The sequence below is a fragment of the Ischnura elegans genome, chromosome 6 (assembly GCF_921293095.1).
Source record: "Ischnura elegans chromosome 6, ioIscEleg1.1, whole genome shotgun sequence".
Classification (NCBI taxonomy): Eukaryota; Metazoa; Arthropoda; class Insecta; order Odonata; family Coenagrionidae; genus Ischnura; species Ischnura elegans.
In genome coordinates this window covers 74,386,437-74,458,525 of record NC_060251.1, presented here as the reverse complement: position 1 = coordinate 74,458,525, position 72,089 = coordinate 74,386,437, and the positions used below count along the sequence as shown (strand labels likewise).

Sequence of the window (72,089 nt, the reverse complement as noted above, 5' to 3'; positions counted from 1 at the left end):
CAGTAGAATTCTTGGGTGGCTATTATTTTTCCATTGAATTTTATTGCTGTATGATCTTTTCCATTGGCTCAATATTTTCAGAATATGAATAGTCACGCTCGCTAAAAATTATATGGTGCATTGAGTCAACACATTTCATAAACGACCTGGATTTAAGTTATCTGGTATGATTTTGTAAACTACTCAGGGAATGCAAATATTGTGTTATCGTTTATGCATCCAAGCTGGTAGGCATGTTCTGTTAGTAGTTGCTTTGCTTGATAGATGCTTAATCTTAAATCAGCGTAGTAGCTGCTGAGCAAGTATGCTCACTTCAGTATTCGCAATGCGATCGTTATTTTTCTGCATCGGCGCTGCCATGCTCTCTTGTGATTAATGAATTGTCCCATGGCCAATTAATACGAAAACTAGCATAAGTTCAAATTTTGTGCTATAGCTTTACCGGTTCGAGATATATTTAGGCTACATTGCCTTCAACGTGGTGTCGTGTCAACAAAATATTATGTTTTCCTCCGTCTTGCGTCGTAAACTGCAGGCCTTATCGTATTATACAGCATGCTCGTTCGCTTCAATCAACATACTTTGGTGTTTGGTGCGTTACATTGATAATTTCCCAAAATTTGCTGTTTATACCCTGCTTTGCCTTTGATTATTTTATAGTTGCACTTCAAGAACCAAAAATGCGTTCCTTTTCCTTGTTGGTCAATTACATGCTTGGTCCGTGATATGATGTTTCCCAAAATTTTATGCATGCATGGAATAAATTATCCCGATCGTTATTTTCCCTCATGTGTTGCAGATTTGTAATACAGTTCGTATTTATTTTGGAAGAAAACAAATTTGCATTATGGAAATCGACGTTTGTTATTGACAATCTGTAAACTTCAAGTATGCATGGTGATTTTCGTAGAATTAAATATTTAAAAATTCTATACTTAAATATTCATGTCGATCGAGTTATTGGGCAAACTGTTTGCATGAATGGAAAATGCCGTTGCATTATCAAATATGATGTAAATGGCAGCGTTCTCTCTTTTTATCTTCTTTATCAATATCCTTGTTTTAAATTGTTCATGGAGGCTATAACTTTTAGCAAATTGCTTAACATTTCACAGATTGGTTCCTGTTAATAACCAATACGAACTGGTCGCTCGAATTATTTTTTCCTCAGTCTTGCGTAGTAAACTGCAGGCCTTATCATATTATACAGCATGCTCGTTCGCTTCATACAACATACTTTGGTGTTTGGTGCGTGGTGGTGGTTTCACTTTTGCTCCAGAGAAAACAAGAGGCGTATGTTGGAAGTTGTTATGGTGACAAATAAGTGATGGTTATAGTGAGGTGCTCTTTTTATTAGTTCTTGAAGATTCATGTTATGTTTTAAATTAATTTCCTACTCTTGAGGCTGACATATCATTTGTTTTATTCATAGAGGAAAAAAGCTTACTTAAGCACGGGGAAGATATAGAACGTTAGCCAGCTTACTAGATGAATCAAAGAAAAATTCTTTCGGTGGTCAGGGTCTGCGTCCGTGAAAGTAAAATTCGTGCGGTATTTTTCGCATTAGCCTTTGAATCCTTTACTTGTTTGTGAATAGATGATTTTGGTGGAATTAAATATTTAAAAAGTCTAGACTTTAATATTAATGTCGTGTCGAGATGTTGGGAAAACTGGATGCATGAATGGACACTGCCGATGCATTATCCAGTATGATGTCAATATAAGTGTTGGTTCGTTTTATCTATCGACCAGTTATGAAAACTTATCGACTGTTAAAGTATCACGTGATTTTTATTTTATTACCATAATTGAGGGAAATTGGGATATTTTCCCCGGTTTATTCATTTCATTTTCAAAGCATTTTTCAGGAATAAAAGCGATGCTTACTTTGACGGCAGCTTTTCATATTGTGTTGGAAAATATTTTCCGTTTAATTATTGACATCATAATTTGGCTGAGAAATTAACGCTTCCATCGATTTGAAAAATCTGATTAAAAATGCGGGAATGGAGTTATATGTTGCCCGCTTGAAATTTTTATGAGCACGTATATGCAACATAATTTTTTTTCTCAATTATGATGGCGGTGAAGGTGAATATTTTCAAGTAACCTTTGACGATCTTTGAATATTATCCATGGTGCCGTGTCTACTAAATAAAGCGTAAATATTCACGAGAAGTATGATGTCGACCAGTATTTATGCATAACTTCGGATCAAAGTATATTATAACTTGGAGTATCAGTCGATAGGTAATGTATCGAGTTCCTTAAATCATAGAATTATTTACATACTATGTTCTTCGTAGCCAATACGGTAAGGTATTGAAATTCGGCCATTAGACAGGTATCCTCGGAAGGGTGCAGCCCTATCTATCGGGCCAATAATGATGCAGCCCTATCGGGGAACCATCCCTGATTGATTGGTTGAATGGAGAAAGAGGAACTGCTTCTTTTGTCAGTAGTGACACATCTTATTGCATTTTATTGGATTACTTGCATTTCGTAGACAGTACAAGAATTCCGCCTCAAAGAAAAGCGCGTTTGATAGAGAGAAAATATTACCAAGGTGTTTAAGTTCAGAAATAAAACTTTATCATTTCTTAGTAATGGCATTTTGGTATTGGCGATAACATTTGTTCCCCATATCCCGTGTAAGCTTACGATGGATAATCCGTCTTTGTAATAATGTACTTGACATCCGCTAGGAGATCATAGGTCTTCAACTGTCATGTAACATGTTTTTCTATCGCTAATTTATAACCTGAGACGGTTGACAACCGTTCCCTAATATCGTATATCATCGGCAATTGAAGAGCATGAACATACAAGGAATGTTGTTGATCTTTAGCCATTCATTTATTGATTGATTGTTCTATATTCCCCGGTTAAATTGAGTCTTATGCCAATCAATGTGATGGCAAAAATCAGCAATCGAGCATGGCTACTGCACCGGTATTTTTCAGGGGTATACCTCCTTTGAGAACCTCCGCGCCACATTTCTGCTACCCTACTTCTGGCACTTGCATCCACCCCTAACGCCCCCGATAATGGAAAGGGGAGGCGGCGCTCCTTCACCACTCTTTTGCTCCCCCTGTCTTCCGGTTCCCCTTCCCCATACCCTCATGCTCCGTCTTCCTTTGAGCATTCCCCCGGCCTTTGAGGCTTGGACGCCACTCCTCCTGCTTCGGCTCACCAAAGGGGTTAACGAATTTGGCCCCGTCGTAATTATTCTGTTTTATTCTGAAGTGCGCCAGAGATGAGGGTGTAATTGGGGGCGCTGGTCTCGTTGGGGTTTTATAGGATTAATGGCTGCGTGTAAATAAAATAAACGAGTCCATTGTTTTAGCCTTCCAAATCCGATTGTCTCCATGCGCAAGTGGTAGAAAAATGTTTTAGGTGGATTTGAAAAGGGCGTATTTTTTATTTTAGCTTTTCACAACCTTTTAGCAGATTAGCTCGTTGGGTAGTTAGTTTTAAAATTTCATTGTGTTCTTCGTGCTCAAATATTTAATCCCCGGAGGCTTTAGTGTTTCCTATGTTTACTTTATTTTTTCGTTAATTTTTGTCATTTCTTAGCGAAATACGATACACATTTCATTTCGTTACGTAATTATTGTATCCGATACCCTGGCATGTGTCGGATCGAGGTTTCTGCAGCATTTGTTCCAGTGAGAGTCATGCGCCATATTAATAAAATTTTTAAATGCGGTACTATGTATTTTTTCCGCATGAATTACTTTTCACCCTAGAATACTCACAAAATTTGATTTACTTTTCACCCTAGAATACTCACAAAATTTGGTTTAACGGCAATATTGACATTATTGGGCGCATTATTTATGGACTTTCCATTAAAAGTGATTAATACCCTTATTAAGTGTTGGTAGTGCTTCAAATATTTGCTCATTAGCTGCAGGAATTTCACGTGCGTGTTAAGGAGACGAAAATCTGACGATCGTAAATTAAGGAAAAGAGGATAAGAATCCATATAGTTAGCGTTATCCCTGACCGCTGTCCAAAAATATTATACCAGGGTTAAAGGATGGCGGTTTCAAAGACATGTATGCTTATACCGTGTGTACCTACGTAAGATGCATGTTGTGGAGAAGCATTTGTCAACCATTCCAATAACAAATATTTTTTCTTTGCCTCGCTCCCTTGTGCGAAAGTATGTAAAATAGGATACTTATTATAAAACCTTATTCACATAGCGTAGTGGTTAAATGAAATGAATAATTAGCTAGATAACCCGTTTCCCTTGGTTTCGATATCGATATATCGGAAAATCCGGTCATGAACCGCGGGAGCTCATTGATTTATTGACTCTTTTAGAGTTGCCGACCTGGAAGATGATACTGTTGCCCAATAATGGGATTAATAAGTTTACGACGGCATGGAATTAAAAGGATGCCATTGAAATATTTTAGTTATTGTTAAAATTTTTAACTTCCACATAATGAACTATTTATTTTTTACTTCTATCCTGTCAAGTATTTACTTTCTCATACAGCGGTGTTAATCTTGTTGTATCGCGTAGACGACACTTGTGCGTAGACTGTGATATTGCTTAAGTGAAACTTTTCAGTTATTTAGTTGTTGATAATAATTTCCGCGTTGAGTTGAAACATAAAACGACTACTCAATATTCATGCAATATTTCGATTATGATGCAAATCTTAATAGTTACCATTGAAAGGCTTGCATGTTGGTCTCATATTCAGTAGATTCAAGGCATAAAATTGAAAATAGCCGAATAGAATAGGATAATTCCGATATCATGCGTGTCTCGTTATTTTAACCAGAATTTAAATATTTTTGTAAATGATGTGATATTAGATGGCACACATTTCGTTCGATAGTAATTGAATTTTTACTTCTCTGTTAAAAATTGAGTCATTACCCGTAGTGAATGCTACGAACGTGATTACCAACTTTGCGTCAGGTGTTAGCGCAATTAATTTGACTCTCACGACTCGTCTGTGGATCAAGGTTTACTTGTTTATATTTGACTCGCAGATATCAGAGCTATCAGCTTTAAAATACGCTTACGGGGATAAGTTAATCTTCAAGGATGTGAAACACACGTTTTATAGAAAACATTCGATTTTTGTCAGCTCCCACACACTCCTGAGGGAGACAGAAATAATGGGTAGTGAATTTTCTCGTGGTTCTTGTTTGAAAGCTAAGTAATCTCCGTTGACAGTTCTTCGTATTTTCATGAGACAAATGAGTGCCTGATTTTTATTTTGGTTTTTACGCATGACTGAGCTATAATCGAATTCGGCTACGTCGTGCATGTGACTAAGCAGTGATTATTTATATATATGTTTCATTCGTGAAATTAGTGCCACTGTCGCATTATTTGCCATTAGTTGTTCTCAATATGTCCCTTCCGCCACGTAAAATCCAATAACCAATGAAATCCATTGGCTTATGTAAAAGGGAGCGTAAATGTTTCTTCATACTTTGCTACATGACGTTTTTGGGAGGACGGTCAGTGGAGGTCTCAGGACCGATGAACTTATGTGTAAAAACAATTGCAACGTAAATGCAAATCATCTCTTACATCCATATCGTGTCACCTCGTGGAAAAGCTAATATTCCATATGTCATTCATCGCTTTGAAGTCACAATTGATTTCCTTACTGGTGATCGCCTGGCTCCGATTGATTCTATGGCTAATTAATAGATATGCTTTGGAAAATATTGGGTGTCGTCTTCATTGGTTTATCGGGTTATCTGCCTTCTGGGATCGCTTCCTAGCCGCTTGTGGTCGCGGAGAACTCATGATCAACCGATGCTGATTCCATGATCATTCTGAAAACTTCTACTAATTCTCGGAAGGTGTTTTCCTTTAAGTTCCATAAGAATTACGATACGTATTATTTAAGATAATTATTAGCATGTATTAGTTTTTTAATCGCAGTAATGTAACAGTTTAATTGATTTTCCTATCTTACCATGCATTACCCACAGGCTTCATTATTTTGGTCGAGGCAATGAGTCACCTTAAGGCTGGATGGCGATACTTGGTGGAACTTTGGTGACAGGAAACATAATAAGAGATACACTGTTGTATGTTCCACAGAAGTTTTCTTAACCGACCCCGGTTTCGACATTACACTACGACAGTAATCTTTTATTATGTTTCGAGGCAGTGAGTGAAATATTTTTTTAAAAACTCGACCGCAATATTCTGTAAAGAGCTCAGCGGATAGTCCATCAGTTTGTCTCAATGCCGTGGTTAAGTTTCGGCCCGGTTCATAAGTCACGGGGTCGGGGTCTCTCTTGTTTTTCTCGTCCTCAAAATTACTCATCAGTTAAGGTAGGGCATCAATTCATTCACAGGGCAACTTTCACCGCATGTTGTGATTTCAATTTGGATTAATTGTCGAATTTAAACGTGTTTTTTCTTCTACCGTTAATTAAAATGTCGTAATTATCCACTTATTATCTTTTTGTTTGTTACTTGAGTTGTTTTATGAATAGTAGTAAAAACCCTATTCAGGATCTGTTGCCACATCTGGTGGAAAGTTTTGGTCTAATTCTCAATCGTAATCGTTTCTTATCTTGTCAGTAATAGAAAGGTGGGCGAGTCTCATATGTTGGAACAAGTATCTTTTATCACGATGTTAATATGTGGATCGCTGCCGCCTAATATTAACGTTCTAAGGCATTTTTTATGGGGTGGGTGAGCAATTTATTGCGTTCATTTGAATCATTGTCGGTGAGTATGAGCTTCATAATTTTTTGGAGGTAGTCAAGCCTTCTGCTTTGATATCGCGTGTGCCATGCATTCGTATTTCTGGCCACCTGCGTTGGCGTAGTGCGAAGGTGTCGCCTTTTGACGGCTATGGGACCACAAGGATCTTCATGAATTTTGCAAGCGCTGGTGCTGAATTCGCGAGCGAGTGAGGAGGTTTTCCACACGATCTCTGACGGACCGAACTCGGTCTAATCGTGGTCAGTGCAATGCTTCGATCGCTAAAGCGAAAAGCGTTATTATCTATTGCGTAATGGAATCGTGAAATCATGCTGTGTAGTTATTAACTGATCATGCTCCTCAACAACCTTACGCTTAAGCGCCTCGAGTAAAGGCTGCTTTGGGATATCGCTCAGTTTTCGATAATGCGTTTTTGTTTTTTTACTTTTGACTATGTTTCTTCCGTCTAGAAGTAATTGTCTATTTGTTTTTTTCTTATGATTCTATCTTTTAAGTATATTGTATGGTGGAAGATGCAGTGGTAAGATGGTATGGTCATGCTGAATTAACCTTATTCAAAAGCTGTTCGAGGCAACCATATAGTGGAAGTTCATTTGGAAAAGGTAAATGGTTTATATGAACAATTGAACTTCTACTCTTCGTTCGAATGTGTGGCTTTATAACGAGTCGCAAGTAATATAGCTTGATCACCTATTGCCTCAGAATGGCCGTCTTTATAATAAATATCTTTGAAAATGAATTTTGAATTCATTGTCGTAATTTCCTTCCCGTCTCTAGTAGCTGAGACGATGGTTGTAATAATAATTTTCCCTAATGACAGTCATTGGTTGAAGGGTTAGAGCCACTTGTAATGCTGGCTACGTGAGGGTTTACGTTGGTAATTTAATGTTAAAGTGAATAGGAATCCTATATGTTTACGAAGCTACCAGTTCCCGGAATAGTATTGTGCTACGTATCAGTCACGGCTATTCGAGCTTGGCAGCGGGAGATGTAACGGGTAGTAAGAAGGACGGAACAGGGAGTTATGAATGATGAATTTGTGCGGATCAGCTAAGGTGGTTGCCTAATATACCATGCTGATTGGGTATTAAAGTGTTTGGAGGAAAAAAATTTGTTTGTGTGAATAGGAAGTAGGCTGTTCGCAGTCTCATGCAGAGCATAATCATGAATAGCGTAGGTAGGTAAACTGATTATTCCTACGGGATAAATATTTTAACTGGCATAGCTTCTTCGGTTGGAAATGCTTGTATTTTCACGATGTGTTTTATTAATGAACCAGTGCTTAATGCAAGCAATAATGTGGTTATCAATCACTTCCTTCAGGTTTGGTATTACTCTTTATTATATTTGGCATCCATGCGGGATATGTAAACAAACCTACGGGTTGGTTCGTGGGGTTAGAGTGTCGAGAATTTGGAACATTTGGAAGCTTTTATATTATCAAATATTTGGAAAAAGAAAACCTGAGAAGAGTCGTACTGGAAGTATATTCGCATATAATTAAAAATACAATTCGAGCAACTTTCCAAACAGTGTCCGCATTCCTTCTCATTACTCTGTCCGCAAGTGCCATTTTTGGCTAGTTTATTAGCTACTATATGCATGTAGCATGGGTTCGAGGGAGTAGATTGTTAATTAGATTCTTTTACTGGGTCGTAACTCACTTCCAATAGATATTTGTTGGTAAATTATTACATGCATTTCTAATTCGTGATGAGCTTACATCAAACAAGTGTTAAGGAATATTAAACTATGATTCATTTACTCTTGTCACCTTGGAACTATTTTTTTTAATTCGTGAAAGAGCATGTAATTTTTTACTACGCAAATCGATAGACATCAAATATTTATTTTAGGTGACATTATTTGCTATTGCAATCCCATGAAAATGTTTTGCAGACCTCACTTGACGTCCTTTCTCGCATTTCTTACCGTTTTTAAAGGAAGAATGGATTGAAGCTGTTATGAAACATCAGATTTCGATCGTTATCGATTTCTGTGGACATCTTTACTAACTTAAAACTGTTAGTCACGTGCAGCATTAGTTATGAAGTGCTATTTATGATAAGAATTTGAACACCAATTGTCGCTTCGTTTAGGGATCGTATGTCCTCGTCAAAGGGAAGGAAATGCATGAAATATAAATAAGCATTGCAGCCCGGAAAGAATTGCCATTAGCCGTGGTGAAGTGGCGAGTGAAAAATGCGTGAATTATGCGTTCAGGTACCTGGGAACCCTTTTAGTCCTTATCGGAGATGGTGCACTTAATGGCCGCTTTCATTCTGCATTGGATATGCTACCGAGTGATCATTTAGCTTTTTTCTGTCCATCCCGTTTTTTACTTCCAGTGTGTTCATTATTACGCTCTGACGTCGCTACCCTTTTACTTCACTCTCCTAAATACTCTTTAATGGTGGACGGTCGAATTCTTGACATTTAGTTCGTGAGTAAAATGGTTTCTAATTCCCTTCGTATTGCTTATATCGCCTATAGTAATAATCTGTTAAATATGTACTATTCTCTTAGTAAATATTTCGTCATATCATTATCACGCGGGAATCATCATTATAATCTTAAGGTTGCACTATGCTTCCTCAAAGTACTTCTCACTGATATGCTCAAGGAACAGTCGTGCCCAGCGTTGCATTATGTTCAAACCTGATCCCTGAAATGAAGTGTTCGACGACTACTGTTGTCCTTCTTAGTACATGTATAAACTTGCACATGTAGGGTAGTGAGGGGTAAGAGCCCCGAAGTATTTGTGTAAATGCTGGGATGACGCTACTTGTAGTCAATCGGTTTCATTTAAGTAACCGAAGGTAGCACATAGGGGCTATCAGTGGAAGACAACAAAGGATAGAACTTGAGTTTCTCTTATTTTTCATTTTTACGCAACGTTTATCTAATTTGTAGGACCGCATAATTTTTATCTGTGGTACGGGCGTTTAATGAACTACTAATTTTTTCTAGCGTTCATTTATGTGCAATATTTGCCTCGAAAATCCATGCAGTTAGCTGGTTCGCAGCTCACCATTAGATCAGGTTAGAGAAATATGAGTGCTATTTTGGGTCGAAAAAGTCCGAAAAAGCAGGCAATGGGAGCATTAGGTGTATTTTGGTAAGGTAGAATTAATAATGAACGTTTAAAGGAAGATAATGTGTATTCAACTGATTAAATAATTTCATTAAAGCTTCTCTGGTTAATATACATGGGAGTGATTATCTATGGCATGGAAAACTATTCCCGGCTATTGTGATCAAGCAGATTCATTTGAAAGATTGACAAATTTTGAGTAAAAGCAGTGGAGTTTCGTCGTAATGTCGTAAAAATTTGTCACATAGGAGTCATATAAGCTTGAGGCACGATGTGTCTCAACTAATTAAGTGGGGAATGTGTTTATTAAGTTTTTTTGGAAAACGAAATTAGTTACGTATCTTGATTGCTCGTGCTGAGTTACTGCATAATGTTATCTGGTATCTATAAGTCTTGTTTACTTTTTGAAGCTTCGTGTTTAATCTTGGCCTTGGTATTTTGAATTTCGATAATTTTAACTATGTGTCTTACATTTCGTTGAACGTTTTAGTGCGGTGTATTCGCCAAATTATTGTGCCGCTTTTTATTCAATACATTCTCTATACAATTTTGTGTATTCCACTTGCTTTGCCACGAAAATTCTTTCTGGCTATATTGTTGCGTCCCAATTCTCTGTCCTAGCCTTTTCTCTAACCTTGCTAATCAAAGGAAGGAAATACATTCTTGGGAAGTCCACCTCACTCACACCAAGGCATCGGAGAAGGGCGGTTCGAGGTAGTTTTTCTTCTCGTTCGTTTTCCTCCGTCTGGAATGACCTGGCTCTTTTTCTCCGCAAATTCCCGGCTTTCAGCTCTTTCCCTGGCTATCTTTTCCCTCCCCCTCTACCGTAGGAAGCAGTGCAGGCCCTTCGGAATGCTTTCCTTTCCTTACTTCAAGATTTTTCCCTTTGAATCAACTTCCTCGCTTCCTCCCCGAAGTCTCATTTTTCTCTCCCGTGTTGTCCTTTCCTCCATGCTCGCTATTTTTTATTCGTAAACGAGGGATGTTCTCTCAGCAGAGGGAGAAGTCGAAATATTCCATTCCTGATCACCCCTTTGTCTCGTTTCATGAATGGCCGTCTATCTTCCCTCCTGTTTTATTCTCTATTTATTCTGCCGTAAGATTGTTGCAGTCGACCCTGTTTGCTTGAGTTCGCTTTGATTTTTTTTCCTATTGACCATATTCTATTGTGTTGACCATGGTTTTCACTGTAAGCGGTACTCCGATGTTTTGTAAACTAGTTCCTTGCCTATGTGCATTGAGTCATGCGTACTGGATAGGGTCAGTGGACGTTGCAGGGACGCTGTTTTTCTTCTCCTGGTTTACTATTTTATTCATTTTTTATTGCGATCGACTTAATCCTCTTGTGTATTGGTGTGTAATCGTAATTAAATGAGTGCTTAGTTCCTTGCGGAAAGATACTGTTGGCGCACCCTTGTAATGTTTCCTCTCATTATGATTTATTAGTATTCTACCGGTTAAGGTAGACATCACACTACAGCCTACTCCCCTCCATTCAGAATATATATCTTATTCTCTTCCTCCCCCTCCCCGCTTAGTACTCACCCAATCAAAAATCGTACTGTCTCATACGTATCTCCTCCAGACTTTCCTTTCATTGCCCACTAAGTCTAGCACTTCGTCATCATATTCTCTATCTTATTTATATTATCTCCTGCAGGTTATGTTTCTAGTATTTATCTCTAACTCTAGCATTTAATCATCCATGCAAATGTCATCATTCAAGCATCGTTATTGATATCATCACGTTCGGTGCTCGTAGAATATGTGTATTTTATGCGAAGTTCATCGATGTCTTGGATTTTCTATGCCTGAAAATGAATTGCCGTGCAAAAGAGATGTGTGTATGTACCCAGGTGATGAGTATGGGTTTTATGCTATGTACAATGCGACTTATCCTTAATATCCCTGTTGTTGTACAATTTTTCCAATTCAAAATTCCTCTATGCTACCTCAGATTGCATTCGTGAAGGTCATAACTATTATTATTATTCTTGATTTTAGGAGTTTACATCATTCTACATCTTTATTTTTGTGACGCCATGTATTTTCACTTCGCGGTTTAAAAGTGTGATCTAGCAGTTCTCTTGATTGTACTTTTCTTACTTTATGAGTTTACTTATTCTTGATTTGAGTATTCCCGTTATAGTTGGATTTGTTAACAATTCAGTCAGTAATAAAGTAATTTTGTATTGAATTGGTTTCGTTTTATCTTATTGATATCCATAGCTTAAGTTTCCGGAAGCAGGTCCTCTCCGACTATTATCTATCAGGCATTTACATAAATGATTATGCACTCTTTCACTTTGCGTGAGCCCAAACGTCTATCGCAGTGGCGAAGCCATGAATTTCGTTAGGGGTCTAAAACCATAGGGGGGAAGTTTGAAAAACTGAGTACTACTAAGTAGAGGGTTTTAAACTAATTTTAACCCTTTAAATAATCGAAAAAACTTCATTCGTCAAAGAAATAGTTTTTAAATTCATTTTTTTCGATATTTTGTTTTCTTTTATGAAGCTAAGTACCTGTTTTTTTATATTTCGGTCCGGATCCCTTGGACCCTCCCCCTCACTACGTCTCTGTTCTATGGTATGGTAACCTGCTATATTTATGCATCACATCCTTTTATTTTTGCCTCTGACATCTTTGATTCAATAATGCCCATATCACTTAGCCAAGAGATAAAAGTTTCTTTAAATGCGCTAGTTTCCAGTATCTTGCAACGTTTAATTTTATTTTATAAATTGTTAAATGCTTTTCTTTCCGATCTCTCAGCGGTATTTTGTGCTGTGGATTGTGGTTATCTAGTCTGCATGAGGCTTCGAAAGACTTTCTGTTATATGAAGAGTCCAACCAATAGCTCTGATATTATCTCTTTTCCTTACAAGTTACCAAGGGACTTGACCAGTTAGTTTTTTTTTATATTTTCGACATAAGTTTTCCCCGCGCTATCTCACGGGCCTCTGGTTCCTGATACATCCAGACTCTGCGGCTATCAACCGATATTTCATGCTACGCCGGTCAAGATGCCAAATCGGGAGAAATTCATGGGGTTTTATTTGCTCCTCGAATTTCAAATTCCGGGCGGACGTAGCTTTCGGGTCAAAATATCTCTTTTCGCTTCAAACCAACGCTCCTGTTCTTTCCCTTTTCCTCTTCTGTGATTTATTGGATTTATTGCTCCTCTTGCCAATTTTTCCCGTCTTCGTGGCCTGAGCCACTTGAAGAGTCTTGAATTTTGTATTCCGAAGCCCTAGCTGGTAGCTTCTATGCATTGCCTTTTCCGGCCAATGATTTATTTCCTTCTTTTACCCTTGTCACCAATTTCGAGTATTTTATCGTGTTTTGTCACCAATGTCTTGCCATTTATAAAAAAATAATCATCTATCTCTCGCGGCGATGGTTATTTATAGCATTATGACAAATCAAGAGAGGAAGGCTGGACATGCCTTATAGATAGGCAATTTTATGGCTCATGTTAAAGATAAATGTGTGTTTAGAAAAAATATTTGCGAGTGCATCGATAGATCCGTTTATTAAAAATAATCGGCAGAGGAAATTGGTCATTTTTTTACATGTTACTCCAAGACGAGGGCGGCTGAATCCCTTTCAAGGAGTTGGAGAATTTTACATCACACTTATCACACTAATAGGTGGTTAAACAAATGAGATTACTTTCCTGATACGAACTGATAATATAATAAAGGACCATTAGGCTACCTTATCACTCTTAAACTGTTAACCTGTTCGTCGAAAGTTTACCCTGGTTGATCTAGCTTTCTTAAATCGCTCTGGATTTGTCGCATGCGAATGCGAATTTTATGCTATAATCTTTTATCGTACGAACTTGCACGCTTGTCTAAAATATTGATGTAATGCAATCTATGTAATTTCAATTACATTGCTTATATAGCGGAATTCATTGGTTTTTCTTTTGCATAATTTTTAACACCATCATTATCAAAATTATATCCTGTTATTTAATTGGCACGCTATGATTTTCTTCTCAATATGATCGGAAGGAAGGAATCGATCTAATATCATGCCTTATCTAATTCACGAAAAGTCTTTATGCTCTTAGTTTACATCCTCAATTCGACAATATTGTGAATCACTTCCCTGGTATCCTACAAGCTACTGGCACGCTGAGGAATAGCGAGTGCATGCGTTGCTATATTTTTCTTCGGAGTACATGAATATTAGGCGTGGAAAAATTCACTATTGTTATGTAGTGATCATTTGCTGTATTCAAGTTTTATGTATGCATGCAATCCATTGGAAAAATAGCGAGCGTAATCTATGACCCATTTATAAGTTCGTTGTTTCCTCAAATGAAAGAGATAAAACTTCTCAAATATAAGCCGACAGTGTTTTCAAACTACTTGCATATGCCTCAATAAAATGGTTATCTTTATTCGTGCTTCATATGCTCATATTGTAATAAACTTCCTATCTTAGTGAATTCAAATTCTTTTTTCTCCTAATTATGTTTGCTAATAAATAGACAAAACATGTCTACGAAGGTCAAATTTTTAACTGAACATCCATGGAATGCACCATCAGAAGCCTCAAATATAAGTTCGTATTAAAAATCATTCTGATTAGAACATTCGCAGGAAAAAATTCACATTTTAGGCTTTTTAAATTGATCTTTGTTTCAAATATTTGGTCATCTGCCACTACCCATCGTGGACGGTTTAACATTTATTTGGGAAGATGTTATTTCCAATGAAGATGTCTGACAAATTTTTTTCTTTCCTCTCCGATTGACGTAGTAGTAGATTGATTTTACAGGTGTTAATGAGTTTTTGATTCCATAAGGCGAGGATGTTTGTACAGCTTGTTCAAATATCATAATGATAGCTTTTTGTAATTTGTGTCCTTGTTCAAGAATGAGATGTTACGTGGCGCAAGACCTTGTTGCGAAAAGTATTAATGCAAATGATCTTACTTTCAGTAAAATGCCCTACCCTGACCAGCGCGTTATTTATGTCTCCATTAAATGTAATCATCATCAGAATTGGTATTGTGTACATTTGGCTTATTAGTTACTTCCTTGGACAAAATTGAAGCTATTTTGAAATATTAACGATCGTTCGTCTGGCGTAATTTCAATATTTGTTTCCATGTAAATTTAAAATTGTACATTGGATCCATGTGACTGCCCTTTCCCAATTATGTCTTCCATTTTCAAGATTGTTCAAAATTACTTGGAGGGGAGTGCATTCAGACGAATCCTTACAATCCAAATTTGTCTGCTTGCAATGAATGTACGGGTCGTTCAACTTATGTGTTAGTTATCTAACTCATTTATTTTAATTGTGTAAATGGATTCGCGATTGTTGCTTCAGCGTCATTTTAGTGAGGAGCGAAATGAAGTCTTTACAGCGGGGTTATCCTGAATTATCACTTTGATTTATTATCCACTCGAATAAGGTATATTTTTTACTTCCTTTTTGATCAATGTGTGTACGGACTACACTTTTCCTTGGTGATAACACAATCCTTGTTGCCAGGTATTAGAGATTGTATTTAGAGGACATTTTTACGGACAAGGAACTGACATCAATTGACATGCTAAGAAATCTGTTTGATAACACCGGAACATTCAGTAACAGTTTTACATATATACGATATATTAACATCAGCTCGATTTATGTGCAGATTTGCTGTTCACGCTTGATATTCGCCTTTTACCTTTCTTTATAATCCCAGGTTTGTGGATAATATTCCGTTTGCCTCTTTCACTAGCACTCGTTGTTTTTTCCCCCTTATGATCTTCGTAAGATAACACTCATCACTTTTTTGTGCAGATGACACTTATTAGCTTGAATTTCCATTGATATTCGCACCTAACACTTAAAGGATGTTAACAGCAATCGGAACTGAACAGACACAACTCAAAATCCCATCAGGTAACTCATTTACACATATTTTAAAGGCTAAACACACTCCTCGTAGAGAAACAAGCATAATTCACATATAGGTTGCTACACATTTACAATTATTGTTGCGTAAATCACTCTGAAATGAACGTTTAATATAGCCATCAGAATTCAGAATTTTATTTCCACGTTTGAAGCACAAAGTTTTCGTCTTGCATAATTTAATTGGAAGAACCGACACGTATCCACCATAATATCACCGAGTTCGCTTCGAGAATGCATATTTCTAAAGCTGTTAATTACGCGTGCAAGCTCTCTCACTGGCATGCGTGTAATGTATGCGTAGCACGAACGTGACCGAAGCATCAAGCACTCGCTCAAGCGTGCCGTCCCTCGCGCTACTTCACTTCAGCGATTCACACCCGCACGTCAACGAGCATCGCATCACTACACAGCAGAGACACACAGGGGGCACTTGCGGCTCGTTTACAACGCTCTACTTCACCTTACCGTAGCGGCACAGGAGCACTTTCTTGAAAGCCTGTCGGAACACTTTGTTGAATATGGTATAGAACACGGGGTTAACCATGGAAGAGGCGTATCCGAGCCACGTCACCAGGTCCATCACACTCGTGGACACGTTCTTCTCGCACTCGGGACATATCGCGGGCACGAGGTTAAGGACGAAGAATGGGGCCCACAACACCACGAACGTGAAGAAGACCACGCCGAGCACTTTGGTCGCCTTCTGCTCCAGCCGGATGCTCCTCCGGTGTTTGGACCACGTGCCCCTTCGTCCTCCGCCTCCGGTCGCTCCGCCCCCGGCCCTGGGTCGCCGTCGAGACTTGAGGATGACGTTGGTACTCCTGGCCAAAGGTGATCGGAAGGAACTGCCGCCGGAGCGGGGCTCCTGGATGGCGGGCGGGGTTTCGATGGTGACCGAGGCCCTGCCCAGCGGAGATAGCCCGGTCGTCGAGATTTCCACCGAGTTGGTCCCTCCTAAGCGCTGCGGGTGCCATGTGGCGACCGTTTCCAGCCTCACTGTGGGCTGGCTCAGCCTGGGAGAGGTGTTGTTTGGCTCGGTGCTGGTTTGGTTCCGCTCGTTCGCCGCCTCTCCGAAGTAAGGGCAGCGGCAAGGGGGTAGTGGAAGCATGGGGACGGGTTTGTCGTTCGACTTTTCTTTTTCCGATCCTTGGTCAGCTTTTGTCTCTGTGTTCCCCATCTGTATTACCCTTCCTGAAAACAAAAATACCCGTTACCATAGTATTTCAACTAGTTGCTCAAACTTCGCGTTCTTGTGATGAATTACGTTCAATACATTTTATTCATTTTTGTGAAATTACTGGTGATAAAATCATTCATTTATTAAGAATACTGTATAGATTACTAGGAATGACTTTCGATATCATGTATTGTAATTCGATATCTGAGCTATGAATTCCATTTTGGTTTCAAATTGACGGTGTCATTAGCCTGCGATTTGTCTTAAACTCTAAATAAATCTCTCTTGGAACCGTCTGGATTTTATCATAAAACAAATATATATCTACTTTAAATCTTTCAGTTGCATTTTAATAATGTTGACTGGCTTACTTTTATTTAAGCTTAGTTTTAACTCCTCTTTTAGGGTAGATATCTAGTGTACAAAGTTATCTGTTTTACTTGGATGAAAAAAAATTGAGCGGACGAAACCTTCGGACTTGGACGAAAAAATTTCAAGCAGTAGGAGGCGTTATATTACGTCTCCCACCGTTCTAGGTAAAATGCGTTAGCACATTTCTATCAATAATATCTTTAGCCTTCCAAAGATAAGTATGATTCAACTCTTTTCTGGCGAATACAATAAATGAACATATCTGGTGTTTGCGCGCCGGTCGGAAAAATTTAATTGTGAATCACACAAGTTAATTTTTCTCACCCGCTGGCAAGCCCTTAATTCAAGTGTTAAGTGTTTTAGTTTTGGTTCGCCTCACCGTCCGTGGCGTCTCCGTTCGCCTCGGGTTTGGTGTCAGACTCCTCTTTGCTGTCCGGAGAGCCCTCTTTACCCTTGTCCTCTCCTTCCTCTTTGGAGCCTCCACTATCGGCCTCCTCCCCTTTGGACCCCTCTTCCTCCTCCCTCTCCTTCTCCTCCTCGCCTCCTCCCTTGTCCCCCTCTCCCCCAGACCCATCCTGGCTCTGCAGCTGTTGTTGCTGCGCCTTGCGGTGCCGTCGACTATGATGGTGGTGGTGATGGTGCCGGTGGTGATGGTGGTGGTGTCGGTGGCCGCGACGACTCTTGCCACAGCTCTTCTCGCCGTCGGGGTCCGTCACATGGATGGGAGGCGGAGGGCGGTGACCTCCCGGGCTGCCAACGTCAACCCGCCGCTCCGTCGCTTTCGGCGGGCTCGGGCTGCTAGTCCTTGTCGCGGACCTGAAAGAGTCCCGCAGTTAGAAAGCATTATTGCTCTTGGTTTTATTTATTAAAGTATTCTACCGATTAAGGTAGGTTTCCATGGAGTACTTAAGAAGCAATCTGGGAGCTTCCCCTTAGTTATAAGTGCATTTTTTTGTCATTGATAGAACAGGGTGCCAAATGAAATAAGATTTTTTAACGCTACGTAAGCATTTTTATTGCTATTAACACTAAGTCAGGCTCAATTAAATATGTATGTTACCCTTTATTAGGTCTCAATATCTTCAGCTTCGGACTGTTGAGTTGGATTTTTATGAATAGCATTGTCTTGGAAAAATATTTCACCCGTTTTTAATCCTTTTATGATTCAAATTGACTGTTATTTCTTATAAAGGACGATGAGATAGTTTTATGAGTTGTTGGAACCACAGTAATAGGTTGTTTCACAGAATTGTTTTTCATTACCCGTTACTGTTATTTTGAATTCGTATTTCTCAGCCAAGTTAAAATCTGCTTGTTCTGGTATTTCAATGATCGTACTCTGATTTTCCTTGTTAGTGATGTTGATGATGTTGTTGTTGCTACCTCGCTAATATCCACTGTGCAGTTTTACTGCTCATTTAACGCATAATGTTTATAAAATCTCATAAATATTGATTAAAACATTAGATAAACGTTATTTTCGTATTTTGCCTGATCAGAGATTACATAAGACCTAAGAGTAACTACGTATGCGTGTTTTCATGAAATCATATCGCGGTGAGTGATGTTGTAGATTCGATTAAAGGAATGGCGATTGGTAAAAATTTATCTATTCCTAAAGCTTCTGTGTATGTTGAATATTTCATTAATTTTCTCTTTTAGTTATGCATCCAGGATGGCGTATCATTGGATTATTCAGAGAGAGAGAGTGTGTGGTAGGCTGCTATAAATAGGCTTTAATACTATCAGAACATCGCTGGGAGGTCTAGAAGTTACTGAACTTTAATGAAAACTTGAAAGTTTAATCTTGTGCTACACATTCTCTTAGGAAGCAAGTGGAAAGGATTGTAGGTATAGCTCCAAAATGCAGGTAACTTTCTATATTAACGGAATTTTTGACTAAGATTTTAATAAACTTGGCTCATCTTTAATCCACGTACGTATACGAGTTCACTGTGGAATATATTATCGTATTGAGTCTTTTACCATATCCTAACAAGATTTGTTTACGTGTTTAATTTATATTTTAACCACGCATGCGGTGCTGTAATTTTGAGCGGCTAGAGCAAAAGGAACATGTAAATGGCTAGTGAGCACACTTGATACTTATGCGCCTGCTTTCGATTTCAATGAGGTTTGATAGAAGTTTCGGGTAAGTATATTCAAGAGCTTCGATGCGAGTTATTTAGTCTTATACCTCTTTTTATTTTGCTGTTCCAAATGAAGTTTTCGAGACAAAGGAATTTTCCTGCATATTAAACGCATTCCTATTATTCATTCAAGTTCATGAAATTACGACGGCGGTATTCATTAATTGAGCGTATAACTTGAATGTCTTTATCGCCGCATCATTTTCGCTGAGGTAGGCGTGAAAAATATTGAAACGACGCGGTCTGAGGGACGAAAGCGCTAATAGCATCTCAGACACTTCAACGACCGTGAGAGCTAAAATTGTTCGAAACGTAGGCTGAGTATACTTGATACCTCGTCTTTTGGTAAGTCCTCGTGTTGGAGGACGTTCGAAACCACTTGTAAAACAAGGGGCCAACGATTTTTTTATGCCTGTAGGACCCTTTCTTGTAGTTAGGTGGACGAAATGATGAATCGTCGATTTTTGGTGTGTCCTCCTTTTAGCATTGTGTTGTTATGCGAGAATATTGAGAATAAGTCGTTGCATCCTTGTTCTTCTGGTGTTTTTTAAAATTTTGTTCGTGTTTATGTCATTTTTCAACTTTATTGAGTGGTGCGTTTTGTGTTTTATAGAAACTTAAAGCGTCATTACTCGACTTGGAATGATCATTAACAGAAGCACAAGTGTCTGTTAGTAGAGAAACATTAGTGAGTAATGGAATAATTACTCTCGAGAGTCACATTAGATAACGAAAGCTCTCATAAACTGATTTTATCTATTTATGAGGGAAATTAAGTCAATTTCCGCCCTATTAAGTTGCTATGAACCGATTTTAATAGTTAATCATTGTGCCACTCACGTGTTGTTGACTGTTGAGTTGATCACTGGCTTGGGACGGGTCTCTGGCGGCCTCGTCGGCGGCGAGGAAGAGATGTGCTGCGGGTCTGGCTGGCTCTTGGTTACGACGAACTCGAGTCCTCGTGACAAGCGGAGCATCTCAGCTCCGAATCGGTGCAGTGCGGGCATGGGCCCTGGGGAGTCGCTGTCCTCGTCGTCGTCATCGTCCCAAGTTGAGTCCGGCTGGACGGGCGACAGGTTGGCTGGGAAGTGATCGGGCCGCGGCGTGAGCAAGCCTAACTCCGTGGCGTCCTCCGTGTCCGTGGTGGTCGTGGATGCCGTGTTGTTGCTCATGACCACGCCCGACAGCGATCGGCCGGTCGCGGATCCTGTTGAGCTGCACAGGGACTGCAATGAGGAAATGTGTTAATCGCTTCTGCTCTCTCTATAACACTCCCCATTTGCGTACTCAAAATTAACCTCCTTGGTCCTGGCTTATTGTATACAATACAGCGACGTTAAAATTTTTTGCCGCCTGGCTAAGTGAAATGTCATTATTGCAACTTGTTCAGTGCTTCCTGACAGATGGCAGCATCATGCAGATGCACATAAATTGCTAATGTTGCTTGTTAATATCTAATTAACCAGAAAATATGAAATTCAGACTAAAAGTAACGGCATGTGTCCAGGAACTAAATAGGTTAAGGACCACCAAGCTCTTAGTATAAGCATGGTAGTATGTCCAAACAGGGGAGGCGGGTAAGAGATTAAGGCAACGGTCGAAAGCCCAACAGTAACCGCGTACGTGCAGTCCGCAAAACAGCAGTCGGGGTCCGGTGGACCGTGTGCGCTACAATAAGTCAAAAATCGCTCTCCATTCTGAAAAATTGTCTCGTAAAAATGAGCGTAATTTGTAATTTTTTATTTCATTTTTGGTTTCTAAGTGTGGTGTCATGAACTAGTTGTCTAAACACGACGGAGTTATACTAATTAATTATGTAACACTTATTGTAGGTGGTGGTAAAAAATTGTATTTTGCTTTTTTTAGAAAAGAGTCACACTGGCTATTGTTGGGCTATTGATCAGTGCCTTAATCACTGCACGCCTTCTCTGTTTGGACAGATTGTAGTTGTGAATCGATTTCGGAAAAAATGTTTTTTGATCCTCCGTCATTTGTGTCATCCGAGTGCATTTGACCCCTTACCATGGCGGCGACGATGGGCGAGGGCGCGGTTGGTGATCCCCCGGGTGATCCGGCCCTGGGCCCGAAGCCGCGCCTCCTGCGGGCGGCAGCGCCTGCGGATGCTGGCGTGGGTGGGCCGCCGCCGCTGTGCAGCCGTCGCGGCGTCCTCGTGGGCGTAGAGAGGGGGGACGAGGTGGAGGTTAGCGTGGCCCCGCCGCCGCCCAACCACGTGCTCCGCTGCGACCAGCCGCCGCCGAAGCTGCCGATGTTCTTCATCTGCACGTGAAGCAGCCTCACGGTCAGCGCGTACGTGACCAGCATCACCATCAGCGGAATATAGAAGCACACGATGGATCCGATGAGCTTGTACAGGCGTTCCGGGATCCTGCACTCGCCGTCCACCAGCACCGAGTCGTGGTCCTGCGAGCGAAATAGAGGTGTTGTAATGCACGATCTGTTTTCGGAATACAATGGGGAGGTGTCGGGGCAAATTCGACGCGTCGCGCACAAATGGAGAACCGTGAATAGGTCATTCTTGAAATTCCTTTCGGCTTTGAAGTTACTAGGATAGTGCGAGAATTTTTGTGAAGATCTCACACTTGCCAATTTTAGACCGATTTGACCCGCTCCAAAAGTCTATTATCGGATATATGTTGTCTAGCCTTCCTTAAGTTCCAAGGTATGAACTCCTACATCCTGGTAACAGAGATTGTTCCAAGTATACGAATTCATTATTTTATTCAATTTCCGTTACTTTTAATCGAATCGAATTTTGAATCGAATTGCGTGTTTAATTTGGAACTTAGTTAATGGTTGCAATTTTCAAACCAACAAAGTGTTTGAGGCGACACTTAGTGGAATCCATTGATTTTACTAAGGAAATAAAACTTGGTTCAACCAAAATCAGCCACATACGCAGCAGTTTTATCTAATAAAAAGGAACACTCACCCTTCACTTTACTGCTCTCTGTGTTAATATGAAAGTATGAGTTTATATGCTTTTTGGTATTGAAGTTTGTCTCTTGTGTGAGTAGCTATATTCCAGTCGGTATTTATGAATTATTGAAGTGCGTAGTCCAACTGCATGGCTCCCGCGTACCCTTCTATAATGATGAATGTATTTTATGAACTGAATGGGAATCACTCACCTTGGAATACATGAGGGACAGAGGTAGTGACATGGCAATGGAGAGGAGCCAGACGAATAGGATCTTGAGGATGACTCTTTTTCTTGTCTTGTGGCGACCGAAACGTATTGGGTATCGCAGTGAAAGGTAACGGTCCACGCTGATGGTGCACAGGTGCATGATGGAGGCGGTGCAGAAGAGAACATCAAGGCATATCCATCCGAGGCACCAAGCGGACGATAGCGGGAAGTGACCTGGAATCACAAGGACAGGAGATTAAAAACTATATAATTTTGTGTTGCTTGCAGGTTTTAATTCTAAGGCAGGAAGTAAACAAGAGGACTGCTCGCTTTGATTAAAGTGCTGATCCGCATGATTGGCTTAAACTCTATTTCTTGCAGACATGACTGGATTTGTTGGGACTCTTGGATTAGTTAAAAAAATACTCGTAATAGTTTCAGTAATTGTTTTCCTGGAACTTGTCACACTGGTTTTTTAATTGATTAGACCACTTTTTTATTTAACTCCTAAGAAATATTTCTTTTTGGATGTTTTTGGAACTTCCAAGTCATAGTTTTGCAGTGGTCACTGTGCTGTGAAAATAATTATTCTTGAGAATTTTTCTTCCCAAAATTTTGAGTAGATGACGTATTGGTGGCCCCAATTCCTTTCTTATTTTACTCTCCAATTTCCTTCTACTGTTACTACTGTTCCTAGTGTTAAATTGCTTGCTTATATCTGGTTACCCGTCATATTTACCTGTAATATGTCATTTCATACTCCCCTACCCAGCAATCATTCCCTCTCGCTGCACGAAGTGTTACTCTTTTTTTTTGTTTACAAAGAATAGTAACCTGTTCACTGCACAATGCACTCGCTTTTGATGAACATTTCCCACCCACATTTCTCTCCCCATGCTTGTTAAGCCATTTTATGGGACCCCATGCCACGCAGTACACGTTCCCTTTCGTCATTTCGCGTGCCTTTTGTCACCCATCGATACTCTTTTGTCTGAGACTCACGGTGGCGTTCCCTTTCAACAAGCACCTTCTCACAGTCTACTCTTATCGTTTCACGGCGTGCTTCAGCGGTTCTTTCCATCCAGTTTCCATCCTTCTCAGTTCCTCCCTTGTTTTGCTTTTGCACGTGAATGGACCGCAGAGAGATTTCTTGACGCAGCGGACGCGTTCTTAAATGTATTCTATCCGATTTTTTTCCCTTTTCTTCATGCTTTCGTTTTGAAAACTCCCGAGAATTCCATCTGCGATTCAGGAACCCCTTTCCCTCATGTACGTGAGACTTGTTTGCCTCATGACTTTCCTCCGGTTGAAAGTAAACGTCCTTCTTCTCTTAATGGAATTTTTTCTGATTAAATTCTCCGAGGGCCTTCGTCTGGCGAAATTCGTCCTGGTGATTTTCGTGACGCGGTCTGGCTCGATTTTCATTCATTCTGTGGAATACTTAACGCTGTTCTGCACTATTTCCTGCGACACTGACTTGGTTTGTTCAATCATTCCGTAATTTTTTGAAGGGTGTCAAGGCATAACGTAGTGAAGACTTAAATCGTGCTGTTGTCATCTAAGGAACTTGGTTGAGGATGTACGTCTAATTTCTTATTATGCTTTGAATTTGTTTCTATGTTAAAATTCAAGGAGGCATTTAAAATTATGTATATTATGAGCCGCCATTAAAATTTCTGTAATGAGTTGATCTTTGTTTTCAGTAATTATTTGTTATATATTAAGCAATATAATTTCTCTGTTTCCTTGTGGTATCATTGCATTTTACGATGTATACTCCAAGTGAGTGCTAACCTCACGTCAGTTCATGCACTATTGTTTTGAAATTTCTCACTTATTCGAGTTCCACGGTGGCGCTCCTCAGCTCAATAGATTCAACTAATTTTCTACCGGCGCCGCATTGGAGAAACTTTTCTTGTCTATCGTATGCTCCTTTCTGTTATCAATGCATGGCGTCGTGGATGTCCTTGTACTGATTAAATTGGCTAAAAATTCTCTCAAATTCAGGTTTCCTGGAAAGTAGTGTTGAACATTTCTGGTTAAGCGGCTAAATTCGACTGTACTCAGTCAAATTTTGAGTCGCACATTTACTTAATGGGTCAGGGTCGTGTCCTCAATGCGAAATATTATTCGTTATTCATGTTCTCGCAATGAGAAAAACGACTTCGCGCCTCGCGGCTTCGGGCACTGTATCCCGTATCACCGAGGCCACCTTTATCCCGGGTACTTTGGGGTGGGTTGTCATTTCCTCAGCAGATAGCTTGAGCAGTAAAAGTAATGGCAGCGATTGGTCTCTTTTTTATTAAAACTAAACTATTCATTACTGAACGTAAACTGTAAGTGGACTATATTAAATATACCAAGGTATAGTTTAAGTTTTGTTGATAACACCGTTTACACATGAGCGATAAATGTCTGAAGTATCCGTGAGTTTTTTAATTGATGTGAAGTTTTATCCTAGAATAAAGTTGAGCATCCTTTTAAATTCTACGATAAATCATCCGTATTTGTAGCAATGACGCGATATCTTCATTTTGATTGCTGATGGAGCATTAATAATTGTCGCAAAACTGGGGAAAAACTTACTTTCTAGTCTAATTTTTGGCAACTTCAACACTAGAATGAGCGGATCCTCGAAATGACTGGGAAAATTAATCCTAATTCTTGACAAATTAATCCCAATCTTGGAATGCGTGGAAAATTTTAAGGGTGGTATTGCCAAGGTCAAGCAGCAGAGATAGTGATACAGTGACGCTTTCGGCCAAGGTAGCGACCGCCTTAGCCAATGTCGCTTGACTTTTTACGACAATGCCAACGCGTTTGCATCTCTCAGAGATCTATCACGTTTGTTTTTGTTCTTCATTGTGTGTATTTCCAACCGTGAAGCCATAAGATCTCTTTCGCCTCCACGTTTCCGGAGAACTGAGGTTTCTAATTTTTTCTGTCTCTTTTTTTGTTTTGATCGGTTCGCCGATCTCCGCCGCCTGCTGTTCCCCCCCTTAAATTTGAAAAACCCCGCAGCTTTTCGCCGCTGATTTCTCTAAATTTATTGGAGGGGAGATTGCTTTGGCGTCTTCAATCGGGGACCCCATTTCCTCTCTCATCTCCGAATCCTCTCTTCCACTTCACCTTGGATTTTTTTTCACCGACATCAACGTCTTCCTATGGTTCTCATTCTCCATCGAACCTATTTACTACCTCTTCAATCGCCTTGATAGCTCCATTGACTATTTCCTATCTTTCATCTCCTAGAATGAAATATGCTCTTCTAAGTTTAGAATCACCATTCTCCCTTTCCATCGAATCATTGTAATCCCGCGTCTTATCTAGATTTCGTGTGAGCTTTTATTTGAATGACAATCTACTGGTTATGTGAATTTTGATATGGAATAAAGCACACCAACATTAGTCCTGAAAATTATTTCCCGCCCTTGTGGTTAAAATTTCCAGTTTTACTTTACTTTGAATAGCCTATATTCCTTGACCATATTCATATTTGTTGTTCTTTCCCTACTGTCTTGCTCGTATTCATTTCATCTCATTTTTTCCATCCTCTTCTTCCTTGTCTAGTATCTCTTCGTTTTTTTCCTCTTCGTTTGTTACTCTTTCCAGAAGTTTTCAGATTTTTTTTTATTTTCTGAAATTTGGTTGTGAATCACCGCATATGATTCATTTTTTCCCGAAGAAAATTCCCAGGTTCCCTACAACGGTTCACGAAGACCATAACCTCCTCTAACTTACGGCTTCAGGCTGATTTCTCTCCCGATTGCTCCATCAATGTGTGTTATACTCGTGTTAATCCTCTATAATGTACTTATGCCTCATTCAAACATCCATTGTCGTCTTCCTTCTTTGGTATATTCATCATATCTTTCTTACTATGTTTCTCGGAATTTTATCCTACTGGGTTATCAATCAAATGAAGTCTCTCGACGATTCTACAAATCCAATAATGATGTTCCCTTATTTAATGTGCATCTCTTCCGCTTGTGAACGTTTAAAAGTTCTCCCTTTTCCTTGATTGCTTTCGATGACGTAATTTAAATTGTTTTCTTAATCTCTGCATCGTGGGTGTAGCGTGTTTGCTTTATAAGCTGCGGGGTTATTTAAAATCTCTCGTCAGTTACTAGCGCTTATTCAAAGATTTATGTAGTCTAGTGGATGTTTGAGGTGATCTTTGCTTGATGCGGAGGGTAGACTTTTCGGAGTATAAAAAAAATGAAGTACCTTTGCTCCGAGGGTTGTTAACATATCTCTTTATTTTAGCAGTTTTCGTTTTCTATCGTCGTCATCCCTTTTTCCCTAAATTCTCTGTTTGTTTTGCCTCGCTATATCTTCATTCAATTTGAGATTCCAAGTTGTGTATTGAAATGAGCGAGCTCGGACGGAGAAGCTCTCTTTCATGGTCTCAACCATGGTCAACATACCCTTTAAAGATATCTGTAATCTGCTCTGGGCCATCTAAAGCCTTATGGGGCTAGAAAAGGGATTAAGGGAGCCATACCCTGTCTTTCTTCTTCTCTGCTAAAGCAGTCTTATTTACCTGTTATATTTATATGCTATTTTAATTCCATTGCAGGAACGCATTCGTGGTAGATGTGTTCCAGTGTTTCCTCTAAAAATTGTGTGTAAATCCTCTAAAGTGTAAATTTACGCTTTAAACAAAACAGGAAGCTCAATGAGGCTTGGAATGACTAGAATTGAGGGTTCAGTACGTAATCTTCAATTATAGCGAATTTCACGCGGACATTGTATTTAGGTACCTAATAATCTGTTGCTGAAAGAGTTGCCATTGATTTTTTCGTTCATGGAAAATGAAAGGTAAATTTCATGATATAGGAATCGCAATTGGCTTCCAAATCATCGGGTAACTAAGACATTTTTTAATTATTTCGGGCCTGAGTTACCCGTTCGAAAGTTTTCGTATGTTATTGTTCTAAATTTATCCATGCTATTCGCCTTTCTATGATGGTGTACCTCGATTGAGCAAATTTGTGGCGTGACTTTTCGCTTAATTTTGATGAGCGCTTCATACTCAGATAGTCTGTGTTTATTTACTTTTGGTGAGGACAGTGGAAATAACTGAATGTCGAAATGTGAGGTTCAGTGAAAATAAGTGACAAGTGTACCTTAGAACCGTCATATTTTCGACAGGTAGCTGTCTGGTTTTGCATCTGATAGTGTCCCATCTATGTACTTATACACTCCAGCACTGCCACATACTTATATAATCCCTTGAGTTGTTTTGGAATGGCTAAACATAGGGTCTGAAAAAGAGGGTTGGGAGTGAATGCAAAGTTGACAGAATATCCCCTTATGTTGTTGGCTAGAAAATCCAAGCTGGGATATAATCGAGAATATTTGTAAGTTATAGTTTTTATGACGGTAGAACTTACGGCGAGCCGAGGATAACGTAGAGGAATGAATTTGTGAATCGTTGAAAAGTAACGACGTGATGGACAGGAAGAACTGGGAACTCTTTATCTGCCACTCCTTTCTTTTTTAATCTCTCACCCCGTAGATTAATTTGTGAGGTCCTCACTTATCACACGTATCAATTCCTTTTTTTATTCGATTTATTATCATAGCCTTTATGAATTTTTATCATTCTTTCTAATATTAATGGCGGGAGGAGCTGAATCTGTGGCGTTTTATTTTATTTTCTCTGCTAAAATAAAAATGAAATAAACCTGTACATGTTCCCCTTCTCGGTCTTCCTCTCGCGTGTTTATTCAGAGAGCTTCTCGTTCTCTCCGTTCTCATAATCCCTTGTCGCTTCCTTAAACTCAGTATCCTTTCTCCATCCGTTCTCCCCTGCTCGCGTCTTATCCTCTACCTGCACTTTCTCCCTCTCGTTCCCCTGCCTCCCCTTTCCTCTTAAAGGCACCCCTTGCTAGTTCTCTCCCCGGTTCCTTTTTTTTCGGGAAAGCGGCTTATCTGCCCGCTCGACCCCGCTAACGGAAGATCCTCCCCATTCCATCGGCGTAGACTCATCCTCCTTCACTTTTCCTTTCAGGTCTCCTTTTCACACTATTCTATCCTTCGTTTTCCATCCCTCACGCTCATCCGCCCTCTCTCCGTCTGCTGTAGATCGTTCCACCTCTCATGGGGCTTAGCAAGACCCCCGTTTGAAGAAGGGGTCGCGATAAGCGTATTGCGCGGGTTTGCATGTTTTGCGCACACTTTTTCTTAGTTTATAAACGCGGTTTAAACCAGGCTGGAAGTGTCCATTTAGAGCAGCATGTGAATAATGGAATTCAATGCTCTCGTGTTTTCTCATAATCCCTTCGAGTGATCTCCATCGGGTGAGTTACTCCATTACTGTCGGAGACCCGATAGCATTTCTTTCAATTAACCCGTTTGGGAAAGCACTTAGTCATTCTCGAATCGGCTCTTGTTTGGCTCTAGTTTTGTTCGTAAGTGCGATGTAAGATGCGACTGCCAAAAATGTAGCCCTGCTGACAGAAGAGAAAATTTAGCGAGAAAACCTTCATAATATGAGCAATAGCACAAAATATACTTAACTTCACTTCAATTGCGCGTGAATACTTGTTTAAAAGATGCTTCCTTAAGTGCATTTAAAGATTTAAACTCGATACAACGTTTAATTTGACTTTGGGCTTAGTAAACTATTTGGTTTGCCATTTTATGCATCGTTTGCGTTGATCGTGTATTATTATAGTCTTTCTCATGTTCAGTAGGCTAATGAAGCAATGGTGTGGCTTATGAGTTTATGCTAATGGCTGGGTTATAGATTTACAAAAGTAGAATATGTTAAGGATTTCATCTCAAGAAATATTTTCATCAGGGGATCTCAAATATGGGCGACAATACTGAATGGTTGAGGCCTTAACTTTGTAGAAATCTATTATAAGGTTAGGAAAAATAACAACTTTGCTTTTCTAAAAACACACTTATACTGTCGGCAACTAGTTTCGATGCACTGTATCATGACCTTCTCTCATGAGTCTTGAGAATGATATTGTGTATCGAACCTAGTGGACGACAATGTAAGTGCGTTTGTAGAAAAGCAAAGTTGTTATTTTTCCTGACCTTATGGGCGTCAGTATTTTATTAAATGACCGATTCCTTCTTGATCTGCGATAAATTATTTCATCGATGGCGTCTACTGTCTAAGTTTCCTGGTAAAACAATCTAAATCTGTTGCATTGAGTTTTCGTGTTTTCTGCCATTCTTCTCTTCCCTTTCCATTACGCCGTAACCTCTCAATACTCCTCCCACCCAATTATGCTACCTCTTCAAAATCCCTGCCGCTCACTTCTCTTCCATGTCATCTTACGCTCAACCTTCTTTGTCTCATTTGCGGACCAGATTACCGTCCTCAGCATTCAACTTCACTCAATTTTTTTGTGCGTCTTTTATTCCGTCGGCTTCGAATCCGCACCTTTTTCTACCCATATTGCTCAGCTGATTTAGGTCATTGAATTTTCGCTTCTATTCCTACGTCGTCAAATAGTACTTTTTATTTTTGTGTGTATTTTCACGAGTCTTTATCGAGGGTCAGAAATGTAGCAATTAATTCATTTCGCCGTATTGATTATCGCTTTATTTGTAAATCATGTCTTGAGGTATCTTACTTAGTAGGTACCAAACAAGCCTGATTGTGAATAAGTGACTTTTGAACATTTTTTGCGTTGCTTGTCAATTTTGCGATAGTCAATAATGCATTGATGAAGTTGCGAAATTACCTTCAGGAATATATTGTTGGTTTAGCAAATTGAAATTTTGCGGAATGAGCCCTTCTGGTGGGAAAATACCTTATCCCATTGTAAATGCATTTTAGAAATCACTCTCAACATTTTTCGTTATAGACCAGATAAAATCCGTGTTTCGATGCAAGCTATCGGCTTTGAGGCTCAATCTCACTTTCATTTTTCCGTATTGCCCCGTCTGTAATACCGGGTCGTAAGCGAGACTAATGTCTTAAGTTTCAGCGTTTAACTATTGGAACCACGAAATTGGAAAATAAAATTTGCTTTGTACGTTTCGTTATAATTATTTATTTCCGACTATGGTTTTGACAGCTATGTCATTTTTAAGGTGCCCTTCAAGGTGTCAAAACCATAGTCTGAAATACACTATTAGTGAGTAATGTGCGAAACGATTTTTATTTTCCAGAAACTAGCCTCCATGCAGATCATATTTTCTCCATGGCATTTTTACTTATTTTCCTCTCATAAAGAAACGATCCCATCTCTTTACCGCAATTATTAAGGTCTATACATTAATGTTTTGCTTCCCCGATGAATAAAGTTGTAGTTGGTAGGTGGAGGGTCGTGGAAATAGTTTTAGCTTCGTTAATATTAATGAGGCATTAATTTAAATTTAGCTAAAAATATGAAGTGTTCACAGAATGGTTTCCAAACGAAAAGTTTGTCATTCTGGTTCAATTTGCTTTCTGCTATAATTTTAATATGAGGGAGTTAATTAAGATTATCACGTCTTAAAAAATGCGTTCTTGGAAAATCTAATACCAATACAGCATGATATTTTTTAGAGTCTTATGAGTTCCTTCGAGGCAGGTGAGGGGCTTTAAGGTGCAATGTTTAACCTGGTGGGTCGGAGACGTTACCACTGTTCACCTCTGAGTGTAGTCTAAAAGGTGAGAGTATGGGAGGGAAGATGGTAATGGTTTGGAGAAACTGAAAGGGTATCTGTCCGGGGAAAGTTCGTCGACTCTCATCTCATCAGTCGCTAGATCCACCCCTCGGTTTCAGCCTCCAACCTTTTGGCGCACTCCCCGCCTCATAGCCGGAGAAGTTGAGTTCGGGGGAGGTACGGCTGAGATAGAGAGAGAATGTTATTGGCTTAGTAGCGTGTAAGCAGATATTTTGGGCTTTTCCTCCCACCGTATGGAGCTCTCCTGATGATTTCCCGAGTGAAAATTAAATAAATATTCTCGAGGGAAATGTTTGCGTTCTGCGGAGCAAATGTTTCCCTTCCGAATGAGTTGGCAAAATCTCTTGGTTTCACCTCATGGGCACTTCAGTGAGAAAGAGACGGCTCAACAGTTTTAAGATTTTGAAGGAGGGAAGAAAAGAGTGGCTTGTTTCGTAAAATCTTAAATAAATGTGAAAAATTAAAGGAAAAGTTTCATTTGTACAATTCATGGCTTTGTCGCGGATCATTTACGTTTGGATGCGCTACTTTTATTTTTTAAATAAGTTATGCAAATAGTTTAATGTGCTGTAATGATGGTGATTTAGTCTTTTTTTTGTCTTAGTTCGAGTTACACCTCACTTCATTATTTGTCTACTTCAATATGTGATGATAACTTTGTCTCTCCAATGTAAGTTTATTTTATATCGAATGAATAGATTTTTCCTGATCACTTCCTGGCACGGCAGAAGTCTGAAGTTAGCTGATAAGATAAGATAGCTGGGGTTAACTGAGTTGTTAGATCTTTGGTTATTTACTCTCCCGTGAACGTGAGCTTTTCTCTCGAAGTACTTGGTAGTGCTAAGGCCGTTTTACACGGGGCACGCACTTGCACAATCTGACGTGTGTACGAAGGCGCAGCCTAAATTGCGTCGTGTAAAGCGGTGAATTGTTAGAACGCATGCGAGAATGCGTGGACGTGAGATGGCAAAGTAGCCCCTCTTCCAATTTCGTTCATGCATTCTCGCAATTCCACGCCATTTTAGAAATTAATGCAGTTCTAACCTGCGCAATTCCGTGCACTCTGTAAAACGGCCTTTAAAAAATATGCATTATCATATCACCGGATATGACTCCAATTATCATCAGGTAATGGTCGCTAATGATAATTAGTGAGTGATCTGTACTTGCTTAATGCTAAGAAACTTGAATGATTGTGTTTCATTTTCCACGTGAACCCGCGGCTCATTTTTGGCGAATAAGTGGATTTGTTAACCGATCATGACGGGAGGGTAACAATTTTAATGCAGAATGGCCCCGTTGTTTTGCCGTTCACGCTCTCTTTGTGTTTGCAAAGACCGCTGTCGATCCACTTTCCTCCCCGAGTTGCCCCTGGGCAAATTAATATCACGAGTCGCCGGTTATTGCGTCTCCGTTCAAGGGTTCAAGCATATTGCCGTGGTCGGGTCGGGCGGGCCCTCGGAATCCCCAGTCCCCGTCGGAGCTTTCCTGTCCCTATCAAATTGCGATAGGGATTCAAAGGGTGCCGGGTAATAGATGATAGACTCCGGCCGGGGATCATATGATCCGAAAGGTATCCAGCCCAATCTCACCCTGTTCGGGTCTGGAGTATGTAGGTAATTATGTCGGATGCTAATTGCGAAATTTATTGGCATCGTTCCAAAAGGGTCCTGCGCTCCTGTAACTGGCGATACATACGTCCTTTACGTACGGATGTGCTGAAAATAGTTAATTGCATTATTAGATCGGATTTTCGAGTGCAAAGTTTCCTGCAAAGTTCTTTGGAAATATACGTATTTCTTTATAATCTTAAGGATTATTTTCTATAGTTTACTTCTACGAGAAGGAATTGTTGGGATCGACATTTGAACGTGGCAAATCCTGTGGTCTTTTAAACAAACTTATCTCGTTCCTGGTCTAAATAATTTGAAGCAAATGCACGTGATTTAAATTAATATGCAGCGTTTTCTGCGCATAAAATAGTTTTTTTTTAATGAATTTCACCTTTCCATGAATTTCATTAAAGGGTTTCGCAGATTATTTTATGTATTTAAAGCCTGTGAATGAAATATCGAGTTCGCAATCAATAAATTTGATATGGATTTTCTATTTTAAACCGATGCTGTCATAATTCTACGATGCCGTATTTTTCACCCGTCAACCTTTTTTTGCGTATTTCTACATTCCTCTCATGCTCAGATTTTTTTTGGCAGATCGAGTTTCCGATTTCATGTGGCTCTGACATGAGCTCTTTCATTTTTAATGATGCGTTTAAAGTAGGTCATACACGGACTTGCGTTGCTGTGTACGTTGACAGCGAACCTAGGGACTCCTCGCGAATTTTTTAAGCACTGGAGTCATGTACCCAAAAGAGGATCGAGACTTGTGGCCATGCATTTTTCACCGTGGCCAATTCCGCGGGGTGGTGGTGATTTGAAGCATGCCCGTTGAGTGTGGCAGAGAATGGCTGGGTGCCGGGACGGGAAGTTAAACGTGGGCGCGGCGCAAAGTCGGGAAAAGGTAAACTTTCTCTGGAGCGCCTGCGACTGAGATGAGATATTAAAATGTTAAGTCCGCGAATGTGTGCCGGACAGAGTGGGTGCAGAGGGGTAAAGTAGGTCGGTCACGTCGTTCTCCGAATGCGGTAAGACCCTCTTGAAATAGATAGTGGCGGATGAAGAGTTTTTGTGTTCCAGTTGGTTGCAAGGCCTTCTGTCCAAAAATTAATTTTTTCATAATTTTTGTAATCTTCGCTGTCCATAATTCGTTTATTTTCCTTGAAAATCTCACTAAACGGTGATTATGTTATTTTTTTAGTTGCTGACTCGGGGATCATAGCCTTGAAGCGTTGGCCATTATGGAAAAATTAACCCGATGGCAATCCCGAGAAGAGTTTACCCATATCATTCGCCGGGAAAGCATCAAGTCATAAGACATTCCCTAATTTTTTTCTTTTGAATTTCTTTGTTCAAGATCACTTGACAGTGCTATACAACGACTGCGTCATAATATATGCATTCGATGGAAAATATTGTGAGCCTGTTTAAACTGGAAAAAAAAATATTCAGCTTAAGGTGCCGTAAGTAATATATGAACTTCGTTGTTTAATTTGGGTTGAGTAGGTTCGTGCAAGGTTTGTAAACGTTAAACGTTACATTCTTACAAAATTTTTGCATGATTGTAACTCTTAATTCACTCTAAATTTTATTATCGTTATTGCTAAATAACTTCATTCATAGTGCAGTGATCGAAACGAAAGAACCTTTTCAAAGAAAACCCTCAGGTCGTTTATGACTGCTTCACCGTCTCTACGATGCGGCATAGGTAGAAATAAAATTTCTGCAAAATATTTTGCTGTTGCCTATTAGGTATGTATGTACCTGTTAAATATTTCTAATTTTACCGCAGTTTATTTTACCTTAAAGTCAAATGAATTTTGTATCCTCGTTGTTTGAGGAAACCCTTGCCTTGTGTACACTCAAGGAGTGTTGTGCTGGACTTGATGAAGGAAGTTTATTCAAGTCTCGTGTGAGCCGAGGGCGTTTATTTTCAGTTTAGTCGTTCAAGACCTCTTTTATTGCCGCTTGCTCCTGCTCACGTGGAATTCTCTCCGAAAGCCGGTCGGGAAGAGGGGTTTTCCCTCAGTTTTCCTCGTACTTCGATTTTACTACCTTTCCTTCCTCAGTCTCGTGCTTTTCAATGCTGCCATTTCTTCGACTCCCTTTTTATGTTATGCTTTCTTGAAGATAAAGTACGGGCTGCAAATGCCTTTATAAAGTTTTCAAGTATATCTCCATCTCCGTAGTTTCTTCTAGCTTTATGAACACTAAACCTTAGTGCTTTCTAAATTATGCGTGGCATTAGTTTTCACGTTATAGCACTTCTTCTATGTGCGTGCTCTTCATTCAGCGAAGTCCTACTTATGTTCGATTTCTCAATATTTTCTAGCTTTATTTCTCAATATTTTATCAATAGCGTTTTTGTTTTTAGCAATTATAATTTTGCTGAATTAATTTGAATTTTCCGAGCGAGGGCTATGGCTTCAATGATGTTGTCATGCATGCAGTTATCATTGAAGGCATTAGAAAATTTATTTTTTTCGAGAAAGATGCCATAGATTATGACGATGATCGCAGTTGCCTACGTAGTTCCTTCTCGGTCCTCTTTATTAATATTCGTAACCTTAAATTTTTTTGCGAATCTTTAGGCCTTTACAGTTCGCCAATATGAAAGGTTTTCAAAGGCGCGCAATATTTGTCGTCGGATTGGTTCTCCCGTTCTGAAATGCTTATATGTTTCGACTTAGAACAGACCAGCTCGCTATCTACAAAGAAGTTGACAAAAAATGAAGGTGAATGGTTGTTACACTAGAATATTTCGTTTTTTGGATGAAGCTTCATGTACCTCTTTCCTTGCTCAATATCATACGGTAGGAGGATAATAAAACGGATGGGACAGGCTTTGATACTATGAAAGGAGGTATACCGGGCCGAAAAATGAATTACAGGAAAGGCAGGCAGTTGTGAATCTCTGTAAAGGTGGATCTCCTCCCTTTGAAACATCCCCGGACCATATTGCTTACATTTTAGTGTTTCTCAGTACCTAGTGAATGAGCTGTTGAATATGAGGACCGTTGAAACCAAAATTAAAAGTTTTATTATCTCATAAACATGGGTTTTTGGTGTTTAAGAATCTTGCTCCTGGTGAAAATAATCCTTAGGACTGTGGTGAGTAAAGTAATGGGTAATGAGATATTTGCGTACAAATGCAGACTCAGGATATCTCAGGAACAAGCTGAAATGAAACGATTTTTAAATCATCTTATTATATCAATTTTTTTATTTGTGGTTGTTCACCAGTTAAAGTTAGCTATGGCGAAATCCGGAAGACCATATTGTGTATCGCTTACTTTCCTCAAAATTTCAATCCTTAGAGTTTTTTTAAATAAATAAAAAATCGTAGCACTTTTCCACAAAAGTTTTAACTGCGTACCACGCGTTTCGGCTCACTGAGCCATCATCTGGTACAAGATTTGTCTGTCTTGTACTGGATGATGGCCCAGTGAGCCGAAACGTGTTGCACGCTGTAAAAAATGTTTGTGGAAGAGTGCTAAAATCTTTTATTTATTTAAATTTGTCTAACTTCCACCAATTGAAGCCTGAATATTTTAAACCTTAGGGTTGCATCCCTTAGCTTCCCATCTCATAGTTGAAGGATTTAGCCCTGGCTGTTGATTTATCGTGTCGCGAATTAAAAATAGTATAGGGAGCACCGAGTCCACTTTGCATTTAGGAAGCTAAAATGAATGACCTGGATTCGAAACAATGCCATAAGAATTGACGTAACTATGGCTGTCTAATATCGTATCCCCTTCCCGAAGAAATATTACCAATTGGCATCTAGGCGAAGAGAAGTCTTTCCAGAGGCGGACATAACTCCCCGATCGGAATTCTCCAATCTCGCGAAGCAGCTGGAATCGTCAATTTCCGCCTCGTCATTGTGGTGGGTGTGATTTATCGCTAGCCACGTTACAGGAATCATTTCGTCGACGGTGTGCATGTGTGCCGTCGGTGTAGCCGCACATGAATCGGTGACGGGCATCATTTCACGGCTAGAAGCCGTGTCATTGACGGCAATTCCTGGGGTTCCTCTGCGATGGGCGACCCTGCCTTTCTCATAGTTCCATGCTCCGATGCCCTGTCCCATCCGCAACAGCTGGAGGTGTTCGGAATGCATCGTCCCGGTAGACGCCAGCGTAGCTCGTATGACAATCACGAATTCTCCTTCAACGGCTCACTTCTGTCCTATATTGTTGTTGTTGTTGTGAGGTTGTTTATATGAGGGTATTACGTCGTCCCTCCCGCCGGTTATATTTAAGCATTTGGTTACAGGAAAGCGATCACCGAGGTTGATCGTTGACGAGTTCACTTTGTGGAAATACATTGTAATATGATATAAACGGCTGGAATTAATTTCCACACTTTTTAAATCGCTCACCCGGTTTCAACGTTTACACGCCATCCTCAAGAGCTGTCTAAATAAGAAGAAACTAGCCTGGTATATATTTACATTGCTTGGAGGGAAGGTGGGGTAAAATGTAGAAGTAGATTTGGGTTGTGCACTCATTTGCGTGACAGAGGTCTAATCAGAGTCTTAAAAACCTTGTCCGATGACCCTGACTGGACCTCAGTCATGTACATGTGTCCCCAATGATATTTGAAATAAGTAATGCCTCTCGTTTTTTCGTTGAAAATGGGGAAAATTATGTGCATAGAAACCATATTCAAAGAATTGTGTCAATCGATTATGGGTGCTTACCACTGCTCCTTTTTTATATTCATTCATCTCATTATTTTATATGACACCCTAATAAGGCAAATCTCACTGCAAATAAATAATAAAATTCCCCGTTAACACTTCAGCGTTTTTGAGTTTGTTAACATTTAACGTTCTATTTTTGTATTTGAATTTCCTAATTAGCAAATTTCGTATCGTTTCAAATATTTTTTGTCCGGTATTTTATTTTTTTAATGTGAATTTTCTTGATACTTTTTCCCTTGAGTTTCAGGGTGCCAAATCGTTAACCACAACCTCTAGAATTATGAACTGTGTGGTATTCCATTGTAAGATATCTTGGTCAGTTAATTTTTCTCATTCTAATTATTTTTTTACATAAAGCGACCCGCGTTTCGATGAGTTCTCATCATCATCCTAAAAAAAAGATGATGATTATGGCTTATCAAAACCCGGGTCGCTTTATGAAAAAAGGTAGTGTTATAAGTAAAAGTCAACTAACCAAGTAACCTGGGAGTATATATATTTTCTCCCTTTCCATCGTTTCGAGCAATCGGGTGCAGTGGGATGAGACACCGATTCCCGCGAACGATCGCTCGTATCGCGCCGCATAACTCATTCGCGTCGCGATTTCATCGGACGGGTTCACAGGGTGCTGGTCAATTATTTCTCTCTGCGGTGAGTTTTCGGTTTGCGACGGCGGTCATGGTGGCGAAGTGGTTTCGGAATCGGAACCCGAATGTATATGGGAATTATACGAGGCCTCCTCGAGAGGAGCTTTTGGCGAATTTATAAAACTGGCACAGTTAGTGGCGGGGATAGCGTGTGAAATGCCTATGCATTCACGGAATTTGGCGTGGAGAGCACCGGCTTGGTCATTATTTCCTGCTATTTACGCGTGCTTGATTGGTTTTCGAAATTAATGGCGTTATCGAGGTTTGGCGCCAATGCGACAGCAGGAAATCGTGTTGGAATGGACTTAAAGTAATTTTAAAAAATGTATAAGGAATCAGTCCTATTTGGGATACAAATAACTGTGATTTTAAGATAATGTTTTGTCAATGGGGGAAAGTAAATATATAATTCATATATAATGCTGCCGTCTTCACTAACCAAAAGGGCATTCTTTACTACTCGATTTTCCTGTTTTTTCTTATTAGGCTATGTTCTTTAAATGTGAATTTTTATGCGTGGCTATTTCAGTTGGCAAACTAACTTATCGATATTTTACTATAAGCGTGAATATCGTAAGGACTGATATTAGCGTATAATGTTTAAGGAAAATGATTCCAAAGTATCGATCTAATAATGAGTTGAGTTATCGATGTAGAATTTTTGCTCAGGAAATCTGCGATCTACTCCGTCGTTTGTCCATCACCCGAAATATTTTGCTATTGCGAAACAGTCGACAATTAGCGCATTAAATAGTTAAAAAAGAAAAATTTTAGGGCGACATATTTTGGGGGCCTTTTTGTGTTCATTGAATAACATTTTCATGTTTTTGTTTCATGAAGCATCTACACCCTTGTACAATCACGATATACTATCTTCCCATTACTGTTCACCCGGCCTGTCCTAATATCAACATTTTACTTTCTTATCTTAGTCCCCAATCCTTCCAGGTAGGAACTCTACCTATTTTCTAATCCTTGAACTGGGTCCTACTGTTTGTCGATTAGTTCTAATGAAAATGAAGGCTGATTTTTGTAGTATACTTTTATGGGCTCAGCGGTCTGGAATACTTGGGATTATGGAACTCGTTTTACTTAGCTATTTATTATTGGACGAGGCTATCATATCTTATATGGAGAACGATTCGCAAATTTTTCTCATCTTCCCTGCTTATTTATCATGACGCAGAGATTACCTCTATTTTCGGCTTACGGACTCTAGCATCATTTAATCCGAAAACCGTTCTCTTATCCCTTTCCCCTGTATATTTTTTTCACGTTCTTTGGCAGAAATTCGGAAGAAATTTCCTTGAAAATGCTCGTTCCAATCAAGTGGGATTGCAGCGATCGGAATGTGGCCTCTTTGGCAACCCGGCGAAATCCATTGTCTCGCGAGTTACCCGGATAGGACCTGGGAGGGGGGAGCCCGATCGGTTATATCGGTCAGCGGTGCCCGACCCTCGACCAAATCCTTGGAGAATCCCCAAACGTCACCATGTGATGCTCCACCCATCCCCCCCGCTTCAAAGAGTTTCACATGGCTTCCTTTGAGAGCGAGCTGTCTGTGCATTCCCGCCTCTCCTTCACTCGCAAGTTGGGGAATTCCGCGTGCCCTCTGATATATCCTCCCTCACACCACGCCGCTACCGATCCATCCTCATTCATATGGGCCTCCCAAGTGTGAAAGACGCTCCACCCTACCTCCTCCGAATTCTCGTTCCCGCCGCTCACCCCGCACCCCTCCGTGTCTCTCCGACATCCTGCACCCGTCTCATTGTCGCAAGAGTTTCGGAGGGGCTGACAGTCGTGATAAGGGTCCACCGATCGATCCTCTCCACTGTCGGTTCCTTACGCCTCGCCCCGTCCTCTCTCTCGAGTCTGTGGCTTTTGCCCACAACCGCCGGGGTAGGTTCGTTGCCTTCGTAAAATATTTGGGTTTGGGATTGTTCTCTGACGTAATTTACGGAAATGCGTTGTATGTTTCACGATTTTTTGATGCTTTGCAATAACGTTTACACCTTTACTTCTTCTTTAAAAATAATTTTGAATATTGAGGGCTTGCTACTTCGTTAACTCAGTTCTAATTTTAACGATTCACTTGATATGACCGTGGAATATTGATGAAAAAATTGCATGAAAGAACATGTCTTGCAGTTACACGTCTTTTTTGGATGTCAATGAATATATATCCAAATGTTTAGAGGTAGACGGGAAAAAAACATTGTCGATCAGGAGGCTACGGTGATAAAAAGTAATTTATAGAGGAATTGGGGTTGAAGCGTGAAAGAACTGGTAAGTTATCCCTTATCACATATATCGAAACCTCTTTTACGTGAGAGAATTCTTCCCATAAGATGAGGTACGCTTAATTTATACTAAAGAATGTTAGTCGCCAAAGGCTGTGGATCTTCGTTCATTGAAATCTGTTGTGGAGTGTCAGGGTTTTTAATAACATAACAACAATTACTGTCTATGCCCTTGTGTTTTTTAAGACAATGATAGTGTTTGCGATAGTTACGTCAGCGGTCAGTAGCCTAAACAGGTGGAAAGTAAATTAGGATGTAACTATTATCTTTCTCTGGGATAACACCAGATACCATATAGTGTTACTTGGAGAAATGGACGCCTGACTTTCTAATCGATTATTACCATCGCTTAGGAAGAAACCCTTAACGTCTACAATAGTTCCTTCCGAATGGTTTAACCAACGAAGGTGCCAGTGTTCAATTATTTAAAATCCATGACGTCATATTCCACTGTTCTGGTTCTTTGGTATCTTTTTGTGGAGTTAGGCTTCAAGAAAACTCATGCATCACCCCCGCTCCCACATCTTCAACTTCAGTCTCTATCGCAGTTTCATTTCGAGTGCAGGACCGAAGTGGCTCGATAATTTTCTTTATTTTCGCCAATATGGGGATATTTTCCTCGAATCCCTTTATTTTTTTATTTTGAGTAGGATGCGATTTGGTTTCATGCCTGGTTCTATATTTATTATTCCGCTCCCACTTATGTGACAGGTTTCGCGCCTTATCGCCCTAGTCATTTTTCAATCTGCTGCCTCGATGATTGGAACCCGGTCGTTACGTCAATGCCAGGTGGGAGGCAAGGTGTCGGGTCGTTTTCGAGAACGTGGTCTACTTCAGATCTTATGATTATTTATTTGTTCCCCATTATTTGGGCTGAATTATTTAGTTTTTTTTTAATTTTTGTCGAGGAATGTGTTTGAAATGGTGAACTCAGAAAAATCCTCATTTTAATTCATCCTTGATACGTGAAGTAGCCTGTATTTTCTCTTGAAATATTCCTGTTCTCATTTTAAAACTCGTGGAAACTGGGTTTTTTCCTTTGCTTTATGTACAATGCCTGATGCTTGCTTCTCCCAAGTTGACTGAATATGCTTTTGTGAATTTTTTTGTTTCGATGATTTTTGCTTCGATGGCGAAATGCTCCTCTGGCAGTGTTAATTTAAATGGGGAAAGTTTCTTCGCTCGTGATGAATTTGAATTAGACTCGTCGAGGGAGAACTTCGAGAGCTCATAGCTTGCCGAATTTCCTTCTGGTTTTCGTCTAATAGAACATGTTATACTGATGTTACTTTTCTATGCCTTTTTTGCTAACTTTCTTTTTCGCCTTGGAATTTCGCCCCAGTGCCTCAGAAGGGCTATGTAATTCATGGAAATCTTATTGACTACCTGTTTTTTCTTTTTAGATTTTATCGCGTATTATACTCGTGAAACATTAACCATTGGTGTACATTAACGTCCTATCTCTAAGTTTTATGGATTCAAGGGCTTCACAAGTATGTTATTGGACTAAGAGTTAGGATCAACATTATTCAAGAAAATGTCGGTGGTTTTTCATCTTAAATCTCGTGCACATATTTCACTGTATTTTCCATTTGCTTGTTATCAGTTTAGTCAAAGGCAAAGTCTAAGTTAAATAGTGTAGTTAAGACTTGATGTATTGTGCTGAAGTTAGAAAATCATTTTCGTCAAAGAAAGTCAAATCCACTTTTCCGATACCTTTCGCTTGGTCTGGCTGTAATCTCGTATCTATGTTCCTTACCCTTAGTATTTCAGTGAATCCTTCCCTTCGTTCAAAATTTTCCAGTATGCTCGCATCAATGACGAAGAGAATTGATGGGTCCCCGGAGTGAAATAACGAGATCACGCAGCTAATGATGCATAAGGATTTGATTTTTATTTATACGACTGGCATGTTTCATTAATCCCCCATGGTTGAAGTACTACGTGACTGATACCGGGGCTTTTGGATGTTGCCCGTCTGGTGTGTGCGGCGGATTCCTCCGGGAGGATACCTTCCCATCCCTCACGTAATAATTTGCCCTATCGACGGATTTTCTCCGGAGGAAAACGTTCCAATCTCGTTTTATAACCCATTTGAGAGACGCATTATAAGTCAATTGATGTATTTCCGTGTTCATCTCAAGAATTTGGATGTGGGAGTTTTTATTCTTCCCACGCGTACTGATGCCATAGCGTTTAAGTTAGTGATTATTTCCCGTTTTTATTGGAAATAAAAATCTGGGGCTTGGATTAAAATTTTAACGTATAATATCGTTTTGGTCTACCTTAGGTCAGTTACCTGCACCATAAGAAGTACTGATTGGCACTGCACTTCCATGTCCCCTCAATCCCACCCTGTGGTAATGCGTTTGTCTACCTGTTAAAGGAATCAATAGTGAATCAAATTTTTTGGATCATCATAAATAAACTAACGTCTTAGGGACCCATTATAAATTTAATGATTTATTTACATGTTAATCTCAAGAATTTGAAAGTAGGAGTTTTCACCCACGCGTAGTTACCCACGTTATAGAAAACTACGCGATTAAGTCCGCAAAGACGTTTTTCGGACTCCGCACCAGAATGTGCTTTCTGTTGACACCACTGTCCACTCACACTACACCGAAGAAATACCTGTTTTTCATCTTCAGGGTGTGTTCTGAAATCAGTGAGTTCACAGAATGTTTTTGAGACGCCTGCGTTGTTAGAAAAAATACCAGGTTCGAACACGAGAATCGTTTTTGAAATGAAGTCACTGAGAAAATATAAAATAATTGACTGAGTCTTCTCAATATTATTTTCGTTAAAACCTGCAGGAATCTACCGCAAAGGGCTGTGTGGAGTAGACAATGTTATGAATATACATATTTAATTAGTCATGAGGAAGTTTCTCCAAGTGGACTCGCAAACAGTGGAAGACATATTAAAATCTAGTTTTGTGTCATCAATTGGGATTAAACCACCGCCTAATAATTTCGTAGATCTGAATACCTTGGGGATGTATTTCGGTGTACTCCTACTTACGTCTCCCAAGTCCTTATTCGATTATGATTTCTCCCATAAAATATTCATCCACCAAGGATTTTCCCTTTAAATGGTTTTTAATTTTTCGAATCGGATCATCACCGGAAGCGTTCCACCCCACCCTTATTCCTTTCGTGCCTGCTTTTCCTCGAAGGGGTTAAACGCCGAGTTCCGAGAATGCGCTTCCGACGGTTCCCTAACTTCGTGTTCCCCCACCCTCCCACGCTTTATCCCTTTTGGCCACACTCGGTAGGGCACAGGGACCCTACCCTTATTTCTATCGATGTAGTTATCCATCCAGGGTAGAGTGGAACGCGAGTATTTTCTCTCCAGACCTTTCAGAGAAGGTGGCGTCTGGCGGGAAGCAGATATCGATGTTTTATGTTCCTTGTTTCTACTACGCGTGCTCTGTAATGGCTAGGTTTGTTGTTCACGATACTTGAATTACAAGCGAAGCAAATTATCACGCCTACTGCATAGCGCGTGTTTACAGTGCGATTTTTCACCCAAGTCACTTGCTAACCTCTGCCCGACAAGCCAGGTTAAAGTCACTCACCTTAAATAGCGTGTCTTGATAGAATAGCGTTCCTGTGCGTTTGTTTTTCGAATCTTGTGCTCTGTCAGCGTACGTCATAGTAATTTATCGTGTGATCTTGTGGAAATTCTCGACGTGACCCTCGTATTTTTTATTTATGTCCCCTTATTCACTATTATTGTTATATAAGGTTATGCTCCTGGTCAAGGTAGGTGTACGTAGAGCATATCGTGATACACCGCGGCCCCTTTTCCTCTCGCAAATTGAACTTCGGTCTTCAATTCACAGTCTACTCCCCTTCATTCCATTAGTAAATGCTTCTCTATTCCTCTCCTTCCCCGCTTACCTAGTATTTTTCCCTCTTCGTGCCTTGTAACATATCCTCCCCTATCAATGGGGATGTACAAAAACGGGATAGAAACAATCTCTTCAGGATACAAAAACGTACTTAGAAACAGAATTGCATTCCCGGTCGGCGCTAACGAGCATAAGATTAGCGTGTATAAGAGGTTAGCCATACCACGTTTCATGCGCTCTCTCTTAATCCTCGCAAGGGCCCAGGGACGCTACCCTTATTTTTATCGATAGAGTTATTTATCGGAGGAGAGGTCGGTTGAGTTTTCCCTCCGACCGTGAAGGGGAGGTGGAAGGCGTCTGGCGGCAAGCAGATATCGATGTTTCTCGAACTTGGCCGTCTCGTCTCCCGTACCCCGCTCCTTGCCAATGCCTTCAACCCCCCGCCCTATCTTCCACTGTCATTTCTCTCTCCCTCCCTGGATTAATTTCTTATTTTGTTACTCATCGTTTTCTCCCTTTTGGAGAAAGTTTTGCGGAAACTTTTTTATATACTGCCTCCAGTTCTTTCCTCTAATTTCGTTTCATTCACCGGGGGGCGTATCTTATTCTATCTTAACTCGACGCCTGATCGCTCTCGCACTTTTGCAACTATTCATAAATGTTTTCTTGTGTGATGTCATGCGTAATTGTATCTTTATTACATTAATGAATTATGTGAAAAATTTTATCTCAGTTATTGCTGAAAATTTTCAGTGGAGATTTGACTCCGTATTAAGGTTATTAGGAGGGTAGTTACTAGGGGTGTTTTCACGACGTGAAGGGTAAACCAATCGTGGAATCTGCAGTTCTATTCATCCTATCCTCCTCTCCAAACGTGATTTCTCTTTTCCCGGATTGGAAATTTATTTCTTCTGTGGAAGTGGTAAATCAGAAATTCTTTTGTGGAGAACTCTAGTTTTCTTATTGCCCTGGGAATTTATTTTACTTTGAGTTTAAAATTCCTATTCTTTATTGCAATGTTGCAGAAAGGGTTTCCCATTGTTATGCTCGTAATCATTGCTTATTTTTTACCCCAGTATTCTTGGCTGGAGAGTAAACTCCGGACTTTAAATTTTGGGCTGTTATTTAAGTTGGATTTTTTATTGTGTATTTAATATATGATATTCCATAGAAGCCTTTGTTGATAAGTTTAAACATTTATTGTTAACGCGGTTAGTAAGAGGGGACGGTCAAGACAGAGACGTTTGATCGATGAGCGTGAGGAATATTGGGATTCCTTAACTATTTATTATAAATCTCATTTTATTTCATTAGCTTTGGTTGGGTTGGATTTCTTTTTCATGGTTTGCAGTCTGTTATACAGTGAAATCTTTATTTGGCCCAGGTCTATTTTTCCCTTAGGTCTTTTTTTATTTCATTGAATGGTTTTGAATATTCTTTCTCTTTTTCTCCCCCTTTCGTGTATTTCTTTCTTAATCTTCGTCTTTTAGTCCTCGGCGGTGGCACATTCCCTTAAATGAGGTCGTTAGGTGTTTTGAGGGTGTGAGGGGACTTGTTTGCGATACGAAACTGCCCGGTCCCTTAATCCCAGTGGAGTCGCCTTTTTTGTCCTCGCGTGGTCATTAGTTGCCATTCTAGTCCAATTATATCTCGGCGACGACATCCAAGCTCAGGTCAGCAGATTGCCCCACGGTCAGAAATGGCTCGTGATGATGTCCGCTTCTGTTATTCACGAGTGTCTATCACAAACTGAAAGGATTTCTCTCGTGATTTCGCCACTGTTGCCTATTACTTTGGACAATTTTCCTGTCATTAGTATTTACGTGGCATTTCCTAGACGGTGAGCGATTTAACTCGATCAATTACGTATGATATTTTTCATTGAAATTCATTCTGCCATTTCTTTATCTAAATAGTTCTTCAGTGAACACAAAAAAATTATTTTCGACGTGAATTCTAGTCATTTTTTCTTCGCACTCCAGGCATGGATGAGGTTCTATTTTTCATTTGTAATAGGGATAAACGCCGATTTTATTGTCCTCATCTGTGAAATCGTTATTTATTGATGAAGCTTAAGAAGAATTTCATCTTCCTACTTGCCTCCCGTCCATAAGCATTTCCAGGATTAAGACATCATGCCAATAAGTGTAGTTTTTCATGATTTAAAGATAGCCCTGGTTGATAACAATATGCAAAAGCCTCAAATATATAATTATTGTTTTTGTGTTCGGGTTTTCAATGAGGATTCAGGTATTTTTATTGGGATATTGTAATTCTACGTAATGAAAACTTACTTCAAATTATAAATAACGCACTTTGGCGATGAATAATGCATCATGACAATTTTTATGGCTTTGCAACGCGATAAATAGTCTGAAAATCGTCTTATCTCCCCGTCGTCTTGTTATAAATTTTCAGTACGATTTTCTACTAACAATTTACTCTAACACTGATGGTGGGTCAGTTATATAGCCGTCTCAGTACTTTTGCTGTTTCCGTATTGGGAAGGGGATTTATTTGTTATTATTCTTCCTCTGGTTCCCCTTTGGAGACTTGCAGAGGCATGCCAATTTTTGCGGCCTTTCTGATTACACCCTTGTGATTCGCATTGATCGTTGATGAGATTGCCCTTCCCTGATATTCGCACGCTATTCCTTGTTCTTTCGCGTGTACATTCCTTTCGCGTGTACATTCTTCCTCGGAATGACATGAAATCTAATTGGATTACTTAATCTGTGAGACAAATTGTTACATTCTTGCTGCCCTCGCAGCTGATAGACGGACGTGGTAACCAGAAGATAAGGAAAATTTCGCTTGAGAAAAAGTATTTCATATCTACTTCTGTGTTGTTATAAAAGGAAGACTTCGGAAGAGCATATCGACGACCGTACTGTTGTATTGTCAATGCAGTTATTCTGTGATATACGTATGTGTTTTGTTGACTAGTAGCGCTGCGCATGGCAGAAGATAGCCTGATGATGATATTTGGCGCATGATTTCAATAAGCGGATCGTCAATTATGTTGACATATCTGTTGTATTGGATTATTGCCTGTTTGTTGACTAATGACTCCAGTTTCAGTGCGCACCCCTCGTTTTGTTATTTTCTACTTCTGCCGTGAAGGCAAACTTGGTTTATATATTTTTTCCTAATCCTAATAGGTTTTCCATTTGAATTTTAGACTTTTTAATAGCAGCAGTTGCCCCTAGTGGAATGTGTCTATAAATTATTCCTTATTAGTTTCGGAACATTTTCACTAAAATATTCTACCTAGACCTTGGTTCCATGCCTATTTTATTGCAACTCCAATTATGATTTTGCGTTCGATTATTTTCTTCAACCCCCGACTCCGTCTGGGAGAAAGGGAGCTGATTACAGCATAGTTATCATTTTGAGATAATCTAGCGAATAACATGGGTTCAAATGGAAGTCTGCGGCCGATATAGTCTAATTGCTCTCAGTATTCCGGTTCCTAATGGTCGAAGCAGCTTATGGGAATTGCAGTCAACCCAAAAGGAACGCGACTCTAGATATTTTGAGGCTTTTTAAGACTGGCAGCCCTTACGGAAAACGGAAAGTGTGCCCAAGCTGGTCGGAGGCAGCTGAGCTTCCGAATGTACAAGCATGTAACGGTGAAGTAACCTGCGTCACTAAAAGGCTAGCGGGGATAATTTTATCTGCGCCTTAAAGTGGCTTGATCGTTTGATCGATCCTGATAAACGTCTTGTTTATGAACTGCCGCCCACTCACTCGCTTCGGACTTCGTAGTACCTCGCTCGGCGAGGGATAAAATCGCCGCAAATCGTTCGCGGCATCAGCGCTATTAATTTCCAGCGAGCGCGGCCTGGGAGTGCAGGATGGTGTCGGGGGTGCGGTCGGGGAGTATCGCACCCGGCTGCTCTTCCCGCGATGGAGTAGCGTGACTGCGGGCTGGCCGCTGCTGTCTGGCTCGATTGAGACCTTGTCCCAGTCATCGGACATGACAGAGTGGCGATACTACCGAGCTCGCTGTACGCCATTTGCCGTTAACATCTCCGGCCAGTCAACGCGTTCGCGGCGTCGCCTCGTCGCTAATGCCCTTGCCACGTGGTCAGGCTTTTTTTTATCTCTATTGACCTACACTCGTGAGCGTGGGTGCTGCTGATGATCCGTTCGCTTCGATCACGGCGGCTGGAAAACAAAATGAAGCCGTAAAGCGTCGGTGATTACTCAGTGATAATCGTAAACGAAATAAAATAAACGAGTGCTTTCAGTCTGCCTTAATACGGAATCGGTTTGTGACGAAGGGGAGTCTTTCGTGTCTTTTTTTATTATGTGGCTTTAGTTTTTAACATTTTATTTGAAAAAATGCAAATTCTGCCTGCCGTGGTTACTTAAAACGCAGTCCTCATTCGAAGAGATAATATTTTGTTTTAATCACTTGCTATTTATCTCTAATTACAATCCTCGCGATTTCAAATCTTGAATTATGATTGGCTGAGCAGGCAATGAAGCTGATGATGATGGTTTTATGTCATAAAACTACTATTTTTTTAAGAGAATCAAATTCGTAATGTAAACTTTCTTTATCTGCATGGGTATTCCATTTGTTCTTGCTGTTTAGAAAGTTTTGCGAGGAAAGACGGAGCTGAATCTAAAGAATGCGTTTCTCCTCTCATGAATAGATTTTAGAACCTTTTGACTCATTATTTGCATCCCCTTAAGGATTTTACTCTCTGCGAAGAAAGTTTTCTAATTGAGTCTCACCATTTTCCTGTTTCTCAGTAGTCCGGCTCTGATATCCCACTTTATATCGTTCATTTAGGAGTAATACTAATATTTGTTCGTGGGTTGACAGCATTATTTTTCACCAATAAGTATTTATTTTCACCATGGGTATGTAGATGTCATTATCTTTTGGTAAACCTGTGTCGGATCAATTTTGAGGTACTCATTTTGCTGGTATTGTTTTTCAAGTATTAAGTTTGAGGGGAACTTACAAGATAATGAAAGAAATCTGAGGACACTTTTTCTTTTGACTCGACTCGAGTGCCCATTAAAAGTTTTGAGCCTAAAGAAGATAAACTCATGAAAGTCAGAGTTATCTCTGAAGACTTCCTGCAAAACCTTCAGAGACCTCTTTTGTTCCCATAGTTTAGAGCTGAAGAATTTAAGGGAAACTTTCATCTTGGAAATTTTAATCATGCCTAACCCTTATGTTTTCTTTTATTTTCCAGGTAAGCGTCTGGAAAATTACTTTTGCCGTCTTCTCCTAGACTGGTAAGCCTTCGTTTTACTTTATTTTTTGCACATCTCATCGGTTTTGGTTTTTCGTTATCTTGGTGTTTTTAGGATTATCTGTTATTGCGCCATTTCCGTTATTGAAAGTACTTACATTTTTAAAAAATCGGCTTTACTTCGCGACGAATTGCAGTGTGTCCTAATTGAATTAATCCGGAGATCTCAATTGAAGCAGCAACTTAGTTTCCTACCACAAATTTATACTCTTGGTAGTATATGTTTCGATATGTACGTGTAAGATACCTGGTACCTGATGATGGCGCTGATGTGTCGAATTATGTGCCGAGGAAATTAATCTTAGGAAGGAGTTCAAGGTATAGGGTAATTTGTGAGAGTCAGCGTCCACATACTTGTGGCTGATACCCTTGAACGTATTCTGGGGATTCATTTTTCACAAATATGGGGGCATATGGTACTCAGTGTTTACTCAGTGGTACTCAGGGATATCGAATTTTCCCATGTGTCAACATTTAAGAGTCTCATCCAGTCTTGGTTTAATTGAGGACTGCAATTGAATTCATTGGTTTACCTATATACTTACTTTCAAGAACAAGTCAATATGTTTTACCCTCTATGTGAGTGTTCTGGGGGAGCAGTACTACTCGATGGGGAAAGGGCGATATGACTTCATTCTGTGGAAAAGTAAATTCTGAATTTACGTAAAGCCCGCGGGAAAAGTAAACGTGGCCGCGGGAATCGGCTTAATCCTCATCCTTGGCCGGCGATCCGTTATTTTCCATTCGTCTATAGTGGCCACGAAATGTAATTGTAATCATTACAACGGAATAAAGGATGAAGTAGGGGGAAGTTGACGTGATGGGGGAAGAGGGAAAACTAGTCTTGTGAAATTGAGCGCAGATGGTCGCCTATCGTGGTGAACTTATGGAGAGGTCGGAGGGTACTCAAAAGATCGAAAAGAGAATGCTGGGTTGGAAAATAAATATGAAATTGAAATAAAGTTTGGAAGTTTTGGGTTCTAAGAAGGATAGCAAACAGCATGAGAGCTTTAAAAGACGTTTAGTCCGGTATTTGCTAAAGGAAATCCAAGATAGAAGTATACCGAATATTTTTGAGTCTTCCTTTACGTTTTCGGACGTTCAGAAGTAAATATTTAATAATTAAATAACTCCGCATGCGGCGTCAAGGCATATGTCGACGTTTTCTGTTCGTCTCTAATCAAGAGGCTACTTCCAATCAGGTCCACCTTTCCTCTGTTACTCTAACGAAGGATTAATCTTAATCATATTTTCTACAAATCCACTTTCTGGTGAACCCCGGTGGGTTTCTTTGAAAGGAGCGTGCGGGAATTCAAACGCTCATTTCATTTTCATGGTTCGTATATTTGCCGCCGCGAATTTCCGCCTTTTGTAGATTACCTGGGGGATGACGCACTGTGCGGGCAGATGGTGCTGAATAAATGCCTACGTGGGAGGAAGCAAAGCAAATCCCTCCACCCTTCCGTGGGCCTTCTTTTTATTCTCCCCGCGAGATACGCATGCGAGGATAAAATACGATTCTCAGACCGCATTGTATACCGTTTTGTTTGCTAATGAAAAGTCTTTCCCTCTATCTCTGGCTCTCCCGTGTGCCTTTCCACAGTTTCTTCCGACGATAGTCTTTCCGTGAAAGCGATCTCTCTCGCTGGAGGAAATTCGCGATTTCCTCCACCATTGGTGAGATATTTCGGCCGGTTTCACTTGGATAAAAGATTGGTGGAAATCCTCACAATAGCTGTTTGTGTGCCGGCCTGTATGTATGTATGTCTGTTTTTGTATTGAGTAAAGTGTATCAGGCCAAGCAGTTTTTCTGGCTGTTGGAGGCAATTTTATTCGGTTTATTTATCCCTGCGTATTGTTATTTCGCAATGAGAGACTGCGATTTGGAGAAATTTAACGTATCCTCGACCCAGTATACGGCACTGTTTTTTTTTTGTTTGATCAGAATTATGTTATAAATTGGAGAGCTCGTACGCGCAGTGGTCAATGTGTATATAATTAGAATGTAATCTTGAGGTAAACGTCAATGTTTTATCCAAATGCCGAGCATTTGAATTTTATGTGTATGGGGTTTAATGAGACGTTGGTGGGGAAACCTAAGTTGGCTAGTGCTAATAATATTCCAAGTTAAGCGTAGAAGGGAATAGAAAAGAAACGTGCTCATGGATGGATCAAATCCTACAACCCTACCAAGAAGGGAACTCATGTCAAAATTATTTATATTTACGCTGACTCGTACATTCATCAGAAGTATGACCATTATCATATGCATTCCGCCATGGTTAAATGAAATATTCAGAAAACTGACCTTAACTACCTATTTTTCATTGCCTAGATGAATTACATGCATCTTATTCAATGGTGCATCGTTTATTTTAAGCCTAATTTTTATCCACTATCACCTAATTCTCTAAATTTTTAAATATTTCGTTTTCTTGCATCACTATGCATTTTTTTTTCTTGATTCTGAATTTTCTTCAGATTCTAGCTTCTTGTCATTATTTCCATTCTTTTCCACCTCACTTCATTTTCCTTCTATGTACTTTCCCCTGCTTTCCCTTACTATTTGATTTCCTCTCATAATTCTCCGTCTATCATGGGATACAGACTCCACGAATCGGAGAACGCAAATCTTCTTTTGGCTACCGTTATAATTCACTATTTGTCTTACTTTAATATTTCCCTTATCAGTAACCGCTATCCTTTGAGAGGAGAGAATGTTAAAGTGTGGGGGGTGCGCTGCGCCCAAAATTAGTAACGTTAGCGAAATTTCTTGAGGTTGATTTTGGTGCGCGCCTGCGGTAGCTTTCCTCCTTTCTCTCACCGCAGCATACGTTTCTGGTTTCCTTTGCCCGCCCCGTTGGCGGAAATCTAGTTCGTTGGGTAATCGGGCTGTATCTCCCTCTAATCTGCACTCGAGGGCTTCCTGGCTGTTTCTACTCCTTCATCGGATGTCACGTCTTCCCCACTCACCGTAGTCCTGACACGTCCACACGCGGTCGCGTCGCGATCGTGCCAATCCGACGATTAATCTGTATCATATCGGCATCGGACGGCCTTGCGTAGACTCACGGCCGTAGGAGGCAATGATGTTAAGGCGTGCGTTGGATCAGAATGTCTTGCAGAGGCAAGTGTGAGGAGAAAAGAATGAGATTAGTCGACCGAGAAACGGAGGGAGATACGTGTGGAGCGAAAATGTAAAGCAGCCCTTACTTAGCTGCGGGCCGTAGAATCCAATCGAACCGAGGAAATAGTCTTAAGGGCCACTGAAATAACGATAGTAAAAAATAGATTTGCGGCAAAATTGTCTCCCCCATTCGCATCCAAGATCATTTTTTTTTGGGTAATTTGTTACGCGAGATATTCAAAACCCACGGTGGACTAGAACCGTGTCGGCTTGAATCAGCCAATTTCAGCGAAAATGGGGTCGCATTAAGTATTTCTTCGACGGCTAAATGCCAATCATGAATGCTATTTTATATGTAAAAAAATGAATTCAAGACATTCTTCAAAAAATCTTTGCGACGTCGACGTAATTGCATTATAGTTATTGACTTGTTATATATTAAATGCCCAATCCATTTTGTTACTGGCTAACCCAATGCGATACATGCAAGTGTCTACCTTTGGTAGGTGTAATAATTGCGTAAGATTTTGGCACTGACAATAATATTGTCCTCGCTAATCGTGACGAATCCCTGTCACTCTCGTATTGGAAGCCGCTGTGTGGGATTGATGCGTTCAATTTGCTCGAGCCAGCCTTTTAAACCGTGGTGACTCGTCATCTCTTTCTCGAGAACGCGACGTAAATAATTCCCTAGAAACTTTCCTCATTTAATGGCCTTTCCTCCTCCTCCTGCGCCTCCCTTTTCTGTTTCTCTCTCTTTCCCTTTTCCTGCTTCCGTCACTCGCTCGCCTTCCTCTCCTCGCAAATCTGCCGTCGGATGCTGCGAACGGCCGAGAAAGACTCTCTATCCAGCTCCGCCGCGGGGAAAGTGGTGGTTGGGGATTTTCGAGCAACATATCTGGAGGTCGTTGCTTTAAAAGTAGTGCTCTTTTATGAAGGAGCCGGTGCCTCGTCTTTTGAAGGATGGTCGTGTTTGAGATGGGGTTCGAAAAGGAATGGGATGTATCGCAACCGGCGTCTGTTTTTAAAGCGCCTCACCACGGTCAAGGGGTTTGAGCGAGCCGCATCGAGCATTAGCCGCCTCTGTGTGTGCTCTAGTTTAGGAGGAGTTTACGTATGGTGCCATTAAATGCTATAGCGGGAAAAGGGAATGAGAATTTTCACTTGGGTTGAATAATTGAAGCGTGAAAACTTTTTTCCGCAAGAAGATTATATGTATAAATGATGTTAGATTTAGGGGTATAGCAGCTGGAAGAATATGTAATAGTACCGATTTCAAGACTTAATTTGAATAGCAACGAATATTCTCCAATTTTCACATTTAAAACTCCTTAGTTGATAAATACTTTTGGGAAAGTAATGATTTCTTTTTGCCTTATAGGTAATTTTAATGACCAAATTATTTCCGAATCTAATAAGTGTTTATGAATAATCTTCATGGATTTAACTCATGCCTTCGTTTTAAATAGCGGTTAAATATTAGAGGGCGTAGGGATTAAATTATATTAAAGAGAAATATGCTTGAATTATAGATTAAAGATAAATATACATTAATAATAGAATGAAGAGAAAAGTAGTTGAATGTAGTATTATGTACAATTTTTGGCGGAAGAAATTTTGGGAAAATCCTGGGTATTTAATTTTTTAATCCGGCAGACGTAAGATATTTTATCCGTCGTGGAGGGTAAGTGACTTTTAAAATTGGCTTGTAAAGGTGCAATAGTACTTAACCCTTTTTCTTCCTAGTTGAAATGAACGCCACCTAGTGTGTGCAATTTATCCGCATTTTACGTGATCCCCTCCTATTTCTACAATAATTTGAGCGCCCGTTGTTGATTTTTTTCCCGCTATTCTCCCGCCTAGCGTTGAGCTCTTATTTGTGATGCAAATGACGAACTTTCAGAACGAGTTTTTGTACCACTGTCGACAGATAAAGAGTCTTAGGAAATTACGGGTCGACTTTGATTTCCTCTTGAATGTCTAATATGACTTTTTATCTTTTTTTCACCATATTATTCGCTGCAGAAACTCAAGGTACTTCACCGGTTGTTTTAAGTCGATTTTAAATGCCTACTGTATCATTCATGAGACAAGTTGTGGGTCATTGTGAAGTAAAGATCCTATGTGATAGGTGAAGTCTTTATTTAAGGGGATATATTTTGTGTCCAATGCCTGTTTAGCATTTAAAATAGCCTTATATGTTGAAAATCTAACCCCATCATTTAAGGACTGTTCTTTACTTGTCCCAACGGCGTGAGTCTTTTTATGATCTCTGATGATTGTTAAATAACTTTCCATATTTGAAATATTTACTATTCAAATGAATTTTTTCCTTTGTTAATAAATATCTCCTGCTGCTCGAATATCCTCTGGTTTATTTGAATGGTAAATTATAGTAATAGATAAACGTAGTATCTCAAGTTTTGCTGTGTATCGAAATAAAAATGATTGCTGCTGAAAGGGATTGCTGTTGGGTCAAAGTGAGGATGTTTTCTGAGGGGGAGTAGAATTGGGGATTATGAATTGAATCTTTAGAATGTGGATAAAAATGACGTGCAGCATAAGAGAAGTTTAAAAAAATCCCTTCAATATGGAGTTGGCAATTTTTTAGCGTCTCCCAAGAAGGAGCAGTCGGTGTTGATTTTTCACTTTACCGGCTGCGAATGAGATTTGTTTTCGATTAAAATGTATAGTAAAATTGTTAAGCTACGTCAGCCGTGGTCCAGGTCACCTCTTAAAACTGTACTATCTATCAAATCATTATCATAAATGCAGGAAATGAGCAGGTGGTGTCATGAGAACTCGTGGAACCGCAGCGGATGTGGTTATATTTCAAATAACTTTGATGGTTAGAGTTCCAGGTGATAAAATTCATCCCCCTAAATTATTAAATTTAAATATTTCAAACTTTAATCTCCAAAAAAAGTGAACTAATAATGTTTCAATGTATGTAACAAGTTATGAATATGGTGGAATTTGGAATTACATTTATCGAGATCTAAAGCTATTGGGGCTAAAGAATGCCCCGCCATAGTTCATGTCTGCAGTCACTCCTTTTCTTATCGTCAGCACGTGCATTACGACCCGTAATTGCCCTTGAATCCATTCCCTAGGTTCGTGTTGTCAGGGCTAATGCCTTTACCTTGTTCCCTTATCGTTTCCCCTGTGTCACATCAATTTCAACGCGGGTCTTTAAAGTATGTAATTCATTTAGATCTCAAGTAGTACACCGCTACTGTTTTTCCCAGGAAGTTGGGGGTGGGTTCCCTTTCGTGTTCTTACGTAACAAATGCGATTGGGACGAGTGGAAGAGCTCATCCCGTCACATTCTCGCTTCAGCCTCCCCGGCGTAATCCTTGTCCTGGGACCCGCTATCACGCTCTCTCCGGGTAAATATTAGTCCTTGTAATTTCCCTTAGTCTGACGTAATGAGGGGAGGAAGTGCCTCTATCTCCGTCACTCTTCGTTTCCAACGTGATGAAGTGTCTCCTTGTCTCCTGACTTTCTCCTATCCCTTTCCTCCGTATCATCGTGACTATTCTGTGACCTGGATGAGTAAGAATGGCGAACATTCCGCGTGTTACTAAGAGTACGGGCAGACGCAATGTTGGAATGCTGTTCAAGGTACAGTTTAAAAAGTAAAATTTCCAGGGTCGGGTTTATGATGCATGGGTTGCAGTTCCTACACTTCAAGTAATTCGAACTCAGTTATATCTAAAAATTACACGAAAGATTTGGGTTGGCATTTATCAGTTCAAACTGAAAGTAAACGTAGCTTAAAATTGTGCAAAATGGGATTCATGCGGAATTATGCACTTAGGATTATTTACTGCTCGATGCTCATTTAGTAAAATATAAAATAGGTCGAAGAAAAATGTGTCTAACAAAGAAAGATGTCTAATGACAATTAGTTGCTTGCTTCTCATAGAGCTGATCAAGGTATAAAATTCTTAAATACACGCATAGGTTTTGTTGCCGATGACACAATAAATGCTGTTATTTTTTAGGTGAGCCATAGTTTCAGGCTAGGCCGTCGCTTTCAACGTGCCTGGTGTATTCTTCTCCGGGGAGGGGGTGGTGAGCAGACTTACAGTGAGTGACCTGCGTAATGATAGAAGTTAGGAAAATATCTCTAGGGTCGGAGAAGTCTCATTTTCAAAAATAGTGTGTTGCGATTCAGTTTTTGCCGGATGGATTTATAAAGCTATAATCTCTTATTTGTGCTGTCAAGAAGAAAGGGGTAGAGCGAAGGGATATAAATGTGCGAGTGAGGAAATGAACCAGAACTGAGAGAGCCTTTTTTATTGAGGCTCTGCATGGAAATCTACTATTTTATTCAGCGGTTTAGGTTTCGTACTTTTTCGTGCCGTTTTCGTTTATTTTTTGCGTTCAGGGTCTCTAAATCATTTGATCTCACCTTTCGTTTAAAGGCTTTGAAGTCCTTTTAACTCGTTAACTAGGAAATTGCTTTTCATGTTTTGCTTGGCTTTCCCCTGAGGGATTAGCTTTCCCGAGATCTTTCCTGCGAAACTCGCTTTTCTTGCCAAGTGTCCGGATTCATTTTCTCTCTTATTCCCTGATTACTCTGCTTTTTTCGGGGATATTCCCGTTGCAGTGCGCTGACAGTCTTTGATAATTTGTGTCACATCTTGTCGTTGATAGCGGATTGACTTGAGCGCTGCACGTGATTTTATTTATTTTTTTGTTACCTGCGTTTACCTTGTGATACTGAAAGGGTTTTAATTTTTTTCTTTGAGCCATTTTAGTTTTTAAGTATTTTCCCCAGGATTGACTTCGCAGTGACTGTGCCGGTAAAATATGTTCGCCTACTGCATTGCTTCAATTAACAATTTTTATGCGGATGATAATTTCTTTGGAAACATGAACTGATTCCGTTGTTCGAACCGTCGTGTCGTGCAAGTCTAGGCCAAACTGAATTGGACTGGGAAGCGACGTACGCCAACAACAGGCCCTATTACATCACAGGTTGAGACATATTCTCCTCCAAGTTCATAGTCAATCAAGTCGATCAAAAACCCAGTTTCTTTTTTATTTATTCCCATAATTGTCTTGCGGTTAATGATAAGTGTGTCCTTAATCCAATTAAAATAGGAGTCTTAAATATCTGAATGCGGTTCTACTGTTGGCCAGACAGCCATTATTGGGGATGAGAATGTGTCTAAACCTGTTTTATGATGGTTTCCTTGCCAGTCTAAAAACGGGTCTCTTAGAATTTCTACCTTTTTTAATTGGCTGTGTCCTACATGTCTGATTTTCATTGCTGCCAAAAGCAGCTCCTCTCAATTTTGTTTATGCGGATAATCACGAGGTCGGAAAAATTTACGACTGTTTCGATGGATCGAACCGTCGTGCGAGTCTGGGCCGAGCTGGCGTGGGTCTTGCGGAAGGCGCGTCTCGTCGGTCTATGTGTGTCGGGGGTATGCAGGTCACGGCGGGGGTGATCGATGGGATTTTTCCGGTCGCGTGGGTTTATCCCTTCTTCATTCCCTCGGCGAGAGCCTCTTCACTCCTTCCGACAACGCGGGCGAAGAATACGGGCTTTCCAAGAAAGTCTCTTGATCCACTCCCCTTGCCTTCTTTTCTCTGCCTCTTCCCCTCGCAAGGTCTCGCAATCTCCATGTCCTGTTTTTTTCGTCCTGTCGGTTCCTTCTCGTTCACGGCGTCCTGAAACAAGGCCAAGTTCAAGTCTCATCTTGTTGCTTTCCGCGGATTCTGTTTAAGTCGCGCTTCCCTTAGGGAGGTACAAGGTTGAATGTAAAATTTTAGTTTAGTGGGCTTTGTAAACTTCCAGCCTTGTCATCATTTGGGTTGACATATTTTTAATGCGTTGCTATTGGATGATTTCTTGCGTAAATTTTCATTCCATTGGTTTATTGCACCTATCGGGTATGTTTTGCTCTCAATGTTAGCATGGGCAAGAATGAGCGGAATAAAGACGAATAAACCCTTTCATTATGCTCGGTAAAATTAATATTATTTTTTTAAAGACGAGATTCAATGAGATCAAACATTTGATGATGGTGCGTACTCAAGAAAACTGGATGGATGAATGCATCGATGAATGCTGCGATAATCACGGATAGACTCGCCGCTGAATTTTTTCGTTACATTCGTAATCGATAGTATTCTCGGGTATTGCTGCAGTAACAGAGTGTTTTCACTGTTTCATTTGAGCACTTCTGCCTTATATACGCTTCATAGTGTATTAATTTCAGTATTAGTATAATCTCCCATTAACTCATGTCTTCTACCAGCCACTTAGATTGTAATTCGAGCACGTGAAGAGCATTGAATAAACACATGTGTCATGCTACTGGTGTCATTTACAATGACACTTGAGAGTGTGTGTTTGAGCCGTGTGATATTAATTCTGGCTCATAAACAATGGTGATGTGACATGGCTGCGTAGCAGGCACTACTGCTATTTTCCCGGTTAACTTAATGACCCACTCGGGGGCCAGCCAGGTCACTAAAGGAATATATATTATTTGCTCATGTATTTGCATTGTTTGTGGAGTTTTTTGTGTGAACGGGAATCCCAAACCTTTTACAATAAGACATATTCATGTAAATGGCAAGCAGAAGAATAATTTTTTTATTAAAAATATCAATTATATATGGCACCTTGTTCTTCGTGCGTATCATTTTTTGATATATTTTTTACTTATATCTCTTGGTGAATGCAATCTATATACTTTTATGTACTTTTATCTCTTCTGAATTTAATATCTTGTGATATATTTTATACCCTTACTTATATTTTTCTTCAGATGTATCATTTTTTGATAATTTTCAATTACCTTCGACAGGGAAACTTTTCTTAATTTCGTAAATTAATGAACCATTTAATAGATCAGTAATGAGCGCTCAGGATTATCCCGAAGCCGGAATATATCTCGAAAGATTCAAGCTCTCCTCTCTGCACTTGAATGTTTCCTGTCGTCGGTCGCCCAGCAGTCAACCGCCCAAGTGACTAACCATCTTCGGATCGCCTCTCGACACGTGGTTTTGCGCTCCAGTCGATTCATTTTTTTCCGCGCGAGACGGGACGGGCGTACCCGGGAATGATCCACAGCCCTGCTCTCAACCCCTCTGCAGCCCGGCCTCTTCCTCAGCCACTGCCTCTCCACCCCACCTCTCAGTGGTTGCCGCGATTTTTAAGTGCTTTTCCCCGCCCCAACGCTTTTCGCTCCACTCTCACTACCTCTCTCTATCTCTTTCGCGCACAATTCCTCTCGCCCGGACGACTCTCCGGTTTTTCTCGTGCCCAATAAATTTCACCGGAAATTGGATGTTCTCTGCCTCAATTACGCGATGCGTAATTCATATTTTTTTATTCCCGCCTCTTCATCTTCCTTCCTCTTCTTTGCCCCCCTGGGCGGAAGGGCCTTGCGGTGAGAGTGCTTTCTTTTTTTTATCCAGGGGTGAATCAAGGAATTCGCGGGTTTATTCCGTATTTTTCTCCTCTCCCCCCCTTTCCGTCTTGCCGGAATTTGCATACTTTTTACTCCTCTGTGGTTTTCCCATCATCGCGGTCGGCGATGACCGTATATCAAGTCGAAACCGTAAAAAATGTCCTCTCCCCCGGTGCCTTGCTCCCTCCGCTCGCTTCACGTGGTTGAAAGTCGAATTGCCGCCATTCCGGCGAAACTATTTTTTTTCCAGCTTGAATCGCGGGAAAGATTTTTTTCGAAGAATTTCTGTGCAATTTTTTTCCTGCGGGTGTATAAGATCGATGGGAGAGGGTGTGAATCATTTTGAGAGTTTAAATGGTCGTCGGTTTTTTATTGCATTCTCTTTCCGCCCCCCCTCCATCTCTCTCTCTCGTAGAAAGGGTCTATTATTTTATTTCGTGCAAGTGCCCATTAATTCGCGACGTATTTTTGCGCTTCGATAGCTTCGTCATGGATGAGGAATGTGCCGAACTCGTAGGTTAATAATTTGGACGAGAGGCTCGGGAATGATGGAAAATAAGAGCTAGGCTGTGGGGAGGAGTATGGATATTTTTATTTTCAAGTGCGGCGTTTGAGTTGGTTCGTTGTGTAGATTGTACATATTTTCTTTTCATGAGTTTGAATTTCGGTGTGCCTTGAATTTTAGTGATGAAATCGTATTCTACCCTAACGCATTTCCTCTGGGAGCTCTTTCACCTGCTTTGTGTGACAAGAGTAATTTTTAATTAAATTTATATTAGAAAGCTGGAAAATTCGTCATAACGCTGGTTTCGTTGGATTCTATTGTTACTCCGATTTTATTTTTTCGTGGTGAGGTTTTTATGTTATTTGGTCTATGATTTGGGTACGAAGTTTGCTTCTCAGGGTTTAAAAGTATTTCCCTGTGTCATTGCCCATTTCCTTCAGTGAATACTTTCCCTGCGGTTTTGTTCACCGTATCCTAGCATCAAAAGCCTTTTAATTAACATTCTACCTAAAATCCAATTCTAATAAATTTACTGAATGCAAGACGAGTTTTTCAGGTATCTTTTGAGATTTTGTTTGTTTCACGTGACCAATAATGGACTGTTTCTTTTTCTGGCTTTCTATCCTTATTATTTGTATTTCCCCTTCTTGCCACTAATCTAATCGTATTTTTACGATAATTTATCCAAACCAGTGAGTAGAGCTTTTTTCCGATACTTTGCCCATCCCTTAAATGCTTAATCACGGAAATATGTTTGCGTTTATAATTTCCGTTAACCAGAGGGTTTGAGGTGTTTCAGAGTTGGGTTCCAGTTGAAAGGAATTCGGGTCACTCATTAAATAGAAAACTCTCATGTCTTGTGCTAAATGAAAGCGCGCCCGTCATTACATTCTTAAGTCCTCGTTGGTTTTTCAGTCGAGACTTAATCCTTCTTTTATCCCTCGTATTTTGGAAAGCGTTTTTATTTCCTGCATAAACAAAAGCTGGGTCCGTGAAGCCAAAAGATGACGTAAGCCTTTGAGTAATTTCTATGTGTACTCGCCAGATTTGTTTTTCTCTGCATTGAATGTTTTTGTCAGCTTTGAGGGAACTGCTGAATAGTGGCATTAATGAAGTAAATGAAAATATGATCGATGAAGTTAGGCTAAATTTTAAGCGTTATCATGTGTTTTGTCCGAGTGTAAATAAGGTGCAGTTAAAGATGGATTTAACGTGCTGCCCTTCTTGATCGTATTTCACTCCGTACAGTCCGTGGCTACAGTATTCTAGTATGTAATAGTAGTATGGTATCGCGAGATTTTCATCGCGAGTTACTTAAGTATTCGTAGAACTAATTGCTGACGTGAGTTCGTGATTTTCGACGTGATAACCTTGAATTTCATATGACAGTGTGTGTTTCAGGAAGTATTTACCTAGTTTCACGTTTTCACCACCATGCTCGCTGCTCATTAGTTGAGGGTAGTATATTTTACTTGTTTTTACATATTTATTAGTGGGTAGGCTTTCATAGAACGTGGACCATGTAAATATTTATCTTCTTGTGGCTACCGGTTAGTTGAGAAGACGCTAAGAACTGCTTAGAATGGTTGGTAGATGCGATACGGTGCCGGCGGCGGAGAGGCGGAGAATAATTGGATCGCGCGCTTAGAAAGAGTCTCGTGATTACTGGCTGTTACCTCTGGGTCTTTCCTACGTTCCCTCCGCCTTCACATGAGCGCCTTGAGAACTTCTACCCTTCGTTGCCTTTCCCTCTTCCTCGCTCCTCTCACAGAAGGGTAGCCCGTAATGAGCCACGAAACCTTAACTCCGTCATCATTTTTCCAGATACTTTTTTCCGCTCTTTTGGGTCTCGGCTTATCCTCAGACCTGAATGTTCTATCTACTCGTACCCTGTTGTATTCTTCGTAGGAATCCAGCTAACGATTGCCATAATGCTATTTATTATTTTTGAAAGACTGGCCAGGAAACGAAGAATATTCGCATGGGTTTAGTAGTTGGAAAAGCAAAATACTTGGTTATTTTTATCATCATTAAAGTTCTACGTGTTAAGGCGGGTTTATATTGAAAATTTTACGTGTTCTTCCATCCGTTTCTCTTCCCAATTCGCTTGCCTCTTGATGTACAGTTTCATTTATAACTCCTACTCTCTTACCGCCCCTAACATTGTTCCCTCTAGCACTTAAAGAAAAGATAGTGAAAAAAAAATTGAAAATGTCTCTCTCGCCGTAGGAATTACGCTGAAATGAGCCTTCTGATGTTGAGGTATTCAGGGAGAACAAACCCATTCCTATTTTTGAGGCGTCTGAAATCGTTCAAACAATGATTCAAACTCGAACAGCTCAATTAGTGCCCTTAGGCATCCACTCTCCCAAAGTGAATTGCTTTATCGTGGACCGTAATACGCCTGGATCCAATATGAATCGTGGATCAAAGGTCAGGTCGAATCAACGCATTCGGCTGAGGGTCTGTAGGGGAGGGCAATGAGTGATTAAATGCGATGAGGAGCACTTTTCAGCGGATCAATGCTTGGGAGGATTGGATTCCCGATCTCCGGGTTAAGGAGGTCCTAGGAAAAAAGTAATCCTCGGATCTGGCTGAGGCAGCCGGGCACGGGTTCGAGTTGAGTGGTTTGAGGGGTGTTTTAGGGCCTGCCTTGGATATCACTTCTGAATTTGCCACGACTCCGTCTCGTCAACACTTCAGGCGAGCCTGGCCTGCTTCTATTCCTCCTCATCCACGCCACCTCCTTACTCCCTGCTCGTTTCTAGCTGCCCGTTCTTTGTTTTCCAGCGCATTTGGGACTAATCCAGTTCTCCCATAGCTTCCCAGCTTGTGTGTAAATGCCCAAAGGTGTTTGTGCTAAGGATTAAGTGAGAATGGACAATGACTAAAAATTGTTTCCGTAAAAGCATCTCAAGTTTTGTAGCGACGGAAGATCCCTTTCATGCCCCAAATTCAACAATCGCGCTCCCTTTTATCAATAACCCCTTCATTGCCGATATGTTTCCCTTGCAATAGCAAACTTAAAAAAAGGAAACAAAATACCATAAATTATAAATAAAGCTCGATACAAATATTAGTCAAAAATAATTTTACGTTAAAAGTCATTTCATAAATATCAAGGATGCATTTCATTAGACTCAACAGGTTTTTTCTTAACCATACCATGATTTCAACTTAAATATTGATCTCTTAATAATTACTGTTAAATAGAAATAGATTTTCCAGTGAAAATATTATTATAAAATTTCTATTTAATATTTCATTTTAACAATTGTCATCACATGTCACGACATTATTGATGTATACTGAGAATTTCGTTAGATTGTGTGTCGGTTACGTGTGTGCCTTAATGACGTGATGAACGTTTTGATTCACATGCGTAACATACCAACTCACGAATATTAAAGCGTTCCTTTCAAGTTGGAAACTGCAGGTATTATTAGCATTATTAAGTAATTTAATCAGGAGTGGTCCATAAAATTTTAAATAAAAGAAAAATCAACTTTCCTTATTTATGCATATCTGTTTTGACGTGTAACCCATGAGAGCATGTATTATGAAAACTTGAGGGGAAATCATAGGGATATTTTCAACGAGATACCATCTCTATTCTGCCATATTCCTTTCCATTTAGTCAACCGCCCTCGGTTGCCGCCCCAGGATAAAGTGCATAATCATCTCTGGCTTGGAGGCGGGAATTTTGTGAAGGGGTGAGAGATAATCCCGTTCATTTATTCGTCGCCGGGAAATCGTCTTTAGCGAGCAATGAGATTTCCGCTTATGTCCTTATTTTCATATCGTGCGCCTCGCGTGGCGTTTCAGAGCGGAGCGGGAGGGTCGTGTAGCGCGCTCTCAAGGTGGGCGTATTTGGAGATGCCCCAGGCACGTGCGGTGATTTATTGACTCCGGAATTCGCGCAGTTGCCTTGTTGTTCCTCCGTGATAGGTCCACTGACGCTTTCAAGGCAAGTGTGGCCTAAATTCTCTCTTCCTATGTTCCTTACATAAGTACCTCATTATTCTTTAAACGTACTAATCATACTTTTCTTTTACGGTTTTATCCCAATGATTTTGATAGTATGATAATACTTTTCTATCCTTCTTTAAATTTTGTCACGTGTCACAGTCATTTCTTTTAGTTTACACCTGTATTACGTCAGAATTAGATTTTTTTAAAGGTTTGAGATTTTGACAAGTTTGTTTCTCAGCGCTTTCCTGTGAGATATTTTATTTACATCTGATTTAGTATCTGCGGGCCGTAAATAACCATGATTGGAATTTAGTTGCTCTGTAACCACATCCAAAAGAATTAATTTTTATCCAGCACGTGTAGTATGTTTTTCCGAGATGAAGAGCATCCCTTCTTCATTCCTTTCTACGGAAGTAGAAAATAGAAGGGTAAGTCTCTTGAAAAAATACGTATTTAAGTGACTTCAGCTGCTGTTGTTGTGTATATATTTAATCAATTTTTGTCGTAGATCGTTTTTATTAAGTTCTAATTTTAGTCTTTGTCGCCGCCGTTCACTAGCTTCTAATCAGGGATTATTAATCTTTTCCCGTGAGAAAATATGGTACTCTTGATCAGCACTTGAAGTTCGCCCTCTCCCTTCGTCAAGGAAGCAATTTAGTTTCCCTATTTAGGGCAGTAATTACGTTCCCAAGATGGGAAAATCATTTCGTAGCCCGGCACCGCTTTTTATTGTCCACTCCCCTCCTCCTCCGCAACCAATTTTCCCTTTTCTGAGATTTGTTTTGCGCAGGACCGTTTTCAGGGGATACTGATGCACTTTTGCAAATTGTCTTTCCAGAACTTCATTAGTCTAATGACATCTTGCCTTCCCCGTAAATATTGCTGGCATGATCGATCCTGAGAATTGAGGAAGTCTCCTCGCTCCCATTCGATATCATTTTTGCGAATCTGTCGGCTTTTGGCGATCTTCCTTTCCCCAATCCCTCTCTAAATTCCCGTCCAACCTCGCTCTTGTCTCTCCATTTTCCCCCTTTCCACTGTCTTTTCTTGTAATCAGCTTCGTCTTCCACTGGAAAAGTCTTCCCATCCGAAAATTCGCCCTTCTAAAAAATTGTATTTGATTCCTCCTGCCCGTCTATCTCTTATCGAAGTTATCTCTCCATTCCATTTCTTTCGATCGGTACATTCTCCCTCTGTTTATTCATAACCTCCTTCCATCTCTGCAGCATTCCTTCGTTATTGGTTCTCCGGTTTGTTTTCAGTGCTAATACTCTCCCAAATCCTGATCCATATTTCATTTATTGTTTGGGATATATTTATATTTCAAATGTCATTCTTAGCTCTTCATACCGGCGTTTTTAATGCGTCTGATTCATTGAATTTTTATGAACGTTATTTCGCGTCAACATGGCGGTGTGACGGTAATCGGTGGATAACTAATTGTTAGGAAAGTGGGAGGTGGTTATTAATAGAAATTAGGGGTTTTGTGTTGAATTATTTAGCTAGTTAGTTATTGATGGGGTTGTGGATCATGTGATTATTTAATGATAATGTAGTGGCTTCCATGCCTCTACTATTCGCTCGATACCGTTGAAAGCAGACTCCTGATTGTTTAAAGCAGAGACAATCCGGAGCGATTTGATAATACTTTTTGCTTTGGATACACCTAAGTGGAGAGTACGATCTTCGTCGTCAGAATATTGGTATTGCTGTCGATTATACTAGAATGGCGTATCATTTGCCCAACGGGCTCCTCCTCTTCTCTCAGGAATGGGAATTGCAGAAGTTTGGCGTCCGACTTGATGTGGTGTAAATTAGCGGTGTTGACTTACGGGCTTCATTTTCTCTTTCACCTGCTCTTTTCCTTTTCATCTTTTGTTGCTTGTAGTTTATAATTGATTAGCATACGCCGTCCTTATAACGCATAAGATTTTACCCGCCCGTGGCGTTAGCTACCCATATCATATAACCTGCTGAGAACCAGAAGCATGGTATTTTTCAAGTGTTTCGGAATGCGTGACAAGTGCGTATTGTCGGAGAGGCATTCTACTTGTGATCTATCCTCTTTAAATCGGCCGCTGGTAATTGCTTTTCAGGCCGAAGGGGGACATTTAGCAATGGTGACGACCGATTGACTCTTCAATCCCTACCCCCATTTCGGCCTGTGCGAGTACCTAATCAATGGCAGCTTCTTCTTTTTTCTAATATTCACTCCCTTTGCACGGTAACATTCCCATCGAATCGAGCCTTTGTTATCTTCCTCCCCTTCAAACTGTGTGTTCGTAGGAAACTCGATTTGTTTTTGCGTGTCTTTATGACCATTGAAACCATGGTCCTTTGTTTTCACTCGCGCGAGCTTGCTATTGTCAACCCTCATCTTTTTCTGTTTCGTTTGATGTAAGAGCTCGTAGGGTTTGGGGCTCAATTTGAAGGGCGAGCGTTCATTGGTTGGACTTAGCTGTTAAGACGTTAGCCGAAAATAGCAGTCAGGAAGTAACAGGTGAACTTTCTTATAATCTATTCTAACGTCAACTTTGTGGTCATTTCTCCAGGTTGATGATTTGAATCAATTTCATTTGATTTTTAACATATCCTCTTTACCTTCTGCCCTTTTAATTTTGATTATCTTGGAATACGTCGGATGAATTCGAAAAAAACTTGCTTCTTCTACTTCCGATCCGAACAATTTGTTGTGTATATCAAATTTGTGCCATACTGAAGGGTACTACTTACGTTCATACGAAGACGAAGGGCATAAGGAGGTCAGTAATTCATACGTAATTGCAAAATATGGTACGGTTACTCCAGGTGCTTAGGATGATGTGTATTCTTCTGTACGGAAAAGGATAATGGAGAAATTCTTCAGTTGGACCATGGATATTCTCTGTTAAAAATCTCCGTTGAAATTCCTTAAAACGTTTTCTACAGAATTCCTTAGAATTTTTGACTGTTACAAATTTGCATTCTTAATAAAATTTCTTACTGGTAATCACGCAATTTCACCAATTGATTCCGGGCAGCATCAGTTTCATTAGTTAGTGTTAGTTGCCGGCCTCGGTGGCGGCGGGGTAATGTCCTCGCCTGCCAAACAAGAGGTCGCGGTTTCGAGTCCAGCTTGGGTAGGTTGCCCTATCGAGGGAATGGTTGTTCGTGCACGTGTGATTGTAAAGTTTGTTGAACACTCAGATGTGAAATGGCTAATATGTGCTCAATTCGGTGGTATGGGAATAAATGAATTAATAAAGATTATAGTTGAGAAAAAATAATTGTAAGTAACCATTTAAGCTTGCAACACCGACTATTTCGATGTTATCCATTACCTCTGACGAGCGTGAGGATTCCGAGCGGCATGACGAGCACGGCAACCATCAGGTCCGTGATGGCCAGCGACATGAGGAAGTAGTTGGTGACGTTGTGGAGTCTCTTCTCCCGCGCGATGGCCAGGCAGACGAGGATGTTGCCGGCCGCCGTGCCGGCCACCAGCACGAGTGCCAGCAGGGCCCACCAGTTGGCGCCCCCGTCGTCGGACACCCCTCCTCCGCCCCCATCCACGACAGTCTCGTTGTCCGCCCCGTCCCACGCCGCCGTCGCGTTGGCCTCCCCGCCCCACGTCGGGGCCGCCCCGGAGCCCAGGGCCTCGTCCCACCCGCCGCCCCCGGGGGCGGCCCCGCCCTCGTACCACCCGGCGCGAACCACCCTGCCGGACCGAAGGACCACCACGGTTTGTCACCAGCCGGATGCTCGCCCCTGACCGGACAGCCCGCTCCGCCTGCGTATCTCTCCACCCTCCGCGGAACCGATCTCAGCGTTTTCCCTCGCTGCCTCCGGTAGGTCCTCGTCAGGGCTGCCGTCGTCTCCGCCGCTGGCCCCCGTGGTCGTCCCGGCGGCGCCGAGCGGTGTGTGGCGGGAGGGTCGCGTGGCTTGGCGGGCGCGGGCCGAAACCATGGCTCCCACGCGGCGCTGTCACCAAGTGTGTGCACCACGCCGCGCTGCCATCTGGTAAGGGTGCGAGACGCCTCCGGATCAGAAGTCCCGGCTAGGCCCGCTCCACGACCGGCTTCGGTTCATAGCAGAACGGCTTAGGGTCTTGGTCAAGGCCGTCGGTGAAAGTTTGTCCCGCCTGTTGAAATGAATGAAGTATTATTATTAAGGTATGTCTACCTGGAGCAGTTTAGGAATCATCCCGCCTGTTCCCCCTCTCCACTTTGAACCTCCGTCTTCAATACACAATAAGGTATTATATTCACAATCACGACCACTGTTATTAAGAATCTTACGTGGCTACAATTTTCAGCCGCCTTGAGAGAAAGGGTGTGGAACGTACCGAGGAAAAGGGTATTATAGAAATATTGATAAGTTGGACTATTAGAAAAAGTGGGCGTTTCTTTTGGAAAGTACTTGAAATAATTTTACAGGATAGATAAAAATTGTGCTGTGTTAGTTTTAAAATATGTCCCCAATAGTGCGCGCATAACTGCTCGTAGTGTGATAGCTTATAACATTAGAACGAAATACGAGTGAATGGAGTGTATGGTATGTAAAAGATCAATATTCGCTGCCTGAATTTCCTTGTCGTGGTTAATTTTGTACACAATAAGTTAAATTATCAATGTCAGCGTGCAGCACCGTTGAGCTTATGTTTAATATTAGGCTAAATTAGTTAGTGAATCATGGATATGATAAAGGCTGTAGTTCCCTCTCGTAAAATTAGTATTTAATATTTTTCGGCAGCTCTGCTCGAATTGCTTTTTACCTTCGCCGAGACAGGGCTCAGTCCCCAAGGAAATATTCGTGATATCTCTAAAATCCCAAGGTCTATTTTCTGTAGCACGGTATAGGTGGTGTTCCTCTTTAACGTGTATTTGCCAGGATGAGCTAAGCAACTTCCTTTTGTGGCGTGGGATCCGTCTCTTTCTCTATTTTTTCCATTTTCTGGAACCCATATCACTATAATCGATACAACTAGTCCGCTGCCTCGGCACGAATTCTGTTTCGAGGAATGAAAAGTAATCGCATGCTATTGAGTGGTTAAGCTGTCGGTCAAATCGCTACGTGACGAAAGATCGACATTGCGTAATCTATCCGGTGCGGGGGTCGAAAATGTGTTTCGCTTCAGCATTAATGGAATCTTTCCGTCGTAAGGGATTAAAAACGGTGAAGTTACATGTCCAATGCCTGAGTAATTCAATTATTAATTTTTTTCTGTTTTTAAATTTCTGCACTCTCATGCCACGTAATCAGTAAGTATAATTTGTTCTTTCCTTTTCATTGTAGTGGGATTACTGTTGGCAGTATTGGGAAGAGATTATTATTTAGCATCACAATACCATGTTAACTATTTTTATCGGTTGTTGTATTGAGTTTAATATAACTTTTTACAGAGCTTTCAAGTTTATTTTCTTAATCAGAATAAAGGTAGATAAAAATATATGTTTCATCTAGTCAAAATTAACCCCAAGAAACTCGCACGTTCGTACTCAATTGTCCATCAAAATTACTAGCCTATTTTTGAAATCTACCTTTTAGGTACCATTGTTGGAAAAGGTTTAGGTATTTAAATTGTCACTACACGGTATTATAATATTCTTTCCTGCGAATTGCAATTCTGATACAATAATTTGAGCGATGATCAATTTAGTGGTAAGTTATTGTTATCTAAGCAATTTTAGAAAATTTTCACCAATTTTTATCTATTGGGCTTTGCGTACTCCACTACGCCGAATCTCTGTCTTCATTTCTCACTTCGGTTTGAGGCCATTTCCTCTTCAATTTTCACTTATAATAGGCAAAAGTTAATATCTCTCCCAACTTTGTTCTCCTCGTCTCCTAGTTCCGCGTATTTAACGTCGTATACCCACGTCCGTTTTCTCAGTATGCCGCTTGGTTAAGAGGCCTGGTTTGCAGGATAATTCTAGGGATGATTTTCACCACTATGTGGGATATCAGCTGTGCGCCCTTAAAATCCAGGCGGTCATTTCTTCTGAACGCACCTTGCAGAACTCTTCAATACGAACGTGTTTAACATTTCCCACCATGCACCATATGGGAAAGCACTAGCGCTGAAGCTGCAATTGTTTTTCTCCCATGAGTCACCCGGCGTTTGTTTGGCGAGCAAGTGTAGCGGCGAGTTGCCCCGAGGGAGGTGTGTACATATTACTACGCGGGAGACGTATTAATCGATTCTGGCTCATGCTTAAGCGGGATGGGTGATGTGTAGAATAGTGGGTCGGCGGGGCGCGAGACAAAAGGATGAAGCCGGCCCTTCCAGATGTGGCCTGACGTGAGGGTAATGCCCCTGTTGCAGTGGTAGATTTGATGTCGAGGAGGGACAGGTTGCTCTGCCCTGTAACAGGTAGATTTTCATGTCAGTTATCAGGACAAGGACGCGTGTACGTCATTTTGATTTTATACGTGTATTGAATTCTATGCGCTGTTTGGTGATAGTTATTAACATCATTTTAGGGGCTAAATTGGAATTAGGAAATATTTACTATTCCAATGATGAATTTGGATTGAAATTGAACATTATTTCAAGAATTTGGGAAGGTTGCATAACTTTAATTCAGCCATTTATAAAGAAAAATTAATCTATTTGAAATAGCGTTCGTTATAGCGTTTTTGTTCTTTATTTGTTAATATATTTCCTTCCTAATGCCTGGAAACAGCTTTTAAATTTGGGGTGAATCGATTAAACAGGTATGGTCAGTGCGAATACTTAAACTGCGTGAGAGGAAGGCAAAAGTTGCTGTCTCATTCGGGGGATAGAAACCAGGATTAAGGACATTGGAATCGTGACTTTCTATTGAGAATTGATGTTGAATAACAAATGTACTCCCAATACGAGTCTAAAAAGTATCACATTTATTTTATTCGATTCATATTACTAATGGATTATACTTCCAATCATTGTGAAGAGATATATATTAATATTCACACCCGCCCTCAAAATATCATTCCGACACTGAATCTTTGAGTAGACACTATCATTTGGTAACTGAGAGTTCCTTCGCGTTTGTATGTGACTGGCGAAACTAGAAGGCTCTCTACGTGCCAAAATAAACCTTCGCCTCTTCTATTCTTCCACTCACACTCCTACACGTCTTCAGTAGGGCTCGAGGCATAGCGGCCGGAATCATGTGTCTGAAACATGGCCGCCAGCCGCGCGGAACTCTCATCGTTGGTAGGGATAGCTTAAGTCATTAGCTGGTGTGGATGTGTGGAGCCAGATATTTTAGCCTGCTGGGCGTAAAATCCTACGGGGCCCGTTTCCCTTCCTTCGTAAGAGAGTGCTCCTGTATCCCTCTCGAATGTTTCGCGCGTTTTGAATCCGTAATTAATTTCAAAAGCTATCCCTCTTAGTTCTGGAGAGACATGGGGGATATGATTGTCGTCGTTGTTGAAAATTTATCTCCT

General features: G+C 40.4%; 1 protein-coding gene across 1 annotated transcript; it reads right to left on the bottom strand.

Annotated features, from left to right (window-relative positions):
- Positions 1-15,209: 15,209 nt before the first annotated feature.
- LOC124161399 lies at positions 15,210-68,396 on the bottom strand (the record flags this gene model as incomplete). The annotated part of the gene is made up of 6 exons (XM_046537717.1): positions 15,210-16,937; positions 17,675-18,111; positions 20,286-20,671; positions 21,468-21,866; positions 22,595-22,827; positions 67,997-68,396. Coding segments are annotated over 6 exons (2,595 nt in total), but the record flags the coding sequence as incomplete, so codon positions are not given.
- Positions 68,397-72,089: the final 3,693 nt, after the last annotated feature.